Below are 60948 nucleotides of genomic sequence, written 5' to 3'. Positions count from 1 at the left end.
TGTATATATTTACTCACAATTGGACAGAACAGCTTGTAGCAAAGATGTTTTAACTTCCAAAGGGAGTGACAAAGTGAGCATTTGCATTGATTTACCAGAGTCCCAGAAAACTAGTTCTAGTAAAAAGCAAGCAGTTAATGTTGGCATTAGGAAAATGATGAGCAACCCCCCCCCCCCCCCCCCAAAATAGTTTGCACACCATCTATAAAACACACTATCATATACGTAGTGTGTCATAATGTTTTGGTGCCCACAGTAGTCGGGTGACTCGTATGTCACTCCTATAGCCGATGCTTGTGTCCCAGCAGTACTCGGGGGAAAGCACCCTGCTCGGTTTATGAAGCCACAGGTACTTGTTTAGATGACTCTCATCATGCCACAAAGCCTCCACATTATTTTGTTTATCCTCCATGATGGCCTGGTAGCATGCATCAGTCAACGCTTTTACACTTTTCCATGAGCCTCCAAACACAGCAGCGTGGTAGTAGAAATCCCCAGTTTCCATGTATGCTTTGGACTTTGGGTTGCGGTCATAGGTAAACAGTCTCTCTGGAAGGTGGTAGAAGTGGGCATGGAGCAGAGCCACAGTGTCTCCCAGGGCCTCGGTGCCAAATCTCCCAGTGAAAACCTGGTCTACATCAAAGCAGAAGACATGCGTGCAGTGGTGGCGAATATGCGACTCTATGACATCTGATATGGTCTTCATACGCAACATAGAGATATCCTGCCACCTGGAGTGCCTCTTTATTTTGAATACCTTCAGGCTTCGCTGAGGAGCCAGCTTGATGTCTGGTATTTTTTCTGGCATGTCCGTAAATACATAATATGTCACCGGCAAACCCAACATAAAGTGATATTCAGATGAGTTCAGAAAGGTCATGAGGTAAGCCTCCAGGTACCTTTGATGGAAACAAATATGAGTCAATGAATGTAAGCTTTCGTGAGAGGATATGTAGTATGAGTCAGATGAGTTATAGTGTTGAGAAAACAAACCTGCCCACAGCAAACACAGTAAGAGCCACAGATGATCCCGCTTGCTTGTGCATCTGGTCGTACATATCTGGGTCAAACATTCCCTCCCAGATAACAGGAGCTTTCCAAGTCGTGCATGTTAGTACATCATGCCTGGACCTGAAACAAAATGACACTAAGGCTTTACATTTTGAAACATGCATCACGTTCCTTCATTTTTTTTGAACACCCCATACTAAACAGGTCACTTTTTTCTTTTTTGTACACAGCTTGCATTGTTCTCACATCACTTGTTTTTACCACTTTGACAGTTACACATTTCTCCACGCAGTTCCGCATACCAACATGCAACACAGTGCAGCAGTTTTATTTCTCGCCTTAGATCTAGGTATAGCAACAAAGTGTCATATACAATGAATGTTTTTATACTTCACATGGTTTTGAAAATAGTATGGTAAACATACATAATGGGCTAAGATTTTTTGGTAGTTTGAATGAGACGGTGATCCCTGATGTTTGTCTACTGAAGGTGTTGTGTTTCAAAGCAAAGCGGTCCACACACATTATGCTGACAAAGTAAACAGCTTTGAAAATGTCAACTCAATGACAAATGTTTGTAACCAACTGCAAAACCTGTGTTAATATTATTTTATAAAGTTTACCAAGATGATGGGAATGCAGCCTGACTTGTTGCACCAGGTGCCCCAGTATGGTCAAAAGTCCCAATTACCAGATACTGTTTGTTTGCTTAAAAGTATATAACAGTGATATGTGTAAAAAAAGCATTTAAAAAAATGCAATATAAACTTTGATATCCATAATAAGGGTTTGTTTCCTTTTCCATTTTTAAAATACATAATACAGAACATAAAAGTCTTTAAAACTATATAGGAAACAGTTTATGTAATGTATAGTGATAATTTTACAAGAAAAAAAATTCATGAAGAACATAGAGCCAACTACCATTGGACGTCATCTCATACCAAAGCAGATACAAACATACTGCTCACTATCAAATTGTGTATTTGGGGGGCGCTAATGACTGAATTTAATTAGAAACCATAAGTAGCTGCAAAGTTTTAGCATGAAAAAAAAAAGCTAACTATGACTAAATTTGATGTGTATTAATTAAAGACAGCATGAACTCAATGCTACTTAAACTATTAAAAAAAGAAGAGCCTTTGTGTTAATTTCGAAGGGGTCTGTCAGAGCAGCAACTTTTCAAAAGCAAGTTTGTTTTTTTTTTTTTAAAAAGATAGACAAACCAGCTGACTAGTTGTTTCAGTTCTACATTTTGAAACATGCATCACGTTCCTTCATTTTTTTTGAACACCCCATACTAAACAGGTCACTTTTTTTTTGTACACAGCTAGCGTTGTTCTCACATCACTTGTTTTTGACCACTTTGACAGTTACACATTTCTCCACGCAGTTCCGCATACCAACATGCAACACAGTGCAGCAGTTTTATTTCTCGCCTTAGATCTAGGTATAGCAACAAAGTGTCATATACAATGAATGTTTTTATACTTCACATGGTTTTGAAAATAGTATGGTAAACATACATAATGGGCTAAGATTTTTTGGTAGTTTGAATGAGACGGTGATCCCTGATGTTTGTCTACTGAAGGTGTTGTGTTTCAAAGCAAAGCGGTCCACACACATTATGCTGACAAAGTAAACAGCTTTGAAAATGTCAACTCAATGACAAATGTTTGTAACCAACTGCAAAACCTGTGTTAATATTATTTTATAAAGTTTACCAAGATGATGGGAATGCAGCCTGACTTGTTGCACCAGGTGCCCCAGTATGGTCAAAAGTCCCAATTACCAGATACTGTTTGTTTGCTTAAAAGTATATAACAGTGATATGTGTAAAAAAAGCATTTAAAAAAATGCAATATAAACTTTGATATCCATAATAAGGGTTTGTTTCCTTTTCCATTTTTAAAATACATAATACAGAACATAAAAGTCTTTAAAACTATATAGGAAACAGTTTATGTAATGTATAGTGATAATTTTACAAGAAAAAAAATTCATGAAGAACATAGAGCCAACTACCATTGGACGTCATCTCATACCAAAGCAGATACAAACATACTGCTCACTATCAAATTGCGTATTTGGGGGGCGCTAATGACTGAATTTAATTAGAAACCATAAGTAGCTGCAAAGTTTTAGCATGAAAAAAAAAAGCTAACTATGACTAAGTTTGATGTGTATTAATTAAAGACAGCATGAACTCAATGCTACTTAAACTATTAAAAAAAGAAGAGGGGTCTGTCAGAGTAGCAACTTTTCAAAAGCAAGTTTGTTTTTTTTTTTTTAAAAGATAGACAAACCAGCTGACTAGTTGTTTCAGTTCTACATTTTGAAACATGCATCACGTTCCTTCATTTTTTTTGAACACCCCATACTAAACAGGTCACTTTTTTTTTGTACACAGCTAGCGTTGTTCTCACATCACTTGTTTTTGACCACTTTGACAGTTACACATTTCTCCACGCAGTTCCGCATACCAACATGCAACACAGTGCAGCAGTTTTATTTCTCGCCTTAGATCTAGGTATAGCAACAAAGTGTCATATACAATGAATGTTTTTATACTTCACATGGTTTTGAAAATAGTATGGTAAACATACATAATGGGCTAAGATTTTTTGGTAGTTTGAATGAGACGGTGATCCCTGATGTTTGTCTACTGAAGGTGTTGTGTTTCAAAGCAAAGCGGTCCACACACATTATGCTGACAAAGTAAACAGCTTTGAAAATGTCAACTCAATGACAAATGTTTGTAACCAACTGCAAAACCTGTGTTAATATTATTTTATAAAGTTTACCAAGATGATGGGAATGCAGCCTGACTTGTTGCACCAGGTGCCCCAGTATGGTCAAAAGTCCCAATTACCAGATACTGTTTGTTTGCTTAAAAGTATATAACAGTGATATGTGTAAAAAAAGCATTTAAAAAAATGCAATATAAACTTTGATATCCATAATAAGGGTTTGTTTCCTTTTCCATTTTTAAAATACATAATACAGAACATAAAAGTCTTTAAAACTATATAGGAAACAGTTTATGTAATGTATAGTGATAATTTTACAAGAAAAAAAATTCATGAAGAACATAGAGCCAACTACCATTGGACGTCATCTCATACCAAAGCAGATACAAACATACTGCTCACTATCAAATTGTGTATTTGGGGGGCGCTAATGACTGAATTTAATTAGAAACCATAAGTAGCTGCAAAGTTTTAGCATGAAAAAAAAAAAGCTAACTATGACTAAATTTGATGTGTATTAATTAAAGACAGCATGAACTCAATGCTACTTAAACTATTAAAAAAAGAAGAGGGGTCTGTCAGAGTAGCAACTTTTCAAAAGCAAGTTTTTTTTTTTTTTTTTTAAAAGAGACAAACCAACTGACTAGTTGTTTCAGTTCTACTACATACATTGTCTGTTTTTCCATAAAAATGTACCAATTGCAGCATTCAAAACCTATACACTGCTGTGTTTTCTGAAAGCATAAAGTACTGAAACGTACACATGCTTTTTCCCCTGCTAACCAAGAAGTTAATTTAGAAAGAGAATAAAGAATGACTTGACCTCCTTCTAATATGCATCATGTATATGTTAAACGTTACACAGTTTATAGTGTTGTAGATACTGAAACCCAGAACTAAAATTCATGACACTAACAGCTATTAGTTCTGCACATTGATTTCATCATAGAAACACTCTAAATCACACATCTATTTTAGGTTATGCTATTTGACACAGCTTTTTATCAAGCCAACCCATCGCCAAGGAACTGAAGGCAAAAAGTGCTGCTCATGGTTTGTGTAATAAGTAAATGAATTAATGAAGCTCTATATCTTGTGAGCATCTGCAGCCAAAACTCAAAGTCTTAGACAGACTGAATCAGTCTTTCTGCAAACAGCTGTAACCACATTTTGCATAATGAAGGTACATAATCAAGGACCCATGTAGCTCACAAATATATAGACATTTTTTGATTTGTTCATTGTTGTTTTGGGGGTTTTCATAGGACTTGATTAAATAAAAAAAATTTAAAAAAAAAACTAATAAGTCACCACCCTCATCCTTTAATGTTCTTACATAAGTTTGAGACGGGCATCCACAATGTTGTCCAGGTTCAGCAAATTTCCATTTTGCAGATTGCATTTCTCCATTGGTAACATCCCTATTAAAATTCTGACAACAAAAACATGTTTCGAATTAAAAAATAATAATAATAATGTCATGTTTAGAATCAGTCACTGATTTAGATGCACTGAGGTAAAGCTAATGCAGTCTCATTCAACAGTCCACAAGTAAATGCTAGTTTCATGAAGGCAATGCTGAAGTGTAATGCACTCTACAGAAACATGTCAGACTAGCTGCACTGAAAAAATAGGGGTGGACAAAATAATAAAAACACCTAAACACAATTCAACAACCTCTAAAATCATCAATGATTAAACCTTTTCTAAAACAGCTTAAACATATTTGAACATTCTCCTCTGTGAATGAGCATTAGTTACAGCACTGTTGATTTGACTATTAGATTATTATAGGTTGGTGTACCTAACATACTGGAAACTAAGTGCAATTGTGGTAAGATGTTTTGGTACTCACTTCAGAGATGGTGACGTGAAGTAAAAAACAACCAGTGTAACAGGAAAAACAATCACATATTTCACAACAGCCCTCATCTTCTGAACATATCTGCAGGGACACAGAGCAGACAGTCGGATGAAAACACCAAAGAGCAACTCAGACAATTATTCAAAGCTACGTAGCACAATAATGCAAAGAATCTTTTGTTAAAATCTAATGTACCCCATTGCTGAAAAACTGGGTTCTTCAATTTCATAGAATTAAGTCTTCGGTAGGTTGTGAAGGCAGATGTGGGCTCAAGGGAAAACGTGTCAGCTCTGAGATCATAAAGGAGAAAGTGTGTTACACCTGTTGGAAATGATTCTGCACAGGAACACACAGGTTCAAACTCAAACACCTGTAAAAAGGACTTGGCCAACATTTGAATATATTTACAAAGCTGCTGGCACAGTATGTCACTACACACACCAGACAATGTAGGAAATTTTCTTCCTTGTTTTATCATATGTGCTTTTAAGATGGGTGTAAGCATTAAATGTGTGCCAATATTAGCTGCCTATTCTGGGGACTAAGCAAACAACGTGAGGGTTTCGAATTGTGGATGCAAGTCCAACTTTTTATGTTTAAAAGGCTTTTTAAAGTCTTCGGTCTTATAAACATTAGAGGTTTCATGGTAAAACTCTGTTGACAACATATAGTTAAAGCAGTCAAATGCTCTGATCAAAGAAAGGCAGTGAAAGAATCAGAGGAGAAATTTGATGCCAGTTTTCAATGTTTGACTACGCAGGAAAGTGCTTATGTTAGACTGGATCCAACAGCCCTGTATGAGCGGCACACCTTGGTGAATTGTCACTATTAGATAGGCAAAACTGTTTCATAGCATTGTGTTTGTCATTGGTGCAGTTGGGTGGCTGCATTATTTAGGTCCATTGCCAATATCAACAAATCACCACATGATTGCTCCATAGAATTGTTCTTTTCCTTTTGTCTTCTGTGGAGTTTCAATCTGATGAAATGCAGACAGATAAGCCCAGGATTTGAGATATAAGATAAGAAGCCTTTAATGAGGTCAGATTTTTTTTAACCATATCTAACATCTCTTATGTTATTGTATGTATGTCTGCATAAATAATCATTTAAAGCATTGAAATATATTGTGTACGTCAGAACCTCGACCTGGCCGGGAGACATTGGAGTGACTAGACTAGCTGAAGAAGCGTGTATAGGGAAGCAGCTTGGGCATACTCTAGGATTTAATACTTTGCGTTAATATGGAGATGCTGGTGTAATTAAATAAAAGTTCTAACAGCCAAAAATCAGAATCAGATATACTCCTCAAACCGCTGGCGGCTCCAGATCGTGAAATTACACACGGAAGATAAATATTTAAAATAAGAATCGATTTTTTTTTAAAAAGGCCAAATCTCCACAGCTCTAATACTATCTAAAATTTTACCCGAACATGTACATACCGAACTAAATAAGCAAATATATTGTCATTTGAATAGACTGTACGCACTTTAAATGTCTCAGTAACCTACCTGTGAGCCGCCGGCACCTGTATACATCCAACGTCTTCAAAATGTCCACTGTCAACTATTTGAACCACCTCTTTGTATTTTTCTTGAATGGAAGGTAGAACACAAAGTGAGTAATTTAAGCTATAAGGTTCTCAAAGACAGACAATGCTGCTGAAAGAAAATTGTCGTTTTATGCGTGTGCGCACAGGTAAAAAAAAAAACGTTTCAGCGATCAGGGAGTGGCTTTTCTCTATAGAACGTGAACAGTGACGCCCTACTTAGATTTCAGCTAACACCTGCGTTAAATCACACATGACTACTCTCTGCTTTTGGTGCAGCCTGCTACAGGTGGCGTTTGGCTGTACCAAAGGACACTTAACATACAGTACGAGGGAGTAGTCGATGCACTGTGTTCCATAAAAGACAACGCATTAAAGAGCAACTCCACTATAAGATGATATGAGCTGTAGAGTCAAATTCACTTGTAGTGGCACCAAGAAGAGGGAAATTTTTTTTTTATGACAATCGGATGTCAACACACCCGAGGCGCATGATGAATGAAGATCCGCATGGATGTGCAGGAATAAAACTTGTGCAATTTGCGCAGAAACACAGAAAACATTAGGTCTATAAATAAATCTTTTGTGTGCACGAACGTGATTTGGACAAGTAGGAAAGACAATACCTTTAGTCTTTTATGAGCACATCATTAGTTCTGCCTGCACACAACGAACACAACACTTGAAAGTTGTTAACCAGTTGACCAGGTGAACATAAACGTGAATACGTTGGCGCCACAATTACGCACAGCTGGGGCTACTTACGGCGCTGCGTTATCAGGAAGTGCTTACGCGATGCTACAAATAGTCATCAGGCGTGATATTTCACACTATCATCAGCACCAGCTTATGAAGTTAATCATCGAGCAGCACAGCATACTAGTAACACAGTCAGCAAAAAATGACTAACAAGATAAAATTCAGGGCCTGTTGCGCTGTCATAAAACCATAGTTTCAAGATCAAAGTCACAGTCTCAGAAAATACGTTTTCACATTAACTTACGTTTTCTTTGCACCTGCTTGAAGGCAACTATGCTGCTGTAAATGTTACTGTCTCTGACCATAAATTACAGCAAACATGGTTGAGCTGAGGTGGAAGGCCACAAAGACCACTATTAGGGCAGATTTATGCAGCTCAGAATATTTGAATAATTTCCCCATGTATAAATAAATAAATAAATATCAGATTTAATGATGAAAGTATTATCTATCTTCTTCTTTTTTGATTTTCATACCAGAAACAGGGTTACTGATTAGGCCTATTTGACAGACACAACAGCCTGTTGTTAATTAACACACAGAAACATGCAGTTTGCCAATGATATCACACATCACTGAAACAAACTATCTTCCATCCATCCACTAGCTGCCACTTATCCAGGTGGACCTGACAGGCTGTGAAGGGACAGTGGTAACCACTGCACCACCCTATAGTATTTGAAAGACTACGTTAAAAGTCAACACAAAGAAAAGGTGCTATGACTTACGGTAGCTGCATGTTTAACCTTCTGATGCACCTTCAAAAAGGTCAATGGGAACATTAATGTCCCTTCGACACAAAAATGTGCTTGGGTGCATCTTAAATTCATTACCTGGGGCTGTTTTTCATCATTAGGAATGATATCCCAATCATTAACATCAACATCAGAGAGGTCATAATTGGCACAATGTGCAGCCAGGGTATCTGCAGGTCTAAAAAATCATTTTTAGAAGCATTAAATTCATTAATTTTTTCCTAGTCATTGTACACCATGCTATATGGTGTAGAGCATATTACACTGTACTTCCTTGCTGGTGTCTATTATCAGATAACCCAATGACAACACAGAAGAAACCTCATCTGTAAATATCATAGGTAACCAGTAGGCTGAAAAGAAATTAGGTAATCCTGTTTTTTTTTAACTATTATTGGCACTGGTGACAAAACTGCTAATACCATCATACTGTACATCTTGCCAATATAACAGACAGACACAAAGTGATGTGTGTGCCTCTTATTTGTTTATTTTTAAAAGAAATTTCCATATAGATGGCAGTCTAAGTTGGAAGAGAGCCAGGGTATCAGCATGGACAAGCTTTGACCATCTCTTCCGTCATGCACGTTTGAAACACCTGAATAGCTATGCAGGCTGTGACTCTCCTATCTCATGTAAGCAGACATGTTTTGGGTTTTTTCTTTGAAAACAAAAGTACCCCTGCTACTGTTATTTGTGGCTGTAGCTGTTTGCATTAAGACTTTTCATAAAAACATGATTTATTTGTATAAAATACAAACCATTGTTCAAGAACAAGTGATTCCCAACCACCTTATTAAAAAAGCTGTGTCTACTGTCAATCAGTTGTTAGTTGTTCTTGTTTCTGGTGATCAAAGTTCTTCTTGGCACCCATTTTTCCTTTCCCACGGGCCCTAAACAATCCCCTTTTCATCTTAAGCAAACAGACACAGCTTCCCTATCTCATTTGTTCACAATAAGGTGATAAATAACGTCTGGGCCACACTTCTATGCTACACACCTGTGGCACTAGGAAAATAATATAGCCATAAATATATTCTTTTATATTGCGTTGGTTTTCAATACAATTGAATGTGAATTTATAAATAATAACATTTTTGAGGAATGGTTTCTTCTACTTAGGGTTTATTATCTTCTGAGCTTAGATGTGCTGACTTTTGTTATTAGTCATGCAGTTCTCAATATGCTGCTGTTGTAAGGGAATAACCTGGGTTTACCACAGTGCAACATTTAATATCAGCTATTTCCTATAAGATGGTGAGATATTAATCATCTTGCTGTTTAATTTCTGTTTCAATGTCAGGTTTTCAGCTTAGTACAGGACCCAAACACAGAGAAACACAGAGATATGAGGCAAGGCAAACCGGTGAGGCGAGTTTGTTTGCCAGGTGGGTGAGTGCAGTGGTGAGTGGAAATACATGGCCCAACAAGGTCACCTGTTGGTGTATTCCACTATAAAATAGCCACTCTGAGCCAAATGTTGCAACAGTATTTGATGTGTCAGTCTTACAGGCCTCCCACGTTGACAAATCATCAGATCATAAACATACAGTACTACAGTGTTGGTAATGTATTTCCACATATGATCTCCTGTCATATTTTCATCACTTGTGTGCTTTCCTTACTGCCACTCCCTGCTCCCTGCCTGTCTAATGTCCAAGCTGCACATTAAGGCATAAACTAACAATACCTTTACAATACAACAATAATTTTCCCTGTGCTTCATCATTCATCAGTAGAGAAACAGTATTCTCACTAGGTCATATCATGATAGTGTGGGTCACTCAGGTCCCAATTATTTATTTAAAAACAGGCTTACAGGTAACATAATTTATGTACAATATCATGCTGTGACATAAAAAATCAAATGTCAAGTGATAAAACAGGAAAGTGGGTCCTAGAATTGTAACAAAGTTAAGGCTTAAATGCATATAAAATGGCAGGTGTTCATTCATAACACAATGGAAAAATGAAAATGAAAATAAGGTTGAAGATTCCATTATACATCATGGATAGATACTCATTATTAAAGTTTGTGTGGCAGCAGCAAGGTTGCAGAGTAACATTTCAGTCTTGCCACTTACATGTATTATTTTTCTGTACAGCCAATTAAATACAAAGTTGACAAAAAGTACCATAAGTGCATCATTTGATATAAAAGTAACACAAAAACGTAAATGTTTTGGTGAACTTGGCAAGATAAATTGATAGTTTATATATTCAGGCAGGTTTGACTGAATCTTAACAAAAACAAATTTCTGCATTCACTTCTAGTACTTAAAAAGGTGCTGGAAGAAAGAAGAAGAAGAAGAAACTCGCACATTGATTGCATCAATTGACTCAATTTTTAGTCTATTTTCAATAAAACACTAAGTGCTTATAATTTAACACTTTTTAAAGTTAACCCGATTAAACTGAAGATTAAAAATATTTCCCTTGATCATGTGGTGGAAAATTCATGTTGAATTATATATTTACATCATGTTGCTTAATCAAACAAAGTGCCACGCTCACAAAAGTTAGTGAAGTGTTAAAAGGGTAATAAGCCAAATGTCTACATATGTGTGAAAGATTTACAGCATCTCCATGGCTTTCACATGCAGAAGTAAACTCTGGGAACTGAGCGAGACAGTGGCTGCGGTTGATACAGACACTTGGGTAGGAATTACACTGGCTATGTGTGGGTGCTTATGCATTAATGAAGGGTGACAATGCTGCAAAAAGTTGAGTCTGAATTCTCTCTTTTTATGTTGACGAGCATATGAAACAAAATCTGTGTAACTGAAAAAACTTCCATCTCATTATGAGTCATGTAAATTCCAGTCAGGGTGACTGTGGAAACAAGGTCAAATTACCACAATGATGCATTTTTTTTATGTGTACTTTCTGGAAGTGTAATTGGTGAAACATTGCAAACACTCAAATACAAAGTGGCAGGATATACACACTTGGCCAGCTGGCTAACGGAAGACTTATTTCTGATGCAAATGTTTTTTTGTTTTTGATTTTGCAAACTTAAGTAAAGAAAGAAAGGACCCTATTAAAAAGACAAAGTGATTTGTTATAACACAAAACATGTTTAAAAGATTTTCCAAGTAGCTGCCTGGAGCAAGACTTTTTTTCTGTGAAGTCACATAAAAAAACATTTTTAGACCTTCCATTTTCAGGCCTGAAAGTGCTGAGAAATCATCTTTGGACGTCCCCTATAATACTATCTGGTCAGCAAGAAAGAAAAAGAGGTTATACTCATTAAGAGAGCACCTTTTCACAAGATACAGGTACAATCTGGCACATATTTTGAACCCAAATATGGATTCGAAGTCTATCAGAGGCGTGCCAATATCACAGGAAACCTCTTGATGGGAGAAGGGGATGGTTGAGGAGCTTAGATTAGGGAGATCCGTATAGGGAGGATGGGTGACTCTGTCCTGTGCTGTGGGGAGTGGTGGGACAGCACATGTTCTACTTCTGTGTGTTTGGCCATGTGCTTCATGAGGTAAGTTTCCTGAAAAAAAAACAAACAAAAAAAAAACAATTTTACACATCACTACCCCAGTAAACATTCATTCTAAAATGTAAAGTTAAGTGGATTCCTAATTTTGGACTCACTGAAGTGTACGCCCTGCCGCACAAGCTGCAGCAGTAGGCCTTGGTGTTTTTGATGGTATGCGCAGACAAGTGGATCTGCAGCGAAGCAGAGTCTGAATAGGCACGGTAACAGTTGGAACATTTGAAGGGCTTGTCTTTATTGTGCTGCCTCTGGTGAGACTTCAGCAATGACAACAAAAAAATAACACCAAATGAGTCCTGCAGCACTTTTCCTGCAGAAGGTTGTGGACTGAGTTGCGGAAGAGAACGCAGTGAACTTTACCTGCAGATTAGACAGCTGAGTAAAAGCTTTTTCACATCCTGGATGGGCACATTTATATGGCCGATCGCCTGTGTGGATTCTGAAACAAAAAAATGTTACCTCAACATTAGCCAACAGAAATGGGTTTTTAAAAAAGCTGACAAGGAACACAGGAAGCTGAAGAAACTTGCGTTGTTTTGAAATACATCTGAGATACCACCAAGGCGATCTAAAAAAAGGTTAGTTTCATAAGTGCCTGAGATTGAATTGGGTCTTTTGAGAGAACAACAAAAAAATCTATTTGTGCATATGAATTAACAAAATTGTTAACGTTGATACCTGCTGGATTCAGAAAGAAAAGAAATATTTTAAAAACCTTCTAAAAAACAATTCATATGAGACAATTTCATGAAGTATGTTACATGTATTAGTTTATATTAAGCCACAGCTTAATATTGTTATGCTCATTATGAAGATGAAAATGTAACCTGACATTAGAGCTAAATTGATATTACATAACAATCATATTAAACGACAGATAATAAAATCACAAAACCCACAGTCACAAACACGCTGGGAATGGTTCAAAGGTCAGACCTGGTGTGCTGCTGCAGGTGGGAGAGCTGGCGAAAACATTTCTCACAGTAGGAGCAGCGATAAGGTTTGACACCCAGGTGTATGCGAAGGTGCTGGGCCAGGTAGGATGCGTTTGCAAAGGACTTAGTGCAGTGAGGACACTTGTGAGCCTTAGCTTCTGTGTGCGTTTTGGAGTGAATCTGCATGTCTGACTTGGAGAAGAAGGTCAGCGGACAAACTTTGCATCTGCGTGAAGAAAACAGAACACACACATATATACAGCTGTAGACCGTATGAATCACTACCAACTTTGGCTGTACTAGGAAGTTTGTGTGTGCTTCCACTCTACACTGTGTTTGCTTCCACTCTGTTCACCTTCAGAATTTTTAAACTGTGAAAATGGTGATAACACTGGAAAACGTCACAGTGGGTATACTACATACGCTTACACAAGTGCTGTGTTTACTGGAAGTACAGTAAAAAAAATAACCTAAGTTACTTGTTTTATTAAACAGCTATAGGTACTAGAAACTCTGCAGACCAAAAATGTATTCACAAAACATGATATGCCCAAACAAACACAGAACATAATAGTGTAATATATTGCATAATGCATGCATTCAATGTGGATTTAACTGCATTTTAAGGATAATGCTTGTATTTCTACATATCCTAATCCCAGGCTTGACTAATCCATACAGTCTAAAGCAGGCATCACCAACCTATGTTCCTCAAGCACCACAGCCCTGCTTGTTTTTCAACTATCCCTGTTGTTTGTTCAGCCATTCAGAAACTGGAAGGGCAGGGATAGTTAGAAAACAAACAGGTACAGCAGAACTCAACGAACATGGGTTGGTGATACCTGGTCTACAGGAACCAAATACTTCTTCCACCACTTTGCATGTCTGTGTGTGGTGTATTTTGTCACGACTTTAGTAGAACTGGAAAGGCCAGATTAAGTTGAGTGACATACACTGAGACAACAAGCAATAAAACCACAAACATACTGATGGTTTGAGGCTCTGAACTCTGGGAGGCCGGAGTGTGAGTTTGGCGAACAAACAACCTACATTTTTAGTCCCCACTGGATTTTATTTAGTATTTTAATATTTTATGGATTCTTTGAGTATTTGTTTAAATATTTTTTTTCACTAAAAGGTTCACTGTGTTATGTAGTACGCTACTTTTGTTCTGTTTCTGCTTGTTCTATAAATTACATGTTTTATGTGCTCTGACATTTTGGTGAGTCAGAAATAATTTCTTATTCCTATGGATATGGTTTGTTCTTTTTGTGTTCTACATTGCAGACTTAACCACCAGTGTAGTCATCACTGTATTTTCTCCTTTTCTTTGGGAGCAGAGCAGGATATCCGAAACCTGCAAGACTATCTAAAAACAACTGTGAGCCAGAAGTCAGAGGAATTCCTTTGTTAGTTAACTGTGTTTATACAGGCCTGCTTAGCACCAGTACTGTACAGGAAGAAATGTCCAACTGCCAAATGAGACAAGCTGCATTAAAAAAAATTCCTTTCATACCTGTAGGTCTTTCCCTCTTTGGCAGTGATGGTGACACAGGACTGGTCGTTGCCTGACGTTAGGATTGGGTAGGGCACAACCAACAATGAAGACCCATTCTCTGCTTTGATCCTTTTACGGCCTCGTTCCTCCTTTGGAGGAGGCCCCAGGAGGCCCACGAGACCCCCGTTGTTCTTCCCAGGGTCCATCCCGTGGCCACTGGCAAACCCTGAGATGAAGTGAGGGGTGGGAGCCCCACCCAGCCGAGTATGGCTGCTTGATGTGGGCGTGGTGGGGGTGATTATCTCTGAGGTGTTGAGGTTACCTGTTCTGGATGCTAGTGCCACACCTGAGAAGTGCAAAGACGAAAAAGACATATAGACAGAAATATCACAGTTTCACAGAGGGTTTGCATATACCCAAAATGGATACAGCAGAACAAAACTGTAGATACTTAGAGTAACAGTATGATGGACAAACTTTAACTTACCATGTTCAATTTCAATTCAATTCAATTTTATTTGTATAGCGCCAAATCACAATACAAATCATCTCAAGGCACTTTACAAAAACTAAAACTAAAAACCCAACAATTCCCTTATGAGCAAGCACTTGGCGACAGTGGAGAGGAAAAAACTCCCTTTAACGGAAGAAAAAACGGTACAGAGAGAGAGAGAGAGAGAGAGAGGGAGGGAGAGAGCACAAACTAGGGGAGAGAGAGAGCACAAGGTTAGTAACATTCAATGGTGGAATATACATGAGGTGGGAGAGGGGGGGGGGGTTAGGGTAGGGGAGCTCAGTGCACCGATGGTCCTCGGGCAGTCTAGGCCTATAGCAGCATAACTAACTAAGGGATGGTTCAGGGTTGCCTGAAGCCAGCCCTAACTATATGCTTTGTCAAAGAGGAAGGTTTTAAGTCTAGCCTTAAAAGTACAGAGAGTGTCTGCCTCCTGAACCCAGTCTGAGAGCTGGTTCCACAGGAGAGGAGCTTGATAGCTAAAGGCTCTGCCTCCCATTCTGCTTTTGAGAACTCTGGGAACCACAAGTAGGCCTGCACTCTGAGAGCGAAGTGGTCTATTGGGATAATATGGTACTATGAGGTCTTTAAGGTATGAAGGAGCTTGATTATGAAGGGATTTGTATGTGAGAAGAAGGATTTTAAATTCTATTCTATATTTTACAGGGAGCCAATGAAGAGAAGCCAATATAGGAGAAATATGATCTCTCTTGCTAGTTCCTGTCAGGACGCTGGCTGCGGCATTCTGGATTAATTGGAGGCTTTTTATTAAGATATTAGGACATCCAGATAGTAATGAGTTACAGTAATCTAGCCTTGAGGAAACAAATGCATGGACTAGTTTTTCTGCATCATTTTGAGACAGGATGTTCCTAATTTTGGAAATGTTGCGCAGGTGAAAGAATGCAGTTCTAGAAATTTGTTTTATGTGTGAGTTAAAGGATATGTCCTGGTCAAAAATAACTCCAAGGTTTTTTACAGTAGTGCTGGAGGCCAGGGCTATGCCATCTAGAGTAGCTATAATTTTAGAAAAGTTATTTCTGAGATTTTTAGGCCCAAATATAATGACTTCTGTTTTCTCCGAGTTTAAAAGTAAAAAGTTACTGGTCATCCAGGCCTTTATGTTAGTTAGACAGGCTTGAAGTCTGGTTAACTGGTTTGTGTTAACAGGTTTAATAGATAGATATAACTGAGTGTCATCCGCATAGCAGTGGTAATTAATAGAGTGCTTCCTAATGGTATATCCTAAAGGAAGCATGTACAGGGTGAACAGAATCGGTCCTAGCACAGAACCTTGTGGAACTCCATAACTAACTTTTGTTCGTGTGGAAGGTTCATCATGGACATGAACAAACTGGAATCTGTCCGATAAATAGGATTGGAACCACTTTAACGCTGTTCCTCTGATACCAATCACATGCTCCAGTCTCTGTAATAAGATGTTGTGGTCAATGGTGTCGAATGCTGCACTAAGGTCTAGGAGGACAAGTATCGAAACAAGTCCATTATCTGAGGCTAAGAGAAGATCGTTGGTGACTTTCAACAGTGCTGTTTCTGTACTATGATGTGCTCTAAATCCTGATTGGAAATCTTCAAATAGTTCATTCCTGTGTAAGTGGTCTGATAGCTGCTTAGCAACAGCTTTTTCTAGGATTTTAGAAATAAATGGCAGGTTGGATATTGGTCTATAATTAGCCAAGACTCCTGGATCAAGACTAGGCTTTTTGAGTAAAGGTTTGATTACTGCAGTCTTAAAGGCCTGTGGTACGTAGCCTGATACTAGAGATAAATTTACCAAGTCCAATAAAGATGAGTTCATTAATGGCAGGGTGCCTTTAAGCAGTCTAGTTGGGATGGGGTCCAAGAGACACGTTGATGATTTCGATGAAGCAACTACTGATGTAAATTCAGAGAGATCTATGGGAGAGAAGCAGTCTAAACATAACTGAGGTCCTACAGATGATTCAAGAGCTACTGTAGTAAAAGATTCATTTATTGCAGGTATAGGAAGCATCTGCTGAATTTTATCTCTAATAGTTGTGATTTTATTTGTAAAGAAACTCATAAATTCATCACTGCTGAGAGCTAAGGGAACACTGGGCTCAACGGAGCTGTGACTTTTTGTCAGCCTGGCTACAGTGCTGAAAAGAAACCTGGGATTGTTCTTATTTTCCTCTATTAGTGATGAATAGTATGCAGTTCTGGCTTTACGGAGAGCTTTTTTATATGTTAGTAGACTGTTTTTCCAGGCTAGAAAAATTTCCTCTAAGTTTGTGGAACGCCACTTCCTTTCCAGCCTTCGTGATGCCTGCTTTAAGGTACGAACATGTAAATTATACCATGGGGCTAGTCTTCTCTGAATCACTAACTTCTTTTTCAGAGGGGCTACAGAATCAAGCGTTTCACGCAGTGAGGTTACAGCGCTGTCAACAACATGATCAATTTGGTAGGGAGTAGGATTAAGGCAGCTGCCCTCCACTATGTTTATACTTGGCATAGATGCAAATAAAGATGGAATCATTTTCTTAAATTTATTAACAGCGTTGTCGGATAAACATCTGCTGTAGTGGAATTTTCTTCCAGACGCTGCATGATCCATCATTTTAAATTCGAAAGTTATTAAAGAATGATCTGACAAAACAGAATTTGGGGGAAAAATTATTAGATGTTCAATTTCGATGCCATAGGTCAGAACAAGATCAAGGGTGTGATTAAAACAGTGGGTGGGTTATCCTCTTCCATGTGAAGAGGATAATATCACATTTATCTGAATATACAGTAGTTTAGATAGGTAAAGACAATGCTGACATGGAAAGAGGTATAGCATTTTCCTTTCAGAGTTTGGACTGATTTGAAATGAATCAGAATGATGCAATTAAATGCAGCTGTATACATAAAATAAAATTTTTTTTTTCAATTTGTAAGTTTTATTTTATCTTAACTTAACCTACCTAATCACACTCTGCAGATCGGAGTAGAACAACAGGCCTTTCTTTTCATTTCATTGTTTGCACAACAATAGACCCTGCTTGGGAGCTTGGTGGTTACCTGAGACGTGGTTTGTCCTTGAGGGATGGTCCATGAGTTGACGCAGATGCCAGTCTTCCCATAATCCTCTGGCTTTTATAGCTGCCTTATCGTCCAGATTTAAGTTTACATCCCCCAAAATACGGCCTGGTAAAAAAAATGCCAAAAAATGTATAATTTTTAAAATATACACAACATAAAGTTTTACCTCCATTGTTATTAAGTTGCCAAACAAAATATATTTATCACAAGCAACATTTCAGCTGTGTAAGAATAATCTTTTGACTGTTGACTGTTTTCACCAATGTTGGTGAGTAGTGAAATCAGGAGTACCTGTGACTGAGCTGGAGGCAGGACGGGCATGCAGGGCGATATCAGGCTGAGATGGGCTGTGGCTGTGGAGAACTTGCATCTGCTGGGCTTTGGGCACCCCCTGCTGGCCACTTTCCACCTGACTTGGGGGAGCCAGCAAGGGCTGCTGGGAAGGGACTGAGGCAGGAGGCAGATGCGGCGGCCTGATCTTCTCCGCCATCAGCTGCTCCTTGATTTTATTGATCAAGACTAGGTTATCCAGCTGACAGCCAGGAAACAGCATTTGTGACAAGAGAACAGCCACTGTCAGTTCAGTCATTGTCAATTTATGGCGCTATGGTTCCCTCTATTGGCTGATGTGTGACATTTTAACTATAACACAGAAAAAGAGCAGCTGATACCTATTACACCAGTGGTTACCAACCTGTTTTTTTTGTTTGTTTTTGTGAACCGCTCATCACATATGTGTGGTAGAGGATTGGATAAAAAAATTTTTCCTATTTTTAGAAACCTGAAGAAGTGAAAGAATCAAGTGTATAATTTTTTAGAGGGTGACAAATTAGTATTAGTACAAAAGCAACAAATAACATTTCTCTGTGTATTTCTTGAATTATCATTTAACCCTTCAGATCCAGCTTGGGATCCTTAAGGTGGCCCTAAACCCCAGGCTGAGAAATGATTTGATTTCTCACCAGTAGTCAGAAGGGGAGAAGATCAATACCACTCCCACATTAATATTCTGAATATGCAGTTACACTGTTGACTAGTTTAACTTAAAAGGAAACAGCAAGTGTTCAAATAGCACAAAATGTTGCTATCAGGTCACAGATTAACATCTCATATCATCTTTGTCTTATTTGTACAAAAACAATACATTGCGACATCAGGGTGGTGGTGGTGGTGGTGGTATGTATTGTGACCCATGCAAGATGATGTCTAGTGGCCAGACACACAAACGTACTCCAAGGACACAAACAAAAATAATACAATATACTAATGTCAGAAGGTACAATGTGCTAATGTGCACTTTTATTTCAGTATAAAAATATGACTGAACAAAAAAAAAAAAACAATTAAAAAAAGAAGCTGAATTAAATAGCAAATACCATCTCAAACAGACGATTCACGTTATACACATTTTTGCTTTTTTCACTTATTTGTTCAATGTGTTTTGTCCGTGCTACTTATAAAGTAGGCCTAAATGTATAGGAGACCGTCTCGTATTTATGAACACATTAGACACTGCATCAGTGCTGAACACATTTACTTAGTTAGAAAACACGGATGTTAAAGCTTTATTTTAAAAAAAAGAAAGAAAAGAAAATCTATTTTGGCACCCCTCCACTTGTTGGCACTCTAGGGTGACCTGTGGCTCTAATTGAACTACTTCTGGTCTGGTTGTCAGAAACAAAACAAAACAAAACCAACAAAAACGCCACTGTTTGTGCTAAGATAAGCTAACAGTCTAGTGGCTGCATAGCTATTAGAGATGAAACGTTATCTATCATCTCATCCACTCATAAAAAAATACAATAAAACCTCTAAACCATAAATGTACAATGCAATGACTTTGCTGCAAATAAGTGTAAATACCAGAATCACTCACCTGGCCAGGCATCGCAGGAGGTGGAGGCCAAAAATAGGGATTGTTAAAGCGAGGTTCAGCCATCCTGAAATGAAGACACAAGGGCCATAAACAAAATGACAGCATGACTCAGCCTCTCCATCTGTCCATCAGGGAAAATACCTGCCAGTATATCTAACCAGTACAGATAGTTGGTTTGTGATGTCTCATCACTGGGTGCACAGGTTAGTGGACTTTTATCTTGCTTTATTTTAAGTAATTTATTTAAAAAAAAGAATAAAATTTGAAATCAAACAAACAAACAAACAAAAAAAACAACAACAACAAAATCTTCTTTCTCCTAGCAATCATCTTATACCCCTTGGGTTTATCCCAGGTTGGTAAGCACTGTTGCAAAGTGTTCCTGTAAATGTATGTGTGGATCTGTTGTTAGGGTGGAAATCAGCAGCTAGACAGTTATGCCAGTAGCTCTCCACCCAAGCAGCAGCTGACTATTTGATGTGATAATTTCAGATAACTTGTCCCAGTCTTGTGACAGTATATTTTCAAAGACATACTGTATTAGGTCTTAGATTCTTTCCAATGAGATCTAGTGTCTCTAAGCCAGCGCTTAATCTGCGATAGCAGAGTCGATGTTCCTGACTTACTGCGGTGAGTAAAGGAGGATGTTTAAAGGATTAAGGATTTCCAACCACAAATCTACATGATGAGCATGCTGCCTGAGAGATGGGCTCTCACATGATCATAATAGTTAGTGAGGGAACTCTCCAAATGCTTATCAGAGAAACCAGAAATGTTAAAATTGATGTGGCTCTGCTCCTAATCTGTCGCTGTCTGTCTCCTCCTTGACACAATGGGCCCCCGGCTGGTACAGGGTCTGATGGGAAACGCTGCACAGTCTGAACTCAGAGTACAGCAAGACCCGAATGACATAACCAGTCTCACAAGCTGAAAGGTCAGTAAACCAACTTAAATATACTGAACAATTATTAACTTAAATAAAAGATGCTCCACAGATACCACAGTGACTTTGGAGTGATGCAGCAGTTTGTTTTGTAACATATGTAATGCAAAATCATAGCATGACATATTCTCATTTAAGTGATAATATATATGATTTCCATAGGCTACAATTAAGCACAGTGCTTGATCCATTTACTGCAGACCATGTTTGACCAGATTGGTGAAGACAATCTAATTTTTAAGACGTAGGGAGCTGTTCCATAGCTTTTCTTTTCTAGTCCGTATGAAGTTCTTTTTTAAAACATTTTGCACTGCATGCTTTGGCACACTTCACCATTCCTGTGTCTGTTTGGTTTAGCAGAGGCATAACACAGTCCACATCTGCGAGCCAAAAGAAACAAAAACGATATGTCCAGGGGTACAAGAGTACAGTAAACCCCACAAAATATTTCTCTAATGATGCCAGAGGGGATCAGATTCACTTCCTGCAGGCTTTCTGCCTCGAAGGAACAGGCTCAGGACTTTGAATTCTGCAGGACGACTTTGTGTCACTTTCTAACAGGACATGCAATAGTGAGAAAACATTTTATGGCAGTAAAGCACTATCTATGAATTGCAGTAATGTTGAGATCTTCCCTTCACCATGTTAACTTCTGCAACTTTAGAGTCAGGTCTAGACTGCAGTACTCTTACTTACTTACTTTAGGACTACTTGTGCCACTTTTGCTAGAAGGGCTTTATGTTTTTGAACAAATACAGCTGCATTTCAATAAGGCTTTAATATTTATGCCAGCAAGTCATTTTTAGGGTTGTAATTACTTCCAGGAGGTTGTGGAAGAAAAAAATAACCCTTGCAGTATGTTTGATGTGGGTGCACTAAAGAGGAGCTCGTTATTTGCTCTTTATGGCTACAAATAGATTTTTATTGTTAATTATTCTGCTGATCATTTTGTTGATTGTTTGAGAATTAGTTTTATCTAAAAAATGCTTACTACAGTTTTTTAAAGCCCCAAACGACACAAATTTATTGTTTAACTCGGCCAGCAGCCTAAACCCATAAATATTTACTAGCATATATGACAAAGAAAAACATCAAATCCTCATATTGTAGAGGCAAGAACCAGAAATATTTTGCAGTTTTTGATGATTCATGAATCATCATTCTTTTTCTTTATTTTGCTAGAGACTAATCAGTTAATTGTTTTTGGTGGTGGTTTTTTTTAGTATTAATTTAATAAATAATAATTATTCTTAAAGTGGCGCATTGAACTACTGTCGACTAAGCCACTTTTAAAAAAGGTTTAGTAAAGGCATAAAAGAACCAGTGCAGTAGATCTAATACTGGGTTGTCATGTTATGGAAAAATGTCTTTGACTCTTTACACCACTTACCGAAAAATTTGCTTAATAACATTTATGCCTGATGGGTTGGTTGAAAATGTGAAAACCCCTAATCATCTATTCATTGATTATTTCTGGATTGTCATCAAATAGAAATAATTAACAGAAGTCATATCCTGGAAACCTAAAAGATCTTATCTATAAAGATGCATAAAGCATTAGTCATTCATTTACTAACCGTTAGTGAGGCCATTAATTATTGTTTTGAAACCCTTATAAAATCTATTAGAAATATATATATATTAGAAATATATATATATATATATATATATATATATATATATATACAATAATATTAATATTAGATTAGAAGGGAAATTCAAGTGCAGGTGAAAATCACAATAAAAAAAAGAGCAAAGTATAAAATAGAAAGAACATCCTATGCTGCTGTTAAAGCTGTAAATACAGTTATCATTAATATTTAAGTATACTGATCTATTTCTATACGGTAGATTAGGTGTTATAATAATCCTAAGGATGGTTAGTAGTAAATCAGGGTCAGGTGTTGTGGTGTGCAGAGAGAAAGCCTCTTTTTCCAATCAGTCACTTTCAGCTGCCTCAGTATAACAGGAACCACATCATTACTGTGATCAAACAAATACAAGTGCACGTCTAGAACAAAACTTAGGGTTAACTTTTCTCCTCTTTTTGTAGCTGCTGCGTTAAAAGACGCAGGTCTTTGAACGTGAACCCCAGCAGCCCTCAGTGGAAACAGAGACGGAGCCTCGGTCTGTCCGCTGCCTCTCCCACATTCTCAGACAGTTTATTAAAAAATTTCAGACAAAAGGAAAACAAAAATGGCAGCCCTGTCTTATTTTTATAAGCACTGGACGCCATATTCTGCAGATCCCAATATAATAAGCAGATAGTTCTCCAGGTGTAAAGAAACGCCTTGGAGAGCCGTCTGGACGTGGCGTATTTGCATTAAGCATACGGATGATTGTTTACTTTGATTTGCAGGTTTGAATAGCCCGGCTTGAGGAGGGGGGAAAAAAAAAACAGCCTGACACTTCCTACAACAATCATGATGCCGCTGCTGAATGCTCTGCCGCTGCCGAGCCATAAACTCTAACGTCCCCGTTAACACCGAGGCGTAACCAAAGCTTTTATTTACCCGACGGAAGAAAAGAAAATCGGAAATCTCTGCGCCACAAACGCTCTTTTTTTTTAAAATTGCAACTTTTGCGTGACTTCAATAGAAACGGCGGCACAGGAGGCTGCGTTCGTGTGAGAGAAGAGAACAAAAAAAAAAAAAAAAAAAGAGGCAGAGATGTTTGCGTCGAGAAGACAACATACCTGAACCAGCAGAGGAAAGGTTTTTTTTTTTTTTAATTTATTTTTTATATATATATAAAGGATTAGTCTCTTCTTTCTGCCTGCTCTCAGTCGGACTTCAAACCTTCCGGTTCGCCTGCTGTTCACTTCTGGGTGCTGCAGGCGAGGAACCGCTCAGTGTCAAAACACCGAGCTGAAGCAGATTTTTTAACCCATTTTCTGGTTTCTCGTTTCAGCGCTGCCTGTTTCCTCGCAGATGTTGGCGATCGCCATTGCGCCGCAGCGGCAGATAAAACTGAGCGTCGTGCGTGGGGACTTTGTAGTTATCATGATTTTCCTGCACAGCGACGGATGTGGTGGTTAATATATTGTTTTCTAATCACTGACATCAGTCTAAAAAAAAAACCAAACAAACACAATAACAAAACCCAAAAGAAAACAAACAAAAAATAAATAAAACAAAGACACTGAGCTTTTATTTGTCATCAGAGAGACACGGGGTCACTTTTTATGCACAAAAGAGAGAATGAGACTATAATTGCTGCATTACATGTGGGATCTAACTCAGTCTGTATAAAAGCAGTCTCTGTCCCAGGTCACTAGGTAAATATGAAGTGTAATCCTCTCAGAGCAGCATGATAGGCTGCTAATATGCCTTGTGCTGAGCTCAGCAGGAGGTGGCACTGCTGCCACAGCTGACAGGCTCTGCTAGTGGTGAGGAGACCTTATGTATGGAAACCAGGGATGGATGCAACACTATTTGAATTAGAAATCTGTCACCTCTACTACAAATAGCATTTTTTTCCCCAACCTCTGCTGTTATATCACAAGATTCATTCATAGATTGAAGAAGTTCCTTTTGTTACAACCTGCGCCAATACTACTGGGGTTAGTTGTAACAATAATAATGAAAGTTGAGTCTCCACCACAAATTATGCATAAATTAGTTTTATTGTATGTACATACCAAGACAGCTCCCAAAAATACATGACAAATTCCTATTACACCCAACCCCCTCTAATCTGCAGTTGTCAGATCCTCAGTAGGCCTGTGTCAGGTGGAGGGAGTTCAAAATACAAATCTGCTGCTTCAGTCAAGTAAGCACTCAGCATATTTTGCTGCACAATGAAGATTTCGGCTGGTGTGACACAGCCCACACAGCAGCTGTCTTGATCCTTGTTCTCTGAGGTTTTCTAATTTCTTGCAAAATCTGCCCAGGTATTTTCTGGTTTTACCGTCTTTTCCCTGTCTCACCTCATCTGAGAAGGATGAAGTATGTACACAGGGACACCCCTATCAGTTTTCCTCAACCTGAAAAAAGAAAATGAATGAATCATTTTATTTTTAACATTATCACCACTAAACTAATTAAAATTGACTAAAAATGACTTTCTTACCTGTAAAATTCTCTGAACCTATTTACACAGCCTGAAATTCCACATGGACATCAGGAAGAAAATGGTCTTATATGAAACTGATCACACGATTATTGGGTCTTCCCATCCAGGTGAAACCATCCCTTTGTTGTTATATGGAGTGATCATTAAATAATGATGAGCAATATTTCTTCACACGGGAAAATGAGATGTGACTTAACCACACATGTTCTTAAAATTAACAAGTAAGTTGTATTTTATTGTATTAAAAATGGACTATAAACTCTATGTTTTTCTCAGAGCCTTGTCAATAACAGTAGGCAAAATTAGACAGTCATTCAATGTGCTAATAATCCTTTATTGGTAAAGCAGAAGCCAGCAAGTTTTGGGTTACCAGGTTGTGAAACATCCAGTCCACTGGTGTTTACTCATTCTGTTTTGTGATCAGTTCTCATGGGTTTTTGACTTTCTAATAATAAAACCTCCTGTAATATGTTGCTGCACTGTCACATCTTTAATCTTTTTTTTTTAATGAAGTCTAGAGTTGTGCCTTTCTTGTTAGCAAATAAATGTGGGTCCTCTGCTAACCTCCAGAGGGTAACACTCCATTATAACTATTTTTCTGATGAATTAGAGAATTAAAAAGCAAAAGAAATGTGGAGGAGGATAAACGCCCATCAGAGTCCTTTGATGGGCATTTTGGCAACTTCAGAGTTGGTCTTGTAAATGTTTTTTGACCAACATAGTATATAAGACATTAGTAAATGATCTACTGACCATTAATAAAGCCCCAAAGAACTTGTTACATAATTTATAGGCTCAAAATTGGAGACATATAGATTAATATTTGAACTTAAATTATTATTATAATTAATGTATTTACATAAAATACATTAATGTTAAATCCAAGAAATCTAATCATTGTATACATATAAATAATATATATATATATACATATATATATATATATATATATCTAGCATCTATAGCCCTTTCTTACCTACATGCAACTGCATGTACAGTAGGCAGGAAATCTGCACACACAGATAGAATTAAACACCAGCACACATTCAAATTTATGGTCATACCCAGGGCTGATGCAAAACACCAAATGATTCTATCTCATATGTTTGGCGTAAGTCACATTGAGGCTACAATAGGCATCCAAATCAAGCAACTACCAATAATTAGAAAGATAACCACTTTTTCATTCTCTGATCTCTGAGAAAACTAAATCTAAAGACAATAAATACGAGCACATTTCAACTTCACTACTATGTAGAAAATGTGTTTGTTTTTTCTATAACATTTTTCTGATAAGTTTCATAAAAAAAATTAATCTCTATACTGTAGCATCCTATGATGTTTTCTCTTTACTTTTTTGTTTTGCCCACTACCAAATCATTTCTCCCAGATCATCTTTCTACAGTATATTTGACAGTATATTTGACATTTTTGCACAACTTCCTTCTTCCTGCTGTAGATTGATGTGAGAGAAAAAAAACCTGATAAAACTGTGGTCTGTGAACCTGTTCTTTGCATATGAACGACATGTCCTCAAGCGTCCTGGTTTCAAAAAGGAGATGTACCTGATTTTGATTTTTGAGTCTTCCTCCGAAGATGTTTCTGCAGTTGTTGTTGACTGTGAGATGTTCAAAAATCCATTTCCCTGAACATTTTAAGGGTTTCTTGTCCGGGTTGGCAGAAAAAAGCTTCAAAGTTCATATTGCACATATTGAAACCTAACTTTCAGTTTTAAGCCAACTGGAATTAGAAGTCTCTTAAGGTGCTCAGATAGAAGGGAACTCTAAATGTCAGAAAAATGTTAACATCAATGTTACTTTACAACTCATTTTCCCTATAACGTGCATTAAAAATAGTTTGAACATGAGCAACAGTTAAACAGACACTGTCCTGTGACCTGGCATTATAAACAGTGTATTTAGATGTAATCAGAGAGCAGGGACAGGGAGCCTCATAGATAAATAATGTATAAAGTAACTCCCTTTTGTTAGTTAAAGAGGAACATCCCATCTGTCCAAACAGTGTGCAGTGGCTGGAACTAGAAGCCAAAGTGATTATTGTCGCTTTGGATTCATAAGGAATGGGTTACAACAGAGAATTTTAGTTTTTAGCTCTGCACTGCAAAGCAGAAGTGAATCGTATTTGCAACTGTTCAAATGTATCACCAGGATATAGCGTCATCCTCTTAACATGTAATCTACAGTCTAATCCTTCTTTATGTTTCTTGTAACCTTTAAAATAACGTGCAGGAGTTTGAACAAGGTGGGTGTAACAGAAATGTTTGCACATGCTCTCTGAAGATGGAACATCATCTCTTCAGCTGTTTCTTATCTAACACAAACACACAAACAAAGAGGTCGACTTTGCATGTCTCACTTTTAGTTAGGTAGCTGTCAGACTGGTTTTCTTGTCGGTACAAACAGTGCCACACCCTCTGAGACACACGTGCTCCCTCACCTCCACACAGGCCAGGTGCAAGGAGCACGGGAGGGGGGAGGTGAGGGTCATTATCCCCCATGAGGGTGGAGCAAATGGGGAGGTGAAGGGAGCAGGCTGAACATTTGAGGCTCAGACTGACATGCTGTTCTGAAGGCTCCTGAGAGCAGAGGTAGGAGTCACTGTAATTTATGTCTAATCTAGGCTCACATTGTTCTTTTACATGTAATTTGAATTTTCTTCTTTGACCATATGAGATGGTTGATTTTTGCACCAGTCTCTTGATCAGCAGGTAGATATTTACAGTAAGGTCGGAGTCTGTGCACACGTCTAATGTAAATTTGCATCTCTGCTCACTTTACTTGATGTTTCATATCACTATGTTATTCATTCCTGGTGTCTAATATCATGTTTGAAACAAATGTATATATTGTGCAGGCTGACAGAAGCAGACAGCTCATTTTTGATTAACTGTAAACAGCTGTCTAGTCCAGGGTTCAGTACTAATGTACACAGTAATTATTGATCTGCTACTACATGGAAGAACATTCACAAAGTAGCTCCACAAAGTAGTGAGTTTATAAAAGGTTACAGAAATATTTAACAATGTCTGGAGGTTCGACTGTCAGCAAAGTATCTGTAATTCCTGAGCTGTTCAACCCTGAAGCAAAAATAAAACCAGTTTTTCAATAACTAAGCCCATGTTTATGTGTTGTAGCCATGGATGGTGTGTTGCAAGGAGCAGTGGTGTTGTGTGTGTGCAAACTCGCCTGCAATCTTCTCTTCTTGCCCTCACTGACTACAACCCACGGCCCTGTCAGTTTCTGCTGCTGCTGCCTTCTAGTCTTCACTGACTTCCTGGTCACAGGTGAGTATCAGGACGTGCCCGTCACCACAGCGCTCTAATCCTCTGGTTTCCATCCTTTTTGACTGGTTTACCACAGCTGTGGCTGATGACCTTAAGTACTCCTTCATCAACACTACCTGCCAAGGGGTTTATTTTGAAAAATGGTTGAAGTAAAAGTTACTAAAAGGTGGAAGTATTACCAGCAGAAAGGTCCTGAGTAGGGCAACAGGGACAAGGCATTAAAATGAATAATATTTAAACAAATTTTTTTTATCAGTTGATTACATGTGAAATGAAAATAATGAAGTAAAAAGTATTTCCCTGAAATGTAGTACAGTGGAAATAGAAAAGTAGAAAATCAAAAAAGAGAAGCACCTAAAAAATGTACTTCAGTACAGTCATACTAGTAAAGTTGAACATCATCTACATCATCATCTACAACATCTAAATTGATTTTTGATTATTTATCACTAATAATTACATTAAAGAAAAAAATTTGTTTAAAAAAATATTTCATACAAAACAGTAGTCTAGAGTTGAAATCATTAGCTCACCTTATTTGTAAGCGAATTATTTAATTAAGTTCCTCAGCTTTATGGGAATGCTAAATCACTGGAACTCCTGTTTTCTTTAGGTTTTTAGATGAACTACATCACAATCTTTTCACGTACCCCACACTGTGAATGATTGCTCCTATCCAGTCCAACCAGTGGTTTAACTCACTTACACTTCATTTTGGTTTCCAACAGTTTTTCTGAGCTTCCTATGGATCTCTGGGTCCTGGCTGACTGACCAGATCCCACTTGGCGATGTCATCGCTCTGCGCTTCCTGCTCTTTCTCGGCCAAATGTATGGCGGGGTGTTGCTCCTCACCACACCTCTGATTGCTGTGGAGACTCTGACCAGACTGCTGTGGCCTCCCTCTGTTGTCAGTCATGGGAAAGTAAGTCATAGAGAGGGCTCTGATGGACAGTGTTGTTATACTGGTGAAGTAACTGTGGAAGAGGAAGAGGAGAGCAACATCCCAAACGAAGACCAGAGGTTGTTTCATGTAATCAGCTACATATGCTGCCTGTCAGTGTGGGTCATTGTTGCCCTGAATGTCAGGTGGCAATTGAAGCTGGAGGAAGTGTGGGCTACTGCCTGTTTACACACCAACTCTCTCTTCAGATGTTTGCCCAACCTGTTGAGTCCCATGCCCAGCGCTCTGAATCCCTGCTGGGGCATGGCCTTCCTCCTCCTTCTGCTCATCCTAGCCGCAAGCACAGGCCTGCACAGACAGCACCATGCCACTGCAAAGATGGAGATGACACACAGTGCAAAACATGGAGTTAACAATAATGGTGACAGTTACCGCCAGGACCTGGTTCCATTGCTGCCTACACCCTCTAAGCTTGTGAACCTGGGGATGTCAGTGTCGGAGGCAGCACAGCGTGTTGACCCAGAGAAAACAGAGAGCAGCTGCACTGTTCACAGAGCATATTTCTGGAATAGCGTGCAGATGTCGGCGTGTCACCATGGAGACTTTGTCCTTACCTCCCCTGGGTGTTTGTCTGCAGAGAGGGGAGGACAGAAGCACGAAAGGACAAAGAAAGGTATACCTCTGACATTTACCACGAAGGAAAAAGTGGAGTCACAATACAGGAGCGAGGGTGGGTGGCAAGAGTGGATTTTTTCCTGCCTTGGGGTGAAACTAATGATAGGGTTTGTGGGTGTGCTCTCTACCTTTGTGCTGCCTCTGAACCTCAGTGTGAACATTCTTCTGATCAGGACTATAGAAACACTGCTGGAGCTGTGCCTCAAATCCACACTGAATCCTCAGGTCCGATCGGAAGCAAAGACAAATGGCACATCAACCTCTCATAACGAAACACTTGTATAAAATCAGACTGGTGCAAGCAAAAGTGGATGTTGATTGGAGACTATTTGCTGCAGGATCACTAGATTAATGCTGCATGTGCGTAGACAGCAGGTCTACCTGTCAACACTGGTCTGAATGGGGTGGAAATAAACATTACCAAAGAGCTATTCACATGTGACGAATAATATGTGGAAATTGCTGAAAGGTGCTGAGGAGGCAGGTTGAGGCGTGCTTGTAGTGAGACCCTAAACCTGACTGAAACAGATGGCTGGAAGGCCTTCTTTTACTGCTCAGAGCATTTGTCATTACACAATGGGTCACAGAATGAGCATGTGCAGTTTAAATCAAACTAATCCAAGGGCAAACAGTGTTTCAAAAGTAATGATCCAAAGTTTGCTGATGTTGTGTCATAAAAAGCTGGCATAAAGCAATGTATAAATAAATAGAGTTACTTCAGGGTGTACCAAAGATTTTGTTTTTTCGCTCTTTGTATTTCAGTCTCTGGTCTTAAATCAGTTGGTTTCAAAGGACTGCTGCACCTGAGAGGTGGAAAATAAGCAGGTAAATTTACTTAAGTAATTGTACTGTACTTGAATATTTACACTGCTCAATAGTCCACCACATTTTTGATGGAAATGTTATACTCTTATATTGTTAAGTTATTTTATACATGCCTGATACCTACATACATACAGGCATTTGAGAACTATTTGACTACACTAAAGCTGAGACCAAATACAGTGGTAAAAACCTACATCACTATCATTCAAAATGGTTGTATTTCTCTTTAACAAGTACTTTTACTGGTATTGCATTTTGCTGACAGTTCTTTTTACTTACTGGGGCACTACTTTTTATGGTTTGACTTGTTAACAAAGTTAGACAAATATTAGTTAATATCACCACTCACAACTTTTACTTCTTTTAATTCTTTCTGAGGCAAATCTGTTTTATTCACTAAAAATTCTTTGTCCAACTCTGTCATCCAGCTGAGCTCATGTTTACTGATTTTGAAAGTTGTAAACAATCTGAAACTGAAAAAGTGATTTAATTACAGTAACATAATATTAAAGGTTCATTTAATATAAGTTACTATATACGTTTTCTAGGGTAGCATGGTGGCTGAGTGGTTAGCACTGTTGCCTCACAGCAACCCGGCCTTTCTGTGTGGAGTTTGCATGTTCTCCCCGTGCTTGCGGGTACTCCGGTTTCCTCCCACAGTCCAAAAACATGCATGTCAGGTTTACTGGTGACTCTAAATTGCCCATAGGAGTGAGTGGAAGTGTGTGTGGTTGTTTGTGTCTGTGTGTCTATATGTGGCCCTGTGATGGACTGGTGACCTGTCCATGGTGTACCCCTGCCTTCCACCAGAAAGAGAGCTGGGATAGGCTCTAGCAGATCCTCGTGACCCTGGTTAAGGAATAAGTGGGTATAATGGATGGTTGGATTTTTCAGAGCACAAAGGTAAAATGGGTTATCCTGCCTCCTCAATTTGTAATGGATCACTGATTCAAGACTCAAAATGATCAGGATTCACCAACTTATTAAAATGAGAGTATTGATATTAAATACTAAAATTTTTTATTAAAATCTTGATAATTCAAGTTTCTTCTAAGAGTGTCTGCTTGTTGCCTGGCAACCACAGCATAACAACAAGTTACTGTAATGGTGAAAAAACACTTCAGCACATAAACTCTGAATTGTTTTTTTTTTTTGTATGAATTCAAAACAATGCAGTCATTAAGTCTACTGAGGTTCAGAGGTATTGAACAAGACAGTAACTAATTGTCCCCCCCCTCCAGTGTTTAGCCTATAACAAGCTAAGAGAATGGGCTGTTAGGAATACCTTCACATTTAGATACTGCACATGGAAGTGGTGAGGTGTCTTCTCATCTAGTTTGAGCCTGATTTACAGTTTTCCTTTGTTACTGGAGTTAAATGCATTAAAAAAAAAAAAAAAAAAAGAAAAAAGAAATGCCTGAACTGATCAGATGTGTAGTCCAGAATGGTGATCAGTAACATGTCAACACCAGAGGGCACTCCTGTACAACAACAACAACAACAAACACCAACTCGGGGCTACTAACAGCCAAGACTTTTAGGCTTGAAGGATGTAACAGGAGAGGAATGAAGAGGATCCAGATAACAAAAGACATCAGAGGCCACACCTCTGATGGAGCCGGAGGCCTGCACGCCTCGCCTTTCAAAATGCACAGACCTGTGCAGACAATTACTCAAACCACAGCACACACTGACAAACAAGATTAAACAAAGCAACAACCTCTGTGATTAATCATGCTATTTTAATACACAAACAGTCAATGCTGAGAGGAATTAGAAGGCTTCATAACTGTGAGATGGCACATGTTCTGCTGATGAGTTTGTGAGCAGACAAAAGTTTAATGAATGTCTTTAAGGATTTAATTTTAAATTAGGGCATGATGACATTAAGGGGAAATGTCTTGCCGTATGTTTTCTCAGTCATGACACTGTTATATGCAGTAATGGCTAAAAGGCAGAGGTGTATGGCAGTACAAGCATTGAGATCAGTTTCTTCCTAATGGTGTTTAGTTTTAGTGCATAAACAGCACCCCTCCATACCCCCCACCCCCACCCCCAAGTAATTTAACTGCTCATAGCCAGATGAGTAATCTTCTTATTCACCAACATTATGTAACTACTTTGTGCATTCTTCTCTGGCTTTCTTGTGACAAATGAGGCTCATGTTTAAATTTCTTTGTAAATTCTTAAATTGCAGAGCGGACATGATCTTCAGAGGATCTGTTGATATCAGAAGATGTCTATTCTTGCAGGTTGTGCTCCAAACCAAAAAGTGAATAGATTGAATTAGACTACTAAATTAACTTAACAACTAGACTGGACATTCTTTTGAAAGTATCCACAAGAAATGAAACGAGAGGAACCATTTGATACGCTTAAGTTAATAAACATGCACCCTACAGCACTGTACTGAACAAAGTGCTGCTGAAGGTAAAGATTTTTTAAATCTGGATTTATTTTCTCAGCATATTAGTCAGTTCTTTTATTGAGAATTCAGTCTTTCAGCTTCAAATTGCTTGTTTTTCCAACTCACAGTCCAAAATAGCCCTAAATGAAGGAGAAATTATGGAGGGAGATGGATGAGGTGATTCAGCGTATTCCTAGTGGTGAGAGAGTGGCAGCATATTCCTAGTGGTGAGAGAGTGGTGATTGGGGCAGACTTCAACGGACATGTTGGTGAGGGAAACAGAGGTGACAAGGAAGTTATGAGTAAGTTTGGTATGCAGGACAGGAATGCAGAAGGACAGAGAAATGGCTGTAGTGAACACATTTTTCCAGAAAAGGGAGGAGCATAGGGTGACATATAGGAGTGGAGGGAGGAGCAGACAAGTTGATTACATCTTGTACAGATGTTTCAACCTGAAAGAGATCAGTGACTGCAAAGTAGTGGCTGGGGAGAGTGTAGCCAGACAGCATAGGATGGTGGTGTGTAGGAGGACTCTGGTGGTGAGGAAGATGAAGAGGACAAGGGCAGAGCAGAGGACAAAGTGGTGGAAGTTGAAAAAGGAAAAGTGTTGTGCGGCTTTCAGGGAGGAGCTGAAACAGGCTCTTGGAGGTCAGGAGGTTCTTCCAGATGACTGGACAGCTACAGCTAAAGTGATCAGGGAGACAGGTAGGAGGGTACTTGGTGTGTCATCTGGAAAGAGGAAAGCAGATAAGGAGACTTGGTGGTGGAATGAGGAAGTTCAGGAGTGTGTTAAGAGGAAAAGGTTAGCTAAGAAGAAGTGGGACACTGAGAGGACAGAAAAGAACAGACAGGAATACAGGGACATGCAGCGTAAAGTGAAGAAAGAGGTGGCAAAGGCCAAACAAAGGGCGTATGAGGATTTGTATGATAGGTTGGACACTAGGGAGGGAGAGGTGGATTTGTACAGGTTGGCGAGGCAGAGAGACAGAGATGGGAAGGATGTGCAGCAGGTTAGGGTGATTAAGGACAGGGATGGAAATGTGTTGACAGGTGCCACAAGTGTGATGGAAAGATGGAAGGAATACTTTGAAGAGTTGATGAATGAGGAAAATGTTAGAGAGCACAGAGTAGAAGAGGTGACTGTTGTGGAGCAGGAAGTAGCAAAGATCAGTAAGGATGAAGTGAGGAAGGCGGTGAAGAGGAAGAAGAGTGGAAAGGCATTTGGTCCTGACAACGTACCTGTGGAGGTATGGAAGTGTTTAGGAGAGGTGGCAGTAGAGTTTTTGACTGGGCTACTTAACAAGATCTTGGAGAATGAGAGGATGCCTGAGGAATGGAGGAGAAGTGTACTGGTGCCCATCTTTAAGAACAAGGGAGACATGCGGAGTTGTGGAAACTACAGAGGAATAAAGCTGATGAGTCACACAATGAAGTTATGGGAAAGAGAAATGGAGGCTAGACTGAGGTCAGAAGTGAGCATTTGTGAGCAGCAGTATGATTTCATACCAAGAAAGAAAACCACAGATGCAATATTTGCTTTGAGAATGCTGATGGAGGAGTACAGAGAAGGCCAGAAGGAGCTGCATTGTGTCTTTGTAGATTTGGAAAAAAGAGTATGACAGGGAGCCGAGAGAGGAGCTGTGGTTTTGTATGAGGAAGTCTGGAGTGGCAGAGAAGTATGTTTGAGTGGTGCAGGACATGTATAAGAGCGGTGAGGTGTGCTGTAGTTGTGACAGAGGAGTTCAAGGTGGAGGTGGGACTGCATCAAGGATCGGCTTTGAGCCCCTTGTTGTTTGCTGTGGTGATGGACAGACTTCTTTCCTCATTGTTACTGTATAATCTTTCACCTTAAGTCATATTTGTTTCCTCCATCATAGCTGCAGCTCTTGCTCTTTAACTGCAAGTGATGGCATGACTGAGTCTTCATTTCTGCTTTTCCATCACTGACAAGATTAAAAGCCTAACACTCTTGCCTGAGGAGGGCCACAGACTGGAATCTGATACGGGTCTCTTAAAGAAGAGAGCTCAAACAGTTTTTATGGATGCTTTCCCCTTGGGTAAAATTGTCTATTACAGGATAGGCACCTTCTCCCTGGATAGAAAAGTGTCTATCACAGGACTGAGTTGAGGAAAAATACACAGAATCAAAGCTGAGGATATGAAGCCACTTGTCCTGAGGGTCAGCTGTGAATAGACGGCACTCCTAACTGCTCCTAACTGCACAGTTTGCTGTGAACAGCTGTAATCATGATGCAACAAGACTCAATTGCTTTGATAAAGCAGCAGGGTACAGAATTACACAAAAAAAAAAAAAAAAAAAAAAAACTTTCTGGTGTACTGACTATGACTCAGATGTTAACTCTCAAACTGGGACAATTTCTTATCTCCAGTTTAACAACTAGTCATTCAGATGCATCACAGATGGCAAATGAAGAGGACCTATTGAAACCTGCAGCTTCCCCACAGTGAGGGAACGCTGAGCTCCAGCAGACATCTTTTCTTATTCATCACGTTGCACGTCTGAGTCTAAGCCTGTGCCAAAATGGAAAGCAGTAGTAAAAGTGAGTGCATAACCTCCCACTTCCCTGCTGGATTGCAAAGCAAAACAGAGTTTGGCACATCTTAACTGTTGTATATGAACCTCCGACTGAACCAGAGCAGGTGTTGACAAGCAGAGGCAAAGATTTCTAGTAAGATTCCTCTGCCTCTCAGATATGTTTAATTTTGAGACGCTCAGTTAAAACAGTGTTGATACTTTTGTTCTTAAAAGTAACGTAAGCAATAATGGTCACTCCATGACCTTACCTTACCTTACATAACCTACCTGAGTGGCTCTGGATGCCAGTGTCAGAAAGTGAAATCAGTTACCTTTGCTGTTTCCACATTTGCCAGCACCCGGAAATTAAAACCTTAATTTATCTGATAATTTGGCAAATTTATTTAATTTGGTATATATGTGCGTTGTGTTTAACGCTAGTTAGTAAATGTTAGAATGCTAACATGCTAAAATTAGAAGGTAACCGTTGGTAAACATTAGACCTGACAAACTGTATTTAGTTTAACGCACCCATGTAGGTTTTGAGGAAATTTCACAATTTACCTTTTGAGAAAGTTACAGAGACTGTCTGATTTTCGCAGTAATTTATTATACATTAAAACGTTTCCCACAAACCTCCTGCAGCAAAAGCGCACTAGAGTGTGTTCACACAATAATGGGTGCACAATGGCTATCATCAGAAGACACAATCATCATCATCATCATTAAAAGTGTCAGGTCTCAATAGTTATCAATTTCAGCCATTAGTGTCATCACCACTACCAGTGACCAAACACCACCTCACAATAATCTCATTCTTAATATTCAAACACAAAGCCTTAATGAAGTGGTCCACAACAAACTGGGGTCAAACTTAATCATTTGTTTTAACCTGCATAAAGCCTTAATAACATTTTAGAAATAAACTGAATACTGTTCTGATTATACAAATCAGTTAATCATATCATTCACACACATTAAGAAATAAATCATGTAGCTTAACCAACTTATCTCGTTACATTTGGTCTCTTAATCCTGGGAAAGTGATCCTGTAGTCATTTTGATAACCTCTTAAAAACTTGCAGGCTTCTGCAGATCTGTGCAAGTTATAACAAACAAGAAGAATAATTTGTAGATGCTCACAATTTGACCCTAGTTTGCATCATACTGCACGATTCCTACAAAAACAAGGGCACTGCCCCAATTTTCTTTTACATGGAGAACACAGACAACACACATACAAATCCAAAGATGTACAATGGCAAAGAATGGGTGAGGGGATTTTTTTTGTTTGTTTGTTCATTTGTAGATTTCTCAAAGAAAAGTCTGTTAAGTTCAACTGGATCCCAAAGTATTTCACAATACACATTTCTGGCCAATGCATGGGTATGCTTGGAGGGCCTGATGGGATTTATCAAGCAGAACTGAAGCAGGATTTACAATTACGATTGAACAAGGCTGATCAAACACACTTATGCACATGTCCACCCAAAGACACACACATCTCTCAGTATGCTGGATCTGGCTGAGGCACAAGAGCCTCTTAGAGTAGATTCTGATGGACTTGTGTACAACTAATGATAAACAAGAGCACTTGAAACACGTGACAGGAATAAACAGAGCCTCAGAGGAATTATCAGTGATTTTATCATTACATAATGCTATAGCATGTGCTGAATGCTAGCATGAGCTTGGGGTTTTGGGGGAAAGAGTGGATATTTAAAGATAAACCAGCACGATGACAGACATATTCCTGTCAACCACCAATGCTCTACAGTAAGTCCATACTCCATCAGTAGCAGCATATTTCTGGTCAACATCCTCCTCTAAATGGACTTTTCAGTACCTTACATATGGGGTGGGACTGGGCATTGGATAGGGATGGGCAGCATGTGAACTACTTTTTTATTCATTACACTTATTTTAAGACATGAAGAGTCGCTGGTGCACATAGAACACGAGTATTTCCGCAATGAAAGACTGAACAGACAAGTATGTGTCCTGCAGGAGGTACCAAGGTCATGGCCTCACACAGAAGTAAAAAGTGCCAACAGACTTGACAAGTTCAGGGTGAAGCACTGAAATGTGGCCAAGCGAAAGCCAAAAAAAAAAAAGGAGCCGAGTGCTGTCAATCACATTCCACAAACACAGCTAAGCCAACTGTACAGCACAGAGAAGACAAGTGACCATTCTTCAGTGTCAGTTTGCCTGGGCACAGAAGGAACGTAAAGCCTGACAAGCCTGGAGCTTGATAAGGAGAGCAGTGCCACCTGGGACTGTGCAAGGTGGGCCTGGGACAATCACTTTAGGGGCAGGAATCGTTTTTCTTCCCCCAACATTTCTGACACAGGCTCCAAAGGATCCCAGTGGTCCCTCTTTCTCCATTTAGTGTCATCTTTTCAATTAAAGATGTGGAATGAGGCTCAATTGCAGGCCGTGATCGTATGGTCGTTTCAAGTCACAAAAAATATCAGCGCAGATTTTAAGAGCAACATCAAGCACAAATCTTAACACCGAACTGAGAGAAATAAACATTTCAAACACCCTATTAAACATTTTTTAACTGATCCTACAACATCTTTTGAAACCTATGCATATCCTGTGAATACACCTATAATTAATTAATCCGTCAGGACTAGCAACCATAGATATGCGTAGCTCTTAAAGACGTACAGTGTTGATTCGTAGTGGCTGCACGTTCTTGCCGTTGGCGTGACTTTGGCCGGGGCTGAAATAGGGGAAGACTTTTGTGGGGAATTTCTCTCGATAGGTGTAGAGCCAGGACATGTCGTCTGCATTGTAGAAGATGAGCAGGCCTTTTGGGTAGTCCAGGTACACCCCCACCTTCTCCAGCTTACTCTTTACATTGAGACGGGTCCAGGGCTCGGTGCAGGCGCTGTACTGGTTTCCGTCATGCATAACAATGCAGTAGAAGCCACGGCTCGGTTGGATCTGGATGCTACCTTTGCGACTGACTGTCTCGCTGGCCACACCGATCATCCACTGGGTCTTCTCAGACACCATCACCTCCCAGTAATGGACACCTGAGGCAAAGCCCTCTGCACCTAGAACAGACACCTCCACATCAAAGCGGCGGGGGGAGTCCTGAAGCGGCTGCGGATGTAGATTCCCATAGGCCACAATGGTACAGTCGTCTGAGAGGATCAGTCTTTGGTGGGCTGTGATGGGGTCGAGGGTCAATGCTGCTGGAACTGAGGAAGACGAGAAGAGAGATGAAGGAGGAGATGGTTTTAGCATAAAGACCCTGCAACTCAGTATTTAGTTTTAAGTTTAACACAGTCGGTGAAGTCAGGTTATGAACTGATCTCAAATGTTTCCTGTGAAATTATTGCAACACAGGTTATACATTGCTGTACCAGAGGTGGAAATATATATAGTGACATAGATTGTTAGAGGTTTCGTTGTATTACATACACTGAATTATACAATTCTATTCTATTCATGATGAATACAGACACAGATAGATAGATGGACAGCTTGTATAGGCCACACCCATTCCTGCTCAACTATTAATTGATAATGAAATAAGGAGCTGTGCAATGACTAACTGTGAGTACACCGTGATACTTCTTTTTTTTTATCATGTCTGTAGCTTTATGTATAAGCCAGAGTCAAGCTCTCTCCTGAGCCCAATAGAGTAGATCAGTTTGAGCAACACAGTGAAGCAGTAATTACAGGGGTGGGAGGAGCAGCTCCAGCTTGCTCCTTAGGCTCCAGGCTGGTAGGAGGCTGTTGCTTGGTGCAGTTATGTGGTTTCAGGGAGGGAGAGTATGCACCCATCTCTGCTGTAAGCATTTAGTTATAAGGGACTCATATTAGGCTGAACAATAACAGCTTGTTCTCTTTACTCTCAGAATGAGAAAAGAGTGGGAAAGGCATCTTTTCATGTCCTCTGTAGATTTTTAACATCTGAGATAAATGGAGGTGAAATCTCTGGCAGCTGGCCAGTGGACGGGACAATGCCTTCTCCAGTCAATGACATCCCCAGTGTTTGTTACAGTCAAGTCATTAAAATTTCATAACTTGAGTGCCTCTTTGTGTCATGCAGAAAAACATTCAAGCATACACACATCAACATAAAAAAACATTTATTTATTTTTTGCTGAAAAAGGAGGGAAAAAAAAAAAGCAGTGTATGGTAGTTATTCCCACCAACCCATCAGTGACAGCGAGGGATGAAGTATGATGGGAGGAATGTCTTTGTTGCATCTATGGCAACTGCTGTAGATGGATTGTAACCAATTGTTCCATTTGGCAGTCAGTCACGAAAGGCCAAAAAATTGCCTGGCCTCCCCTCAGCCAGCAGCAGACTGAAATGGGAGAATTGATAGAGGGAGTAAAAAATTCCCCTGCACAGTATTTTAAATAATCACCTGTGAGTGAGTGATGGCTGAGTGAAAGCAGAGGGAGCAGAGCTCCTCTCACCACTGTCAAACAGAGAAGGGCATCACTGCCCTCCAGGTTCAACCACCATTTCTCATCTGAGGAGGAAGAGAATCTCAGAAGCATCCCTGCAATATTAATGTAGAGCAGGATTAGCTCCTGCAAGTTACATTTGTCAAATGTTCAGCTGCCAAGGCAGAATTAGACAATCAAACAACTTTTTTAAGGAATTGTCTGATGTGAAATGTTAAATAAAAACTGGCCTCCTTGTTGCAGCCTCATATTTAACAGTAAATGAGTCATATCGATGCTCTGCTCTTTCATCAGAAAACCATATAAACGCATTTCCCATGAGGCTGCATGCCCTTTGCGTCACGCTAGATTCCATATGTGTATTTACTAACACATATTCTCATACATATTCTAGTAACATACACATATGTTCGAGTCATGTTCACATACCTGGCGAAATATCTTGGAAGAGCGACTTCCATATTGTGTACTGTAAGGGCCCCATGTACTTGGATGTGGGGAAATCTTCATATGTCAGATTGGTCTCATGTATCTTCCCTTTAATACTGGAACAGAAAAGCAGATCAGTATCAATAGAAATCAAACTCACTGCTTTCCCCAAATAATCCTGCCTCTTGTTCAACCAACTACATCAATACTTATGGTAATTAATCTGGTTGGTGTCTGAAATGTGCTGTTATTGACATTTAACAACAACTGACAAACTGCTTCATGAACCTCCCGCAAGAGAGATGAATATATTAGTGAGGAGGAGGGTGTAGAGTGGGATTTAGCTTCAACGTCATTACGATAATATTCAATAAGAACCTCCACATGAATCACTCAGAGTACTCCTACATAAAGTAGGGTTTAGGCAAGACACTGAGTGGGTTGCATACTAAAGCTGCAAATGACAGCACAGTGTGCTGAAAAAAGAGTGACCTTACATATGCAGTATGTCATGTAGCATCAGGCTACTTGTGGTGCAATGGTCTAAAAACAAGTGAACAAAAATTACTTCTGCAAGTACCATATTTAGTGTGTTTCAACAGAACAATATGTTTTGAATGATTGAAGTTCTTCTGGTGTTTGCACATGTAAGGAGAAATCTGTTGTTAGAAGACATAAACATAAAACAAAACATTCAAAAGACAGAGTCTTGCCAAGTATTTGACACATGACAGTAATTGGTCAGGGTTACAGATGATTCTAAAGAAATAGGGACGAACACCAAACCCTGGACTGCTCTAGTAGAGTGAAACATTTAATAGCTCTATCTTCTTAGTCATCAAATCTACACCATATATTCATTATTGTTTAAAAGTATCTGTACAAAAATAATATTAATGATGTAATTTTAAAGATATTGTGTCATGAAATAAAAGTGATTGTGATGTGTCTGTCAGTTTTGCTGGCTCTATATCCAACCTCATTAAGTGAAACTAAGACATTAAACTACTCAATTAAATTGTCCTGATGTACCCTCTCCCAGATTAAACATTACAGCTGGTTTATTTCAGGCCTGATACTCCATCTGTTCAGGGATTAGTAGATGCTGTTGCTCAAATCTGCACTTTCTCCAACATTTCACCAGCTGTATGTTTAGCATGAGCAGAACAGACATTTGCCAAGTAACCTGGTATTATCATTATAACATGTAGTGCCACTTATTGATTCAAGTGTTAGTACATGACTAGCGGTGCTAAAAACTGATCCTTCTTGGACCAAAAGTATTTAAAACCGCATTTTTCATGCACTGATGAAACTGGGACTGTTTTTATAAACTCAGGGGAGGTGACGCACCTCTCAGATGTGACGGCTACTCCCTCCAGGAAGTCGTGGCGTCCTGTCTCGTTGAGGCGCTCCTGCAGGATCTGGATGCCCTCCTTTACGTCGCGCAGCTGCTGACTGTAGCGCTGGATCTTGTGCTCAATGTCAGCGAGTTTGCGGGCTGTATCCATCTCCAGCTCCTCCAGCATGCTCTTCTGACGCTCGCGCAGGAAACGGTGAAGGCGCTCGAATGCATCACCGATAGTTGCACGCAGACTCTTAGCTGAGGACTAAAAAAGAGAGAAAAGATGGTTTACTTAAGAAAAAAAAAGAAATAAAAACGTTTGCAGCTTGATGGATGTCTCTAACTGCCGAAACAGGACTGTGAAATGGACTTTGTATCGTAATTAGCTGGGTTTGTTGAGTGCTTCAGTCACAATAGCCTGACTCTTAATTAGACAAGGGCCCATAATTCAAGGCTTACAAAATGCTCTAAACTGTGGTAATATTACATTAACATTCATTGATTCAGCTTGTACATGTATTGATTTGAAATGGCTCTCTGAGAATAGTGTGAGTACAACCTTCCACACAGTTTACACTGTTAAAGTGAAACAAACCAGAGTAGTACATAACAGATATAACCCCCCCAAAAAATGATTGAGAGTAGGGTCACAGAGGGCTTAAAGTCCAGTGATTACGAGTCTGGTGGTCAAGCAGAAAAGCTGAAGCCATTATAGTGCGGGACAGAAGTTCAGGAGCTGAAGAAAAGAAACTGATGTGTAGCCGAAGAGGAAAATGGGAAGCTGGACATCAAAGAGAATGAATCAGCTGAGTATTAGCAGTCAGAGTGTCAGAGAGACAGAACAAAGAGGTGTGACGACAAAACCCTGCAAAAAAAAAAAAAAAAAAAGAGCCAGAAACTCTGAATTTAAAGCTTCTGAAAAAGGAGACGACTTCATTCATACATTAAAACGTTCACTCACAGTTTCTATCATTAACTGTTATCATTCGACTGAAAAACATTCAAAAGGAATTCAAATCAAAGAGCAGCTAAGAACAAAAGAAAACGAATGACCACTGAATCATAGTGAAATTGATCTAAACAAAAAATCCAGATAAAGGATGTTTGGATGAAAGTCTGATGAATGGAGCTTATTTTTTCTGATGGGAATTTCAACAGCTCCTTTGAATTTTTAGGAGGAGATGCATTTAGAAATTGTGACCTGAAGTTTAATTACACTTGCCCAAAAATTCAATCGATCCCCTTCAAAAAGCAGGGAAGCTTCTCCTCTTCTCACAGGGGCAGGTATACTCATTCAGCCTGTGGGAACCTGCTAAGATGACTATTTCTCTGCAAGCATGAGAGCTATGACATTAAGGTGAGCTTCATCTGAGCCTGCCTGCCTAGTTAATAGTTGAGAACTTATGGTATGGAGGAGGAGGACTGCAGCAGCCTAGCTATCAGTCTGAGCAACGTTTCTTGCTGTGTTGGCCCAGCAGGCTGTGATGGTACTGAGAGGGGGTGTCTGCAGCCCTTGGAGACAGAGTGCTGGCTACCTTTCAGCAAAGCATGTGATTATAAAGCAGATCCCCAGTGGGCATGTGAATAGGACACAAAGTCTATCCTTCAGGCGGAGATCCTCCCAAGCACACACGAGCCAAAGACTCAAATTGGAGTGCAAGGCAGGCATATTCATTGAAAATGAAAACCAGGCTCCTGCAGTGCTTCTTCCTTAATCTTAGTTCAAAAACTGAGACACAAATTTCTGCACATGTATATGCATAAGACCAAAAAAAGCAATAAATATATTGTTTTAAAGAAATGAGATGGAGTTCCAAACATTAAAGAGCAGTTCTGATTACAGGTCTTGAGGGCTACTGCTGAAAATTTGATGAAGTTGCATCAAGTCTTTTGTGGCTGGAAATCTGCAAATTTTCCTTAAAGAGTCAAAGTTTTTTAGGACTGCAGAGTACAAGTTCCAGAGTTAGAAAGAAGTGAATTTCCGAGACCACTTTGGGCTGCTCCTCACCTCTGTGGCCAGTGATACAGGCTACATAAGCTGCTATTAGCATGACATGCCTGAATTACCAACGCAACTGTCAATGGTCAGGTTGCACTGTGTTAATGTATGCACCAGGTTTTGAAAAGGAAGAAAAATGCATGGAATAAAAATGACAATACCTCTGGTTCTGCTGCATTATTTTGATACAATTTCTTCATGGGTCTGAAAATGTTGGAGTGCAATGCTAAATCAGTGGAACACTCTTTCAACAACAGAATTAAAGATGAAAAACAAAAACTACAGGCAACTTAAAGTTCATCCAGACAAAGAAACAAGACGTTTGATTTTCAGCCACCTAAATGCATCAGTTATAAATGCGTCATGCTTTCATCCAAGCACTGTGTGAAAATGATTGCAAATTTAATGAGATCAGCTCATTGCCAATGAGGAGTGGGGGCAGCTGAAAGGTCTGCGTCTACACAGCCAGACTGAATTGACTGAAATGGTCAGGACCTGGCTCTCTCTCTCTCTCTGTCGGTGCAGAACTCGGACAGGTAGATGAGTGATGATGTGACACTGAGCAGCAGGTAGAAAAACAGGAGAAAGGGGAATGTATTCCCTAAATGACAAATAACGCTGATGGCTGCAACAATGCCTCTGCCACAGACCATGGTCAATAGCTGCACTGTCACCACAGAAGAGATGAGTGTGTATGTGTGATGGGGTATTTGAGGAGCTGACAAATTGAGTGGATGCTCATGGATTGCTGATTAAAACCAGGTGTCGAGATTAAACAGCTGCTCAATAAACCAATTTACTTGTTGGAATTTAACTGTCAAGCCAAATCAGTTAGGAAGGAAGATGGATAATCAGTATCTTAAAGAATGGACACGTTGAGACAGACCTGTCCTTTATTTGCTGCTCATGAGACTTAGTTTTGTATGAGCCGTTTTATGACATGAATATTACTTTCTCCCTCTGGGTGTTTAAGACAAAACAAAAGTGTTAGACTTCTATAAATATCTACATATGTCGGTTATGACTTTTTTTTCTGATTGTAGTTGTTGGTGTAGAATTACTCAAATGAAAATGAGAATTTTCCAGTTTCTTGTTCAAATATTGCATCTCTAAAATGTCAGAAAATGATGAATAATAACCATCAGACTTTCTGTATAGATTTCAGCACTCTAAAGAAGCATCTTTGGATTTCAAGCTATTCATCAGACAAAACAAGACCTTTGAATACATTACCTTGGGCACCTCTTGACTTTTAATAGAGAAAGTAGTCTGTAGATTAATGACTACTGAAAATAATCATTAGCTGGAGCCCTACCAGAGATATTCCATTTACTATAAGGAAAAAAAAACATGGAGTATGTGTTCAGAATTAAGATGCTGGAACTTGTAAGTTGTTTGTCCAGCAAAAGTGCCAAACATTTGCTCATTCAACTTCTCAAATTTATGGAATATTTTGACAATGAATCTAAACGTTATACTGGACTTATTATAAGTTGAAACAGGTTTTACAGTACCTTGGTCTCAGTGAGTTGTCTCTGCAGGAGCTGTAGGGCCTCAGTGTGTCCCTTTTCACTGTCCTGCAGGGAGGCCAGTTGCTCCTTCATCTCTCTCTGCAGCACAAACAGCAAACAACAGGTCAGTAAATACTGATTGGACTTTAATCTGCTGGAGCAATGGAACTAAATTCAATTAGGCAATTAAGAAATGTCATCATTCTACCTTTATATTTTAAAGCACTTCTGTCTTGCTGAAAACCTACGTTTTATCACAGTTATTAAAATGTTATTATTTGTATGACAGCCCTCTTTGCTCAGGTATGAAACAGCGAAGATTTAAGCCTCAGCTATGAAACCAAGAAAGGTAGAGTTAGGTACGAAAGAGATGAAATGAAATCTCTAGACATATTTGGCTGTGTGAGGAAAAAAAACTGGGTCTCATCTCTATGCAGGTACATGCTGGCAGAATCTGCACCATTTAGCCACCTCTGAGTCTTCTCAAGGTTCTGCGGGAATTAGCTGGGATGGCTGCTGTCACGAAAGGTGTAGAGTTTTTAATGCTGATCCCATGTACCAACAACACCTAGACACTCAAATTTAGGTTTGAGGAGAGAGATTTAGTAGAACCACTTCTCTCTTTGTTCATCAGTAGTTAGCGGATGTTATCATAAATTATAAATGATGATAAATGAGTTGAGTTTCAACATCTCACTCAAAAACCTGAATCTTTAGATGGTACACGTTAGCTGTTAAAAGGAAAACTGAAACTGTTTTCACTTATGAAGAATATTATGTACCCTACAATGTTCACCTTCATAATAAAGCCTGACACAAAGTCCAACTAGGCTTGAGTGTCATTATTAGGAGGATTACGAAAATCAGCACAAATCATCCTGAGATGGACATGAATATTTGTTTTAAAGTCCACGACAATCCATTTAATAGTTTGCAAGATATTTACGTAGAGCTTTTTCGTCCTGCAAAAGCATTCAGGTAGAGTATTCTGCTCATTAATAAAAGCTGTGAATATTAACACCACAATAAAAAAAAAAAAAAAAACCTGTCTAAAACCCTCATACATAACAAGACAACAGATGTATGACAGTGAAAATTGCCTCATCCATTTGCTCTGATTCCAGGGGAAATGAAAAACTGCATCAAAGGAAACAACCTGTCAAAAGTCTCATTTATTTCAAACCCCCCATTAGCCACCCTGCTGCCTCTTTCTTTGCCCATGTAACCTGTACGTCCCTTTCTCTGTGATCCACAAAGTGTCACCTCCCCCTAAACACCAACCGCAGCAAAAAAATCCACCAAATGGAAACGTCAGCTTAGTGCAGCTAATAACACAACCATCACTCAGCTTCCAGGTTAAACTGAAGGCCAGAATAGATCCACTGATGGGAAAAACACATAATAATTTAATCTATAAGGAAAAAAATAGTACCAGTGGGAAAGAGAAAATTAGGCATGCATCAATATGTGATTTATTCTTCACCTTGGTCATTAGCTGTAAAATAATGTGCAAATGTGGGCTGTTGAAGATGAAGCATGTCACTTCTCAAGGACAGAAAAACAACAGTGCAGGAGGTGAGTATGACTCTCCATGTTAATGATAGGAGTGCGGCAGGCTCAGTGGGCTCTCTGCCTCATTGCTACACACTTGTCTGCAGCAGGTCAAAGGCCGCTCCCACACACCGAGATAGACCAACACTGACAGACTGGCAGAGAAAACATGCTCCTCCACTCTTCTACTTCACATTGGCTGAACCAACTGGTCAGAGAAGGGCGACTTTAACTCTTGCTGCTGTTCTGCCAACAAATGAATTGAATCTACATGAACGCACACATCTGTGAAAACCCTGCAACTTCATGTTGCTTAGAAGTTTCATCCTCTAGTTTGTAGCAAAAATATATATGCACCCTGTTCCTGTTGTCAAACAGAAGTTATTGCTAAAATTTAATGCACTGGGAAACAGGGTACACTGTACTTAAGATGAATTTAGGCAGCTGAAGCTGTGTTTCAGAAAAAGGACAAATCAATTTTGGTGATATCACCTTTCTACACTCCATAACATGCAGTTACATAATCCTATCACGATTTGAGTATCCTACAGGTGGACATTTTCTGTAATGACATTTCTAGCAGTAAAAACCACAGATGTATGTAGTGTCCATTGCTACACAAGGGCAAGGAACTGTAATTAGATGGAATTTACAGCTATCTAGAGAATAAGAGTGAATGTTGGTGAGCAGACTATTTATTAAGTGACAAAATCAAGAACTTGATAGCTGAATGGTGGTAAAGGTAGAGACTCGACAGGGAAGCTTGTGTGTACAAGCAGTGTGTGAGTGTCTGCTTTCATGCTGTGTGGAGGCGTCTCTCTCCTGTCCATCGCATCTGGCCAACACAAGTCTGACATGACATTTCCCCAGGATGTTAAGTTGCAGGAAATGGGGGCTGTGGCTGGGGGATTATAAATCTAAAACACATTTCATCATGCTGTCATTCCATTCTTCTTCTTCCTCTTTGGTCAATTTAGCATTGTTGCATGTATACATACAAGTAAATAAATGAATAAACTAATAGACATGTTTCTTTAACATGGGGCTTAAAATTTCTCAAACTTTCCTAATGTCTGTGAGCTTGATTATATTCAGCAGCCCCTTCAGAATTTAAAAGAGTCTTATTGGCTTTAAACTGCCAGCACGGATGAGGAAACGAACAAAACAACATGCAGCAGTGTCAGAGCATGAATAATAAAAAGCGTACAGGATGGAGAACTTCCATTCACACTCATACAAGAGTAGCTTCCAGTGATTTCTTTCACATGCACTGATGACTGATGGGAAAAAAATAAAACAGTGAAAGCCTGCAACTCATCTTCTTGCTGGAAGACGAGCCCATATACTACTTGGAATTGTAACTGCAGTGGGATCTGTTTCATCTTTTTATCAGAACACAGAGAATGCAAACCCCAGCAGAGACCACAATAACTCAACATACTGCAAATGATTTTCACAAGGACAGTTTGACATAACCTTCATGGAGCTGAGAGTGTAATTCTGTCAGGTAACAGACAGGTTGGGTAAATAGGATGCCAGCCAATAACACAGCAGTGAACACACTGGGGCCGTTACAGTCAGCTAGTAAGCTTTATAGGTTATTGTAAATTAGCACGGACCAGGCCTGAAATATGTGGCCTAACACTGTGGTTACGTAGAGGCAATAACATACCATGAAGTCAAGGCTACCAGCTTAAATATAACAACAGAGGCAACATACTTCAAAATGTATGCACATAATATGCATCCACACACATTATCTAACATGTCCTCACCGTTAAGTGTCTATAGATATACAAAGCATATTAATTTTGCCCAGTTAGTTTAGATTGGTGTCAATCCACCAGGACAGTGACTGTCTGAAAAAAAAAAACAACAACAAAAAAAAAAACATATTGAGCCAGTCTGTACTGTAAATGTAAACTCAGGATAGCAGATGTGTTACTTTATCATGCATTCATAAACTGAACTACCGTTAAATGAATCTATTCACTCAGTTCTTAGATCTGTATCAAGATCTGTATTCAAAAAATGATGTATAGTCTATTTGCACAAAAATCCCCCCACACTAACTAATTGCCATTTTGACTAGTAATGATAACATTTATATCTCTTGACACCAGAGAATATAAAGAAACATACAAGGTTGAGTAAAGCATGTGATGACTTGCTGTCACTGAAATTTCCTTTATTAGAATAAATATATTTCATTAGATTAAACTGAGGGCAGGCAGAACTGACAGGAAAAAAAGCACAAACAAAGAGCAAAGATAAACAACTAGTACTTCAAATGGTACTGTGTGATATAAGGTGCTGTTATTTCTAATTGGTACACAAGCCAAATAAAACCATCAGTGCAGGCCAACTCATCAGCAGGTTGTCTACATGAAACGTAACGACATGCGACTAGCCTGCATGTGGTCCTGTCGTCCCAGTGCGAGGACCTTTCACAGCACTCAATGCCAACCCAAGAGCATCCTGTGGACACTGACACGGACTGCAGAGAAAGAGCTAACAGCAGACCTTCACCAGCAACTGCTCATGTCACAACCGCAGAAATACTCACTGTGATTTGAGCTGTGTTTGGTGGGGTGCAGAATTGTAAAAACATTTTAGTCATCTCTGACGCACAACCCTAACAATGACTGTCAATCAGTGCGAGTTTAAAATGCAGACCAGTGACTTTTGGGAATACAATACATTGTGTAAGGGCACAGGCTTTCTAATGTTTTTTTTTTTTTTTTCATTGTTAGTCATGTCCTCATTTTCATGAATAAACCAAGAGTGGCTGATTTACTTGAGATGTGTTTAAAGTCCTAATTACCTCTGGGCCGAAGGATTTGTGGCCAATCATAAAAATGTTTCACCTGCCTGTCTACTGTGACAGCTGCCAGCCCTCTGGCCCTGGGCAGCAACCCAAACAAAAACTTGTGAAAAGAAACAAAAAGCAGAACAACAAAAATGCTGTCTCAGGCTGAAAACTCTGGTGTATTTGTTCCAAGACATCAAATTGAGCTCAAGCTGTGCCTTACATTCCACATGGCCTTGTTTCCTCCAGCATCAGCAGAGTCTGCAGCCTCTCTAGAGGTACAGGCACGTACAGCCTGAGCTCAGCCAGCACAGCAGGCAGAGGCCAGCTGAGCTGAGTGAGCAGGACTGGCCTGGAAGGCTGGAGGACAGAGACACACAACTGTATTCACCCCCAGCATCTGTCCTACTGAGAGATGCAGCCTGTGATGAGAACAGCTTGTACATTATGTGGGATTGTGTGCATCTATTACACAGCAGCAGTACTGCCAATCTCTCAGTGGAGGTTTTCAGGCAATTTGTAGATATGTTTTATCAGTAGATGCTGATATATTTTAATTCTATCAGGGTTTCAACTAACATTTATCTTCATTATGCACTGTATACTTTCTAGTAATTTAGTACTGAAAAGAGCAAATTGATTGATCAGTTGATGGAAATAAAATTGTGAAGAGATTTGATGATTTATCTAATGTCAATTTCAGGCAAAAAATAAAATAAAATAAAGAAATCTCTGATTCCAGCTTGAAAGATGTCAAATTTAAAATGACAAATTAAACAGAAAATCCTCATATTGGCTTAGCAGTAACTAAGAAATGTTTTGCATTTTTTCTGTCATTACTTAACTAATCAAAAATGCTGTCCAATTTCTGTCAACCAGCTAATTGACTTCAGTGCAAACATTCTTTCACAGTTCTATACTTATTAGAATTATTTAATTCAAATTAAAGCCGATTCAGCTGACAACTTAAAAATTTAAAGGCAAAAGGTGAATTCACCTTAAGGCTTACATTGAGTGATAAGGCCAACATAAGACAACTGATTATGGTGGCCCCTTACCACTGACTATTTCCTATTGGTAAAATCAGTAGGGAGAAGTGGGAGAGCTGATGCCGCCAGTCCTCTGAATGTAGGGCGCGTCATGTAAATGATGAATGCTCAGGGGCTGCTGTTCCACTTCCTGGAGTGAGAAAGGGCACGAAATATGCAAATGTAATATCCAAAACATAACGCTAAGAAAAAAAAACATAACAGCACATGTCACTTTTATTTATTTTTTTTATCCTTAAAATGAAAAAGGATTCATGGTGTTTGAATTGCTGACACAGTTCTACAGCTTAAACTGAGAACCGAGTGTGTTGTTTTACCGGGGCAGCAAACACGTGGCTATCTGAGGGTTTTAAGAACAACAAACAGCTCTCAGTGCCATCAGTGTTAAGTTTGATAATCTACACAGCACAAGACAAGCCTTTTAAGAGGAACAGGGGGTTTGTTGTTGGCACTAGAGTGGAAATCCTAGATGTGTCAAGCAGCAAGAGCAAGCCTGCTGCTTGCATGAAATCTCGGGATTGACAGAAGCGACACAGAGCTTCACCTTCAGGCAGCTTCTCCTGACTTCTGAGCACAACTAACTTCTGCACAGCTATACCCAATTTTCACAGTCGAACTTGGAAATGCATTTGACAGACAGCCAATTTAAATGCTTACAGGCCTAATATGAAATTTCTGAATATTCTCACTACAGAAACCAGTTTCAACCCATCTCTGAAGAGCTATCAATCAACCCAGGCAACAGCAAGACTTTAATCTTACATAGGCAATACATCATCTCAACAGGCAACTGATGAAAGAAAAAGCAACATTAATACACAAAAGTACCCTTTTAAGCCTGTGAGATTACATAAGATACAAAACAAACCACGAGCTTCTACCGTGAATCACTGATGTGTGTAATTATTAACACAGAAAGAGATCATCAATAAAACTGGTTTAAGTGGCTATTTTTGGAAATTCCACTCGAATTTTTATATTATTGTGCATATTGTGGCTCAATGTGAGATTAACCTGCAGTTGAGCTGAGGGGCTGTGCCAAAAAATTGAATAAAAGTTATTTTAGAAAAAAAAAAAAAATTGTGAAACTGTGATGGTGCCGTCCCAAAGGTCACCAAGAGGGCTCTGTGTTCGTACCATTTGGCCATATATACCCATTTAGGTTCAAATATAAACCCAATATCTTTTTTTTTTTTTTTTTTTTAAATCGTCAAAGACTAGCACATCTAAACAAAAAAAATATAATTCAAAATACAATGGTGAGTGAAAGTTAAACTTCTGAAAAGGGTTAATTTATGGAGACGTCAAAGATAACTGATGTTTACTTTAAATGATGGACAGTTTATTTTGAAATCTGTTTACATGATCTGTTCACACTAGCATTTTGCATCTCACATATGCCCATATGTTAACAAAACACAACTATATTTTTAAGCAGCCAAGTTGCTCAGTTCTGTCACCTCTGTGATCACCTATATTCTGCTTTTATGAGGCTGAATTCACAAGTTTTATAATCTCATTTACATACAAATAATCCCTGATCTCTACCGCTCTTAAAATGTTAAACAACAAAACGGCATTTTTAAAAACATGTGTGTTAGAAAAGGTAAAATGAATTTTGATAGAATACCCTGCAAAAAATATTACTGACTGCATTGCAACAGAAGAGTTTTCTCTGTCACGTCAACATATGAGGTTGCTGATAAGAAAGATGTTTTTACTTGGCTTTTCCCAGTTCAAGCTGTAACACTTTTCACAGCACTCTAAACTATGTGACAGCCCTCTAAACTATCTAACAGCCTTAATGCTTCAGGAATGCTTGCTTGTTTTACAGCTGCAGTTCTTGTGAGTCACGGTATTTAAGAACATCTGCTCAAATGCCTAAACTGTAAACAGCTGCTGGAGCAGAAAACCTCTGATAATGTGCAGACTGAGAGCTATGATTGCTGGCTGCTCCCTACTGATTAGCCTGACCCTAGAAGTATGCTAAATGCATTATGGGTAATAAACATGCTCCAAAAATACCTGGCCAGAGATCCTAGAATTGGTTGTACATCACATTAACAAGCAATTTAGAAGTTATGATGTCTAAAATTGCTAATGGGGATCTCAATTATATAGGCCAAATCATGCAGTTGTGCAAAAATTAGACTATAGAGATGGATTTACAAAGCCTGATTTGTTGTTGTTTGGAGTTTTATTAACTTTCATCAAGAAGCTTTTTTTTCTTTCACAACTCTGATAAACAAATGCTTTACAAGGTTTGTTGCTTAATTTGACCACCATTCCCTTATCCCACAGATACAATCAGTCTGAGACTCCATCTATCATTCATCCCCTGCCCCTCTGCACGTGGACTGGCCAAAACCATAGATTTATAGGTACAGCTGACTCTCTCTCATTAAAACAATGCAGGCATTTAACATATAAACAGTCTCTCTCTCTTCCTCCAGTGACTGGTGACTGGTTAGCTCAGGGATGGGGTTCAGTCTGAGTCTGGCTGATAAATGAGGACTCCTATCAGCAGCATGTCTAATTAAATCATTTGCAGAAAATCACAAACACGGGGAATTACAAGAGATTATGGCCCAGTCTGGCCATGCCCAGACCCCCAAGAACAATAGCCTATAATCTGTCTTCATTCCCCAGCTAATCAAGCAACACAGGGCTCAGAGTCAAATAGCTGCAGCAGTAAGCGACACCAGTGTACATCCAACCAAATATCAAACTGACACAGAAGAAAGGGAAAAACAGAAACGAAAATTCCTCATCATGAACTTATTTTTAACATTTACCAAGATCTGCAATTGATTCTGCCTAAAAGCTATCTTCTCCAAACTTTTTTTTTCCAACTTTTTACAAGAGTTTCAACCTTTAAGGCAGCGAGAACAAGAGTAACCATTTCCATTATACCGTACACCGTCTGATCTTTTTATTATTTAATGTGATCTTTCTAGCTGTGTCACTGGCGTGCTGGCTTCCCTCCCTCCTGATCTGCCTCATATTAGGGAGGACAGGGCTTAACATCAAGCCACAGTTTAAGCCACAAAACTTTGAGGACAGCACTTCCCCTTTCATTCGCTAAGATGAACAGTAAATCTCTTCTGTCCGGTGACCCCTCCTCTCCGACCAGCCAGACCAGTACAGCACACATAGCATTCTTGTGACCTGTAGGTTTAACTAGTTGCAAGATACAGGTCCAACTACTGATGTCACAGAACAGGTATAATGCCATTATAATGAATCATCAGGATAGTCATGTGGGAGTTTAGTATTTCTACAGAAAATTAAAAGCCTCAGCAAAACATATCTCTTCAGAAGTGGTTATTTTCGAGGTTGCATCGTTTATAGTGTTGCTAAGGAAATATCCACCCAGTTGCCAGATTATTGAGCAGTTACCATCTAATACAACCACCCTGCAATAAATCTAGCTTTTGTGAACGTGCTAATATTTAGTTTTTTCTTAAACCATAGAGAAGTGGTAATTCAAATTTATGGACATGAGAATGTAGTGTGGAGGCAGCATTATATTGAGGGGTGTTTCCACCCAGTTTAAATGAAGTAGACCAAATTAAAAACACCTGTACAATACAACATACCTCAACGGCGCCATAAACTACAGCTTACAAAAGCAGTATCATGTTAAATCAACACTAACACTAATAAACAATTTCAACACTGTAGCCTTCATCAAGACACGATTTGCTACAGGATTGTTAGATTACAGCATTTGTTTTCTTAAATGTACCTAATAAACTGGCAATCAAGGGTATAATTTCCACTCACGGTCAATGACGAGCTACTTGTGCTGCTCTTTACTAACACAGTTTTTCTGTGTTATGACTGTTTTAAGAGGCTGTAACTTTCATGAGTGACTCATTTACTTCCAACTTAACAGATAGCATCAGTAATTATGATGAGACTTATGAACAAAACAAAATATCTGCGAATGCGATTTTCGGTTCCCCCTTCACGTTTAGAGCTGCTTAACATAATTTTGGCTTTCCACTGGCCAAAGAAGTGGACGTACTTGTAGATCTAGTGCCACTTCTAACAGTTAAGATGCTTCTGGGAAACACCTGTTCAGCTTAAGAGAGTTTATAAGATAGATTTTACTATCATATTACAGCAGCTTTATGATATGTAACATGGGCAACGTTATATGGGTAACATGGTGCTGGCCTCATTGTACCTTACACTATGTAGCTGTTTAATTTCTCTAAAAGGAGCCATTTTAACGTGGTAGAAAACATATGGCAAATTGCAGCTCCAAATTCTCTGTGCAGAAGGCATACAAAAGCATTTCTAATACACAGATGTCCAGACATCTGACTCATTGTACGTAAATGCAAGCCAAACTAATCATCTAAACGAGACAAAATGTTGTGTGTGATGGATACAGAACCTGCTCTTCTTTCCCCAATCAGTGTAGCTGTTTATCTGCCCATTTACCAACAGAATGAGCTGAAGTAAACACACAGCCCTGGCTGTGTCCTGCCTCAAGCATCATCAGCAGTATCTGTAATAAGCACAGTACAAGCTACTGCTTCTCTCTGGATGAGTATATTATGCCAGTTCTACCCTAGTCTACCCAGGTCTCAGAGTCTGTCTTTCGCCATGGCTCAGTTTCCATGATCGTTGCCTCTCTGCCACACCACTGACTGACCGCCAAGCTTGACAAACTCATTTGTTTGGGATGGGTGGGTGGTGGAAAATTAGCAGGGTGAGCAGCCTGGAACTACCTTCCTCATAAAGAACTGCTCTGCAAACTGTGGCATTTAATAAAGCACACGCCTCAGAAACAAGGAGATTACTGAGAGGGAAGACACATAGGGGAGAATAAAGGAGACAGATAATGATGAAGCTGCTAGAGGAAAGCAGAGCTGACTGAGGCAAGCCACGGGGGAGATGGTAGCCGTGGGTGCCCTTGAAATTGCCTGACTCATTACTGCAGCAGCACGGCCATGCGTGGTGATGGCAGGCTCAGAGAGAGCTCTCAGCTGGGCTCTGACAGTCGGTGAGTGAAAGGCAGCCTTGTTTTAAAACTACCAGTAAAACGCTTCAAAGGCTGGAATGCTCTTTTCAAACACCACCCTGCATAATGTCATGTTTTCATGATTAACCTCTCTGTGGTGGTCAAATAAGGGAGAAAGAACTACTGTAGGTGTACCAATGTGTTTAAGGAAGGGCGCATTCAAGTACATTTGGACATTTTGAGTGACAGGTTCATATGGGTGACTCAATGACACAGTAATCATTTAATTCTCCAGCTGCGTGGGTTTTAGTCCTTCTTAGACCAGCATACATGCACAGTTGCCTGCTGCTTTTCTCCGTTCACATACTATCTACAGTATCAATATTCTTTAGAAAAAAGTAAAGTCCACAAACATGCATGGATGACCAGGGTTTTTGTCTTATATCCTTTCTTATCTGGTCTTAACTGCTGTCAAAGTATAAAGACTCCAGAGCAAGAAGACACACAGGAAGAGTCTGTCTAGCCCTGCAATACAGTTGTTGCACACAGTGCACTGACAGTCTTGATCATCACAATTTAGCCACACTGGCTGCTCCAGCTTCCACTTCGTCCTCTGCAGGAGCTGACTGCCAACTTTAGGCCAAAGTGGGGTGATAAATGCAGCGCTTCGTCCAGCTCCAATCAGGGTTACAGCGATCCAGCCAGGCTCTATTTCTGATGGCGCCAGCACTCCAACTGTAGCATGACTGAAGGAGGGAAGTGTAATCTCATCACCATTAACCGTGTTCCCTAAAATAAAGGCATTATTTCCCAGAACATAAAGCTGATATTTTACAGGGCGACAGAAAGGAGCTCAGCAGATAAGAATGTCTGTCCTCTTGGTTATAACCTGAATTAATCAGGTTAAAGAAAGACTGACAGGCCAAAGATTTTCACAACAAAATAACAGAGAATTCAGATGATGAGATTGCTTGATATGCATTCACACTTTTGAGGTTGCTAGTGCTGATTATGGGTCTGTGTGATGTTTTAGTCCTCAAGAGGTTTGAGAAATAATTTTGCATTAACAGTTCTTTCTGCTCTTGTACATTAGGTTTGGAGTTTAATGCCATCCAATATGACTGGTGGAATAAAACCCCTCCTAATCAGAATGCATTAGTTCCTGTGAAATCTCTGCTCCCTGAAGCAAATGGCAGAGCAGCACACAAATCCTTCTCAATCCTACCTTAATGTCCTTTACGCTGAAAAAAATCGCATAGGCAAGCAATTATATGTTGGGTGAAATGTTTCACCAGATGTTTGTACGTCACCCTCGCAACGGTTGGCTGCTGGATGTTTATGTGCATTACCAATTTGACCGCAGGAGTGTTTACGTGGAGAAAACGGTGCAAATCAGCAGGAGGTAAAGCTCTCAACACAGCAACAAGACACGGGGCTTGAGGTCAGTCGAGTGACATGCCAGGCTAAGGAGATTACAGCCTTCCAGACTAACCAAAGGCTGCACTCGTCACTGGACACTGGTCAGCAAAACATACTGTCAACACAGTTATACCAATGGCAGTGCGACATAAAGGAACTGTTTTACTGAACATTATGGGAATCTGGTCTGTTTGAGAATATCAAATCTAAGGCCCTGAATACAGATATGTGTTGTAACAGCAAATTAGCCTAAGCCTAATGCATACGCATTAAGAAATTTAAAGTGGGCCTTATGTATGTGTAATCTATCATGGTGACACATTGTAAGGGTTGGACCAAATGTCTGAGTGTAAGAGGCTACTGCAGATGCCGAAATTGGATTTTGTCATCGTTGTACGTCTCATTGTGAAACACACTAATCATCGGTGTTTTGCTTTCTGAAGATAGCTAAGTTCACAACAACAAGGGGACAAAGAACAGATCTGTGTCATCCCATTCCTCAGGTGGGTGACGGGAGGAGAGGATGACATAACCTAAGAGTAAATACTGCTGGGAAAATGGACAGTAATACTGAACTATTTTTACTTGACAACACTGTTTTTTGCGTTTTTTCTTGAGAACAAAATCATGCCTCTTTACAAATCATTTGGTGATTTCAACCAAACCATAGCTTCTCTAGACCCAAGCTTTTTCTAAATTCTGCCTAACCATACAAATGATGGTTTATATCAAGTTAACAGAGGAAAAGGAGAAAGCAACAGAGAATGAAGCAGAAACGGTTTAAGTCAATCCAAATTCTCATGTGCCAAAATGCTTAACAGTTTGACATAAACAGGTCAAGCTTTTGGCTCTCAACCTACCAAATCTTTTCTTCTTCATCTCCAAATGTTCCCATTTCACAAAAGCTCTAATGTTCCTTTTAACAAGGGGTCACCAAGTTGGCACATCATGTGCCCCTTTGGTACTCAAAACACCGAAGCTGATTACTGCTGCACTTTTAACACATCCTCACTATTCTGTTTTGGCACTTTAGTTAAGCATTGTGAAGCGTCATGTGAAAAGTGAAGTTTGTGCCTGCAGGCACAGTTCTCACACATTTCTTTCTAACACTGCTCCTGTACAGTCCCTGGAAAGAAATAGGAAATAATAAGGAATCTTGTAAGATCACTCATATAACACAGAGTTTTACTTAGGCTGCCCTAAAACAAATAAATACAGAAAGTAAAGTTCAGTTACCTTTACCAATAAAACTCACTTTGTGATCTCAAACATACTAGAAAATACTGTTGGTCTAAAGCCGTTTACTGCCTTGTTCTAATGTTTGTATTTATCTGATAAGGATGAGACATTACATAACAAACCACCCTACTTGTAGATCTAAAAAGGCGAGCATGCCAAGCTCATCATGGGATATGGTTGTTTCCGAAGGGGCCTCTGTGTATTCATGCTCTCTTTCAGTATTGTAGATCTGAGAATCCTCCAAAGCTCCTGCCAGAATGCAAAATGCCAGATCGCCGCCGTGAAAAGCGCTCCAAGCAGAGGGACAAGCTGGTGCCCAAGAAAAGAGAAACATCTTGTGCTGGGCCTAATTACTTCTGCTCCAAGATTACACTGTTTTGACCTTTCTCAGGCTGCCAGCTCAGAGCCTAGTTGAAAATTAAGGAGGACAGCACTGATGTTCATGGCGCTGCTCATTATATTTAATCCAGAACACAGAAAAACGTGACTGTATCTCTGTAATAACCACAGATCACCTAACTATGTTTTGTCTTCTATTCCATGCTTTAATCATTTCCTTTCTCCCCACAAAACACCTGAATGGTCCTAGTCCAAATGATTTTTTTTTTCTATAAAAAACAAAATAAACATAAACTACAGTTATTTTTCCTCAAGCAATAAGTGAGTAGTATATCAGTCCTAGCAACATTATTTTCTGTTGATGTAAAGGCTGGAAAAGAGCAATTAAAAGGAATCAGCTCAGTTTTTAATAAAGATATATACATCCATACATACATTTAAAAGCTGTTACTACTGGAAATCTGCTGACAACCTGTATAGCTGCAGAGTCCAATCCACATTTGACACTATGTTTTCAGTTATTTCTCTTCTGGTGCTTTTCACTGAAAAAAATAGAGATGCTGGCAGCTAATGAGGTCTAAAACGAGACTAAAGTAGTTGTGGTTTGGCCTTAAATCTAGGACAAAAATATTGATTTAACTGTGCCTATAATTCTAAATAAACTATGAATTATGAATAAATAACTGCATTTAATAGGATAACAAGAAATATAAAATATTATAAAATCAATTGCAGTAAATGTTGGCCATTAACAACGCTATTAGAACATGAATGAGACAAAAGTTATTCATTACTTTATATCACGATTTCTCCATCAGACAGTTTCTAATTCAACTGCAGTCTGAATACAAACTTGTTCACTGATTCAGAGCAGTGAGGGCAGAATGAGCTTGTCGTTGTCAGAGATACACTTTCAGAAGAGCGTAAAAGGTCAGTGTAATGAACAGTCAAAGTTGAGGGCATCACATTGACAGTCTGTGCAACAGCAAAGGACGTTGGATAACAGAGTAAGTTACAGTGACTGTAACATTTTAAAAATGCAGACACAACAAAAGTTATAGTTCAACATGAAACTGAATGTTTTGGATCACCTAAACTGTGGAATGTTTGCCTAAGCTGCATTGGGGGAGTGCAATCCTTTCAAAACTGAACAGCTGAGCATTAACCATCAACAGATCTGTTTTTACTCAGAAAGTTTACTCTACTGTCTGCAAAGAAAACTGGAAATCAAACATTTTTATGTTACATAAACCAGTTCTGAATATCTACATTAGTAAGAGCAGAGTCCATAGGTGAGGCAGACTACACAACATTAGACTGGAATGTGTTTATAAACATAATGGAGCAAAGAAGGAACAGGATTAGGAGCTTTGTTTCATGGTTATTGGATTGTGGCTCTGTGGGAATGATCAAAAAAAATCCAGTTAATGTGGAAAATATGAGTCAGTATAAACACGTGACACATAAACATCAGCATTGGCTCTAACATATTTACAGCCACTAACAAGAAGAAATCAGAATCTACAATGTAATGAATCATTACAATATTTTTGAGTTTTTGTTCCCACTACTGTTTGTGTATTTTATTTAATTATTTTATTTATTGCTGAGACAAGATCTCTTCACTAAACTCACATTTCTGCTGCATATTTAATTAATCTAACATGCTTAAACTCAAATACATCTCTTCTACCACTGTTATGATTAATAAGTTGTACTTTTTATGATATGCTTACAGAATTTGTAATTAAAACTAGCACTGCAAGCGATAAAAAACCGGACTAGATAGAGAAAAAAAAAAACAAAACACTTCGCTTCATACGGATTGAGACCGAGTTGAACTCACAGATGTGCCAGGTGATGTGGACATCGGGAAGGCAAAAGTAAATTAGAAGTATCTCATTCCTCAGCACCTACAGTACCTAAAGTACTCTTGAGAAAAGCATACAATTCCCAAACTGCTTCAGTGGAGCTGCTCTGTGGCATTAAAGGGCTGAGGCTTAACTATTTGGCAATTCCCACAAAATGAATGAGTGAAACTGCCTGAATGTGGTGCAGAGTGCTAAGTGTTTTACGAAAATATCAACT

The 60948-nt window shown here is 39.2% G+C and overlaps 4 protein-coding genes across 9 annotated transcripts in view; 1 reads left to right on the top strand and 3 right to left on the bottom strand.

Moving 5' to 3' along the window:
- Positions 1 to 217: 217 nt before the first annotated feature.
- On the bottom strand, positions 218 to 7300 carry LOC113130581 (alpha-1,3-galactosyltransferase 2). The gene is made up of 6 exons (XM_026307329.2): positions 7140 to 7300; positions 5821 to 5915; positions 5617 to 5706; positions 5098 to 5193; positions 994 to 1131; positions 218 to 899 (listed from the first exon to the last, which is right to left on the bottom strand). Exons 2-6 carry the CDS (start codon positions 5823 to 5825, stop codon positions 218 to 220), a joined length of 1011 nt encoding a protein of 336 aa, XP_026163114.1. The 5' UTR covers positions 5826 to 5915; positions 7140 to 7300.
- Positions 7301 to 11686: 4386 nt separating this feature from the next.
- znf362a (zinc finger protein 362a) lies at positions 11687 to 24007 on the bottom strand. Of its 4 annotated transcripts, none has more exons than XM_026308019.2 (9): positions 23733 to 24007; positions 20095 to 20158; positions 18510 to 18750; positions 18198 to 18323; positions 14654 to 14981; positions 13139 to 13363; positions 12563 to 12641; positions 12301 to 12459; positions 11687 to 12196 (listed from the first exon to the last, which is right to left on the bottom strand). In XM_026308019.2, exons 2-9 carry the CDS (start codon positions 20155 to 20157, stop codon positions 12077 to 12079), a joined length of 1341 nt encoding a protein of 446 aa, XP_026163804.1. In that variant the 5' UTR covers position 20158; positions 23733 to 24007; the 3' UTR covers positions 11687 to 12076. The 4 variants fall into 4 exon arrangements, with proteins under 4 accessions (XP_026163804.1, XP_026163805.1, XP_026163802.1 ...); XM_026308020.2 differs by having other exon boundaries at positions 18510 to 18717; XM_026308017.2 differs by lacking the exon at positions 23733 to 24007 and having other exon boundaries at positions 20095 to 20280.
- LOC113130993 (uncharacterized) lies at positions 20604 to 31374 on the top strand. Of its 3 annotated transcripts, XM_026308023.1 has the most exons (4): positions 20604 to 20724; positions 20948 to 21028; positions 28266 to 28415; positions 29144 to 31374. In XM_026308023.1, exons 3-4 carry the CDS (start codon positions 28268 to 28270, stop codon positions 30274 to 30276), a joined length of 1281 nt encoding a protein of 426 aa, XP_026163808.1. In that variant the 5' UTR covers positions 20604 to 20724; positions 20948 to 21028; positions 28266 to 28267; the 3' UTR covers positions 30277 to 31374. The 3 variants fall into 3 exon arrangements, with proteins under 3 accessions (XP_026163808.1, XP_026163806.1, XP_026163807.1); XM_026308021.1 differs by lacking the exons at positions 20604 to 20724; positions 20948 to 21028 and adding an exon at positions 24280 to 25332; XM_026308022.1 differs by lacking the exons at positions 20604 to 20724; positions 20948 to 21028 and adding an exon at positions 26983 to 27719.
- Positions 31375 to 36349: 4975 nt separating this feature from the next.
- Positions 36350 to 60948, bottom strand: part of trim62.1 (tripartite motif containing 62, tandem duplicate 1) — a 26181-nt gene continuing 1582 nt past the window's right edge. The window contains exons 3-6 of the mRNA XM_026306952.2: positions 45483 to 45578; positions 41978 to 42234; positions 40625 to 40740; positions 36350 to 38971 (exon numbers count right to left, since the gene is read on the bottom strand). Coding sequence (XP_026162737.1) covers positions 38421 to 38971; positions 40625 to 40740; positions 41978 to 42234; positions 45483 to 45578 — 1020 coding nt within the window. The 3' untranslated portion in view covers positions 36350 to 38420. The remainder of the gene's footprint in view (positions 38972 to 40624; positions 40741 to 41977; positions 42235 to 45482; positions 45579 to 60948) is intronic.

This window comes from Mastacembelus armatus, chromosome 5 (assembly GCF_900324485.2).
Source record: "Mastacembelus armatus chromosome 5, fMasArm1.2, whole genome shotgun sequence".
In the NCBI taxonomy this organism is placed as follows: Eukaryota; Metazoa; Chordata; class Actinopteri; order Synbranchiformes; family Mastacembelidae; genus Mastacembelus; species Mastacembelus armatus.
The sequence above is the reverse complement of the archived record's forward strand: the minus strand, read 5'-3'. Positions and strand labels throughout refer to the sequence as shown.

Coding starts and splice junctions, on each gene's coding strand:
- LOC113130581 (XM_026307329.2), bottom strand. Junction 5,194..5,616: donor TTCACGTCACCATCTCTGAA/GTGAGTACCAAA, acceptor TTTTGTTGTCAG/AATTTTAATAGGGATGTTAC. Junction 900..993: donor ACTGTGTTTGCTGTGGGCAG/GTTTGTTTTCTC, acceptor TTTCCATCAAAG/GTACCTGGAGGCTTACCTCA.
- LOC113130993 (XM_026308021.1), top strand. Junction 28,416..29,143: donor CACTGACTTCCTGGTCACAG/GTGAGTATCAGG, acceptor GGTTTCCAACAG/TTTTTCTGAGCTTCCTATGG.
- znf362a (XM_026308017.2), bottom strand. CDS start 20,199: ATGCTGTCATTTTGTTTATGGCCCTTGTGTCTTCATTTCAGGATGGCT. Junction 18,324..18,509: donor TGCCTCCAGCTCAGTCACAG/GTACTCCTGATT, acceptor TTTTTTTACCAG/GCCGTATTTTGGGGGATGTA. Junction 12,642..13,138: donor CACCTGCAGCAGCACACCAG/GTCTGACCTTTG, acceptor TTTTTGTTTCAG/AATCCACACAGGCGATCGGC.